At 34.4% G+C, this 50,754-nt stretch overlaps 2 protein-coding genes across 2 annotated transcripts; one reads left to right on the top strand and one right to left on the bottom strand.

The window, feature by feature from the left end:
• Window positions 1-5,595: 5,595 nt before the first annotated feature.
• Utp3 (UTP3 small subunit processome component) lies at window positions 5,596-7,271 on the bottom strand. Its single transcript, XM_015505302.2, has one exon. The coding sequence runs from the start codon at window positions 7,084-7,086 to the stop codon at window positions 5,665-5,667; it is 1,422 nt and encodes a 473-aa protein (XP_015360788.1). The 5' UTR covers window positions 7,087-7,271; the 3' UTR covers window positions 5,596-5,664.
• Window positions 7,272-31,354: 24,083 nt separating this feature from the next.
• On the top strand, window positions 31,355-42,466 carry Jchain (joining chain of multimeric IgA and IgM). The gene is made up of 4 exons (XM_015505301.2): window positions 31,355-31,654; window positions 35,231-35,357; window positions 40,731-40,811; window positions 41,404-42,466. The coding sequence occupies exons 1-4, from the start codon at window positions 31,591-31,593 to the stop codon at window positions 41,612-41,614; spliced, it is 483 nt and encodes a 160-aa protein (XP_015360787.1). The 5' UTR covers window positions 31,355-31,590; the 3' UTR covers window positions 41,615-42,466.
• Window positions 42,467-50,754: the final 8,288 nt, after the last annotated feature.

The raw sequence follows: 50,754 nt of genomic DNA, 5'->3' as shown, positions 1-50,754 counted from the left end.
TTTTTTTTTTTTTTTTTGTACCAGGGATTGAACTCAGGGGCACTCGACAACGGAGCCACATCCCCAGCCCTATCTTGTATTTTATTTAGAGACAGGGGCTCACTGGGTTGCTTAGCACTTCGAATTTTGCTTGCGATTCACCTGTCTGAGCCTCCCCAGCCGATGAGATTACAGATGTGTGCCAGGGCACCCAGCTGAAATGCTATTTTGATTAATAAATAATTATATCTTTAATGAAGATTTACCAACAGGAAGGCTGTGTTCCTTGGGTATTAAGAGGCCCAAACCCATAGGAGTTTGTGTCTATTTAGTGTTTAATATTTTAATAATGTTGCTGAAGTCATCTGGTTGGTTGCTTTTACTTTCCTTCTAATGACTTCATCTATTTTGTTTCAATTCTTATGCGCTCCAGATTTCTATCAAATATCCCTTTGTTCTCTCTGCTTTGTTATTCTTCGCTTGCTAATATTATTGCAAAAGACTCAGCTGGTTCCTGCCTCTAGTTTTTTTTTTTTTTTTTTAATGTTTTTTAGTTGTTAGTGGACCTTTATTTATAAGCTGTGCTGAGAAAAACCCAGAGCCTCACACATGCTAGGCAAGCCACAACAACCCCAGCCCTTCTGCCTCTAGTTTTAATGCATCCTAGTTCCCTTCCCTACAGCAGCTATTAGGGGTAGTATAATTTACTTTTCTGAAGATTGACCAATATGTTGTACCATTTCTCAAAAATCTTGGTTGGTTTCTCCTTATCTGGGATACAATATAAACTCCTTAACCACCTAGGAGGATTTTCGTCATCTAACCCCTAGCTTTCCAGTGTTATCTTCCTACCTTGCTTTACTTCTGTAGCTGTTGGCTAAAACTTTGTTTGGCATTCCCCTATTGCCAGAGCCACTTTTTCATTCTTCCTGCCAAGATTCTGCTTGAATATATCATGAAACTTTCTCCATTCTCCCTACATGCTTCTTTTTGAGGTTCCAATAGCATCTTATTTAAGCAGTTAATTGCTTTAATTATAATAGGCCTATCTTCTCCATTTTACAGTGTACAAATGTATTCCTCTAAGTAGTTCCCAGTCCTCCTTCATTTTTCAAATGCCTAAGATCCTATCCGAATTCTTTGATTTCTGTCTGTGGCCATCTGGGGAAGTTTTATTTTTATTTGGCTTAAATTTTCTTTTCTATTTATATTCAATGTGGTGTAAAATATGTCTAAAAAGATCACTTAATAAAATTTTGTTGTCATCTACTTAATTTGAATAATTCCTTCTTCTACCCATGGAAAAAATAATATTCCGTGAGTGTAAGGTTTTTTAAGGTTCATGGACTCTTGGCTTCAGGAAGTCCAGAAACCTACTGACATGGAATGTAAAATGTTGATTAGACCCATCCTATGGCTCTGGTGGTGTAGGGACATTATTTTCAACAGACTCTAAAAATCAGTGTGCCCAGAGCAATGTTTCCCAGTGTTTACTACAGACCATTTGGATCAGAATCTCGTACAGTGCCTGTTAAAATTAAGAAATCCCTGGACCTCACACTAGGCCTGTTGAATCAAGAATGTGAGATAGGGCATAAGAATCTGTATTTTATTTTTGGGTACTGGAGATTTAACCCAGGGGAGCTTTACCAGTGAGCTAAATTCCCAGCTCTTCTTAATTTTTTTGTTCGATGGGGTCTCTTGCCAAGTTGCTGATGCTGGCCTCAAACTTGAGATCCTTCTGTCTCAGCCTCCCAGGTTGCTGGCATTACAGGTGTGTTCCATCATGCCTGTTCTTAGAAACCTGCATTTTAAATTTACCAACTGATTCTTGGGCATTCTAAATTAGATTATGGTAGACTCAAGGAGAAATTAACTCAAAGTAGTTTTTAAAAAATGTGATTAATAGTAACTAATTACATATTATCTTCCAAGTGCTTTTCTAAATGTTATATGGATTAACTACTTAAATGAACATAAAGGTCATATGTTATTCAGAGTGAGGAAATGGCAGAGAGATTAATAAGTACATCAAAGACACATGACAAACGATGAAACTAGAGAAGCAAAAATGCGAACTCAGTCTGACTCCAGAGAACAAGCTTCTAATTGCTACCCTACCTGTGTCTTTCTAAAGGCAAAACATTTTACTAGTTTCTGTCAGTTTTTGTTTCATAGTTTAACAAATGTTGATTCTTATATTTACTGTTACTGAAAGCTTCACTTTTTTAAGGATAGCTTAAAGAATCAAGAAAATATATCATCTGGAAAACAAAGCTAAAGTAACAACAAATGGGGATGAATATCTGAAAAAATTATATAATTTATACCAGAAAAAAATTGAGCTTTCATGATTTAAAATTTTAATTAAATCCTGCGTTTTGGGGAGATCATCTATTCAATGTTCATCATTGTGATCCCTGACATGTAAAGTATACTGCTTCATCTTTCCTAAATTGATATTGGGCATTGAACCCTAGGTTCACACTTGCCTACTACTGAGCTATATCTCCTATCCTTTTTTAAAGAATTTTCAATGACAGTTCTCAAGGCTATTGTCAAACTTGGAAACCTCCTGCCTCAACCTCCTAAATTGCCCAGCTGTAAGCTAATTTTAGCCTTAAGATTACAAAAGGTAACTTTCTAGTTTTCCAAACATTACTATTAGGTAGTTTTTAGGTTAATAAAATTTATTTCTATACAAAAGGAGCATGTTTATTTAACTTCTTATAAAGAATATTGGTTAACAATAGAGTAAGGTGCTGGATCACTAATTTGACATTTTTGTCTACTTTAATATTTCCCATAGCTGTCTGTGTTTTAACATGCTATCATAAAACCAGGTTGTGGGCTGAGAATGTGGCTCAATGGTAGTGTGTTTGCCTAGCATGCATGAGTCCCAGGATTCAACCCCAGTACCACCCCAACCAAACAAACAGGTTGTGCTTTATATTGACGCTCATCACTGTGAAAAAGGACCACCACACTGATTAGCAATTTATTATTCATACCTCAGAATAGTACTCAAGCCAGGGATGGTCCCTGAAATCCCAGAGACTTGGGAGGCTAAGACAAGAGGTTTGCAAGTTCAAGGCCAGCCTCAGCGCAAAAGTGCTAGGGATGAAGCTCAGTGGTAAAGCACTGCTGGGTTCAAGCCCCTATACTGGAAAAATGAAAATAGAATAGTCCTCAGCACTTCTCAGTGTTTTTTTTTTTTTTAATTTCTTAAAAATTTTTTAGTTGTAGTTGGACACAATACCTTTGTTTTATTTATTTTTATGTGGTGCTGAGAATTGAACCCAAGGCCTCAAACAGGCTAGGTGAGGGCTCTACATCTAAGCCACAGCCCCACCCCCATTTCAGTGTTCTTTAAATGTATCTTTTTTAATATTGGGGATTGAACCCAGGGTCACTACATCCTAAAACCCATTTTTAAATTTTTGAGACAGGGTCTCACTAAGTGGCTCAGGGTCTTGCTAAGTTAGAGAGGCTGTCTTTGGATTTGTGATCTCCTGCCTCACTCTCCAGAATTCTTGAGATTACAGGTGTGAGCCACCATGCCTGGCTACTTTAAATGTTAAAACAAAAATTCTGGAGATGTAAATACTAAACCCAGCAATTACATTTTGTGTTTATAATATAGGATAGCACCATCTATATCCTATCTATTCCAGAATGAATTATTTATAAAGTGTTGTTAAGTCTCTGAAGGAATGTCAGGTTTAATTTTTTCCACTTTCCTAAATCAGAGATTTTTATTCTTTTAAAAACATTTTGTTCTTAATCATACTTTCAGTCTTTTAACTTCATGTCCTCTTTTTTTTGGCCCTGTCCCAGATTTTCTAAATCTAGTATTCCTTACACAATACTCCCCTCATTTCTCCCAAAACTTCGGGTGTTAACTTTTTTACTGAGAAGCTAACACTTTTTGTGTGATTACTATGTAATAGTTACTGTTCTAAGTGCTTGACATAATTAATCCTCATAATAACCCCCACAAAATAAGTACTGTTATTACTCAGATTTTAGATGGAAAAAACTGAGGAACAGATACCAAGTAACTTACCCCAAAAGTCACAGGTACTAGTGATGGAGCTGGCTTAGGAATTTGAGTAGTCTAACTATAGTCTGCCCTTACTACTCATCTGAGTTCAGTTAACTCAAAATTCTCCTGGTGGCTGGGGATGTAGCTCGGTTGACATACGTTAGACAAGCTCTATACAGACAGCCTAGTCTGGACCAGTCCACAAAAACAAAACAAAACAAAACAAAAACCCCAACAAACAAAAAGCCACAAAAATCTCCCTGGTGAGTTAACTCCAAACCTGTATGCCTGTGTTTTCTACTTTAGCAGAAAAGAAGTATTGGATTAGGCTTTGAAGTCAGAAAGGCTGGGTTGAAATCCTGTGACTGTGTAACCTTGAGAAAATTAATTTTCCTCATCTCCAAATGTGAATAATACAATTTATCACATCAGGCTGTTGAGGAGTAGGGAAATAAGTACAAATAAGGTGCTCAGAAATGTACCTTAGTAAGTAGTAAGTGTTACGGTTATTTTTAACTTACCTCAGTATAAGACAAACAAGAAAATAAACTGGCATGTTACCCTGAGGAAGCAGCTGTAAACCAGAGGTTGAGAACAAATACTGACCTTAAGTTGGTTTGGGTTCACATCGGTATCCTTTAGAAAGCTGACCTAGAATTTCAGCATATTCATCTGTGATACTGAGAGAACAGTACTACTTAAGGATTAGATGAGGTGATACACAGCTGTTACTTGGCAAGTGTTTACTATGGATCCACGCTACATCCCTAACATAATGTTTAATGAATAAACAGGGGCAGTGGTAACGCTTTTTTGTGCTTCCCTTCAGTATATTCTCAATTTCTTCCCTGGTATCATCCTGAGTATTTTTAGGTGCACTAACAATATTTTTCAATTATGAAGATCAGAATAACTATAAATAAAATTGTAACTTTGTTACCACTTAAAGTCATCACTTACCTACTAGCAATCATAACAAATTTTCAGTAAAGGGAATATGAATATTAACAGCAACCACTGTAAGTCACCACCACAAAAGGAGAAATGGAACTTTTGCCTTATTTACCACATGAAAGACTACTAGAAAGTATTCACAAATTGCTATAATTTAGGTATATCTTTTTCTACTTTTAGCTAAAGTTCTTTATTCCCATGCTTTTACCACAGAATGTGCAAAATTCAGTTTAACCTTAAACCCACATATTAATAAAAATCCTACTCAAGAATTGTAGGTGGGTAAATGAAATATACACCAGAACTATTTTATAGGTCATGTTACAAATAAGATGACTGCCAGAGTTGCATTCTCTTAATGTGAAAAGTTATACAAATAAGTTTCAGTAAAGTTCCACAATCAGCTGGGAAATTTTCTTAGGCTAATACCTGACAAAATATTGGAGAACTTTTTTTCAACACTATCTTTCTCCAAGCATCTTCATACTGCTCCCTCAGTTCCTTAGTAAGACTTTAATGTAAATCAAACAGCATATAAAATTAATCAATAACTCAGGCAAAATATCCCTGCTGACAAACATTTTGAAAGATTATATAGTATACATAAATACAATCACTTCAGTTAAAACAAAAATTTATTGATCTAAAATTATTACCAAAAACCTTATGTAAGTTCAGGAAAAACTTTACTTAAGCTTAATGCTCTTTTTAACTCCTGCACGAATGCCAGATAATTCACCACTATAGCGTTGCTCTTCTTTACGAACTTCTCGAACCTGGCCTCTTCTTCGAATTTTGGCTCTTCTGAACTTCTCCCTATGTTTCACTCTGGGATTGTGATCGATTTTCTTTCTTCTAGGTGTAAGTCCCCTATTTTTGGCAATCTGGTAGGTAATGGCTCTCTTTACATTTTGATCTTCAAGAGCCTGTTCTTCAATGCTATTTTCTTCTATCTTTCTCTTAAATTTTTGCCTGTCATCCATTTCTTTGTAGTATTTCAATGCATCTTCTTCATCAATATCGGAACCATCAGAGAGATCTATAGCTGAAGCAGCAGAAGCCTCTGAAACAGATTTTGGCTTGGCCTTGGTGAATTTTGCTTTTGCATTCAGTTCTTTCTTTAAAGCATCACCTTTGAGTAGATGACGAATTTCAGAGGACAGCCTCTGATCCACAACTGACAGTTTGTTGATTAGATTTCTGTAGGTGACAAGCCTTTCTATGACAGGATGTCCATGTGCAGGGGCTCTTCTAGCTTTTAGGATCAAATAAAAACTGATGTTGGAACAATAGTTCAGGTAGAGGTTATACTTGATTCTCAGATATTTGCTTCCTTTTCCGGATGGAATAATCCGTTGTTCCACCAACTGTAACAATGGCTCCAGCTCATCCTTCATTTCTGTCAACTTGACTTTCAGGTCTTCTATTAGTTCCAAGAGCTCTGGTGATTCCTTTCGCAACATCTTCAGCTTCTCTTTCACTGAAAGTTTAGCCAAATCTTTCACGACCCGTGTCTCAGCCTCATCTACCTCAGGCACTGGTTTTGCAAAGGCCTCCACCCAGGCAACTCCAAAATCATCCTCTTGTAGGGCCTGGGCTAGACGCCGCTGAATTACCTTTGCCTCCTCCTCCTCCTCTCTTTCCTCTTCCTCTACTTCTTGTTGACTCTGCCGACCCCGGGATTTGGAACCATAGTCTGTGTCATAGTAAAGTTTTTTTCTCTGACCCCACGACAAACTGGGATCCACGGAAGCCTCATTTTCACTCTGCACGGAGCTTCCACTACCATCACCATCATCACCATCATCATCATCATTTTCCTCATCCCCCTCACTCTCTCGATCTTCGTCGTCAGTGTCTAAGGCCAGCACCTCCTCCTCCTCATCACCGTCCTCCTCATCCCCACTCTCAACCTCGCTCCAGCGCTTGGCCAGGGCTGCCCGAGATCGTGCCTCATGAAAATCATCTACCTGATCCTGGTAGTAGCTAGAGTCTCCAGGTGAGGGTGGCGATCCTAAATCTTCATTTTCATACGCGGTGGTGCCACTTGCCTTGGCTTGCACAGCTGCCCATTTGGACGCTCCCCGCCGCCGGGATCTCCCAACCATGGCTCTCCCTCGGCTTCACGTTCTGCAGCGACACCGGGATTTCGGCCACTCTGGCCTCGGCACACGAACCACACGTTCTAGCAGCAAGCAGCTTTAAACCGCCGCGGGCCTCTTACCACGCGACTTTACTGACGTCCAGATCGGCTTCTGGAGTTCTCACTTCCTTCCGGTCCCAGGATGCTCTCCGCGTGGCGTGTCAACTAGGACTTCCGGTCGGTCCAGTAAGCCTAGTCACAGTGATAGCGCTTTCCTTTTCGCGGTGTCCTCTTAATGCCAGTCGATTCCGGCGAATTAAAATCTTTCCGTGTAGGAACAACATGTTGAGGAAATTCCGTTCCGCAGAGCCCTATCTGGGATTTCCGTACTTTATCTCGCGAGCCTGGGCGTGGCTGGGGAGGGAGGGTTCTGAATCGTGACAGCTCCATGAGGCGAGTTCGCACTGGCCAGTAAAGGGCGCAGTTCCCCCACGTCCAGGACCGGCGTATTCCTGAGCACCCACAGCCTGAGGCCGAGGCGCCAATGGGCTACTAAATCCTCGTGGCCGCGTCGCCGCGAGAGCGAAGGCTGGTGGTCTCCTCTGGGCTGAGCTCATCTTGCGTCTCCCTGCCCGCAGGTCTCAGTGCCCCACTCCCTAAAGATTTGAAAATCCTAGGTGACCTAAGGGGTGACGGTGGGAGTCAAGCACCGCTATAGGGCTTGACTCTTCCTGAGGAACTCCGGTGGGTTCCCGGGGTCTATTCTTTTATTTAGGGGAAAAGGCATTTCCTTGAGCTGGAAAAACATGAACATGGTCTTCCAAGATGCTTGGGAAATCATATTCTAACTTTCAGGGGCAGACTGTATTTATTAAAGAATGGATCCCTTATTATTTAGAGTGGAGTTGTAACATTTAGTCAAAGTGCATAGAGTGCGGCTTTTTCAACGTAAAGCGCGAAAGGCTTGCCGGCCAGCATATCTGGTAGTGAGAGAACAGTGGTGACTAAAGCAGATGTTGTTCCCGCTCATGGATTCTGGCAGGGGACTCACATTCATCGACGAATCGTAGAGAACATGTTAAATTATGATTGGGGTACGTACTGTGAATACATAAGCACACATTCCTGGGTTAGCCAGAGTTCAACACTGAAAACTCAACATAGTGTTTATGTCCCTGTACTTACCAGCCACATTTAAAAGGATTTGATATTTCTGCCCAAATTGGGGGAATTTTAGCTATACTTGCCTTTTTGATCTCCAGTTGTTTTTCTCTCAAGTTCCTTAATAGCACTGGGTGGATCTTAGATTTCAATCATCTAGTTCAATGCTTGGCATAGAATAGGTTTTCAGTCAACAAATAAGTATTAAAATAACAGTATTTGATTACCTGTTTTAGGTGCTATATAAAGCTGAGTGAATGAATAGTAAATGCACACAACTATAAACATGTTTAAGGGAGATAACCTGAGCTAGAACGGATTTCAGGAAAGATTATTATTATTTTTTTTAAAGAGAGAGGGAGGGGGGAGAGAGAGAGAATTTTAATATTTATTTTTTAGTTATCGGCGGACGCAACATCTTTTTTGTATGTGGTGCTGAGGGTCGAAATGAGCCGCACCATACCAAGCGAGCGCGCTACCGCTTGAGCCACATCCCCAGCCCTGGAATGATTAATTTTGACTTTAATTTCATACATGTTGAAACAGAATCTTGGCAAAATTACATAAAGAAATCCAACACAGAAACCAGAGACAGATCCTACACCAGACTTTCCTTTGCCTCTTTACATAAGTGAGTGAAAGTGTAGGTAAGTCTATGTTCTTTTCCAGAGGGTAGATTTTGCTGGTGGATGATAAAACCCCAGGAGCACAGATTAAAGTATTTTGAAGAAGGTGGTAATAAGGGAAGAATTAGTCAAAATGGTCTTCAGAAGTATTGTCAGGGCTAGAGATACAAAAGAATTGCCTTGCAATTTAATGTTTAAGTTTACAGACATTGCATATGATGGGTTCAAAATTAATAATACCTTCACATGTTTTGGAAGCTGAACTTCTGGTGACATACCATTTCTTTGCAGAAAGTATAGTGTCATTAGAAAAACAATACAAAATTTTAGAAAAGGGACATTTAGAATTAATGTTTTAAAATTGCTTAATGGTGTCTTCAGCATTCTTAAACATGTATAAGATTTTACAAAATACAGTTTAATGAATAGAAAATGTGAATAGAAATGTACATGACATACTTTTAAAAATTTCTTTTGGCAGTGGGATAGAACTCAGGGCACTTTACCATGGAGTTATATCCCCAACCCTTATTTTTTTTTTTAATTTATTTTCAGACAGAGTCTGACTAAGTTAATGAAGTTGGCTTCAAACTTGTGATCCTTCTGTGTCAGTCTCCAGAGCTGCTGGGATTACTGGTGCATGCCACCATGTTGGGCTATGAAGTTAATTTTTGAATGTTAAGTTTTAATTTTTATCATTCAGCATATATTAGCTACTTACTATTTGTAGCACAATATATACTGTAATATGTCCAAAAACAAATTAGTTACAGAGCATCTATTGAAGTAGAAAGAAGACATGGCCTCAAAGAGCACCCCAAGTGCCGTTGGTTTCAATCCCCAGTACTAAAACAAGGTAGAAAAGAAAACACATATACAGCCAGGCATGGTGAAGCATGCCTGTAATCCCAGTGGCTGGGGAGGCTGAGGCAGGAGAGTTGCAAATTCAAAACCAGACACAGTAATTTACCGAGGCCCTAAGCAACTTAGGGAGACCCTGTCTCAAAATAAAAAATAAAAAGGGATGGGGATGTGGCTCAGTTGTTTAGTGCTCCTGGGTTCAATCTCCAGTACCAAAAAACAAACTATCACAAAAAAATCCCAATAACACACATATACAGATTACTAAAATAGGGCAGGGTGTGTCTTAAACCCAATGCTATAAGAAACTTCTAGGTTGTTACTTTGGGAATATTGCTTAAAGAATGTTGCATCTAAACTAGGATTATAATTATATACTTGCTCTAAATATGTTAAATATTTTTATACCTAAATATTATTTTATTTAGTTACATAAAAGAAATACCAATTGCTCTGTTCATTTTTATGCAAATTATTTAAGAATTTATAGTCATATTTGGACCAGAATACACATATTATTATATATAAGTTGGAAACTATTTTGAATATTTTAATTGGGAATGATCATATTGCTCTAATATTATTTAGTTAGTTTACACTAAGTTTTATATTTCCTATCTAAATAACAGAGTTTCAATATTTAATGAATGTTCAGAAAGTGTTATATTCTAACAGTCTTACTTTTAATAAAGAATAGCTTAGAAATCAGTTCTTCAGTTCTAGCAGTTCCGTTGTACCTTTCCTAAGTCTAATATGAGAATTATTGAACACTTAGGTAAAGAATTTTTGTTGTTGAAAATTTGTATTTTTGAATAGATGGGTTTATGGCTTTATGATATCATAAGCCTATGAAAATTAAAAAGAAAAACACTGAGTCTCCATAGAAAATGAATAAATACTGATTAACATTTGACAGTTAGCTCTTGTGTGTGTCTGTGTGTGTGTGTGTGTGTGTGTGTGTATGTATGTGTGTGTGTGTGTGTGTGTGTGTATATATATATTTGGTACTGGGATTGAATTCAGGGTCACTTGACTACTGAGCCACATCCCTAGCCCTATTTTGTATTTTATTTAGAGACAGGGTCTCACTGAGTTGTTTAGTGCCTTGCCATTGCTGCGGGTAGCTTTGAATTCACAATCCTCCTGCCTCAGCCTCTGAGCTGCTGGGATTACAGGCATACACCATTGAGCCTAATTTAGCTATTATATTTGTGGCATCTACAATTTGTCATTAACTTGAATGATTATTTTTATGATGTGTGACTCAGGAGTTAGCAAACTACACATAATGGAGACCAACAAATTTCCTTTTTGCCTTACTCTAAGCCATTTAAGGTATTGTCTTATTGTGAAAGATAGGATTCTATGAATTACACATAATGTGATACTTGGGTACTTCCCTAAGGGCATGTATTCTGGGTGTTGAAAGCATTCCACCAGATTTGTTTAAATTGATCTGTATTTCTTCCTGGACTATTGAAACAATAATATTGTTAGCTAACATTAAGAGTAGTTATAACATGCAAGGTTCTGTCATAAAGTCTTTATAGTTAACCTGTGGAAGAAGTACTATTATAATCTCTAATTTGTACCTGAAGAAATGGAGGCACATAGAACTTAAATGATGTGGTGACACTGGTAAGTGGTAGAAGTAGATTTGAACCCACACAGTACCAGGCATGGTAGTAGGAGAATAGTAAATTCATGCCCAGCCTCAGCAACTTAGTGAGGCCCTGTCTCCAAAAAAAAATAAATAAATAAATAAATAAAAATAAAAAAGTACTGGGGATATACCTTATTAGTAAAAGTGCCATTGGTTTCAATCTCCAGTACTAAAACAAACACACCAGTATTAGCTCTAAAATCCATGCTGTTCTATAATTACTGTACTGTATTGGCTTTCAAATATTCCCTTATTAGGTCTCCTAATTTTTAGTGTCTGTGCTATATTTGATTCAATATCTTCCTAGTATCAGTATCAGAAGTTCCAGTATTTTCCATTTCTGTCAACTTCATACCCTAGTTCAAAAACATTTAGTAACTCTCATTTCATATCAAGATAAAATTCACAGCATACATGGCCTTCCTAAAATCTTGTCCCACAACATCCTTTCCATCCATACCTTTCATTAATTCCCTAAGAAAACCTTTCATACTAACCTAACTACTCTACTTCTCTACTCTCCAAACATTGTAATTTACTTCTTTATCACTTTATTCATTTTTTCTACATTCAGTAGTGATCTGTGACAGATATTTATAAATCATTACAGATAATGTTTTGGTTTAGAATTCTCATTCATGTCTATTTATAAGGGGGTCTTTATTAGGATCTTTGAAAAGTTTTTTTTTTTTTGGTAGTAGGAATTTGGAGATAATCTGCATGACCATCCCTGGAAGAGTAGTTCAGTAAAATGTCACAGATGAACAATATGGATTTTAGGAGCACAGGATGACCATGGTTTTGATTTGCCCTGGACAGCCCTTTAAAACTGTTATTCCAGTGTAATTATTGAGAGCACCTTTCACTTTTATGGTTCAGATGATAAATTTTATGGTCATTTACCATGAAAGTAACATACAATTTTATGGTCATTTAGTATCCTACTTATGGTCTTAACCACTCAGTAATTGGAAGCAGTGGGTTATATATCCACATGGCAATATGAATGTGCTAAGGGCAAAAAATAAAAAATAGTATGTTATATGTAATAGGATGCCATTCACATAAAATAAACATGCAACACTATAATAATATGCATTTTATGATAACACACACAAAGTAATATAAACACAAAAGAACAATTGCTTAAGGAGGGGCAAAGAATGGTATGAGGAGTGGAGATCAGAAGGAATTGAAGAGGAACATTTCATGGACAAGTAATGATAATGTATCAGCAGCTGTAGAGCATTGTTCACTGTATGTGAGGTTCAATTAAAAAAAAAAAAAAAAAAACAATGAGCAGGGGTTGGGGTAGTGGCTCAACAGTAGAGTGCCTGCCTAGCATGTGCGAGGTCCTGGGTTCAATCCTCAGCGTCACATGAAAATAAATAAATTAAATAAAAAGGTATTGTGTCCAACTACAACTAAAAAGTATTTTTTAAAAATCAAAAAAAAAAAAAAACCCAAAATAACGAGCAAACAAAAAGTTTAACTGTATCAATCCCTAACTTAAAAGTCTTTCACAAAGTTCCCAGAGTTTATAGAAAGAAGCTCATGAGCCTTATGGCCTGACTCCTGTGTAGGTCTTAAACTTCCACTTACCACACTCACTGCCACCACATCTTCATTTGGCACTGTCCCACAATATATATTGACGTTTGTAGGCTGTGCTCTTTCCTGCTTCCTTTCCTTTGCACTTGTTGTTTCTTCTATGCTTTCTGTAAAACTATTTTTCATCTTTTAAGACTAATTATAAACGTTATCTTAACAGCCTTTCCTGACCTTCCCAGGAAGGGTGAAGAACGTCATTATTTGCATTTCATAATGTTTCATACATCTCTGTTTATATTTATTGCTTCTCTTTACTATGTTTATGAACCCTGTAAGGCTGGGCCCACAAAGTCATTTTTTAAATTTCAATAATCTAGGTTCGGCCAGACACTCTGGCCTATAATCACAGCTACTTTGGAGATTGAGGCAGAAGGACCCTAAGTTTGAGCCTAGTTTGGGCAAATAGTGAGACCCAGTCTCAATATAAAATTGAAAAAAAGGCTGGGAGCGCAGCTTAGTAAAAGTACTTGTCTGGCATGTGTGAGGCCCTGGAGTCAATCTTCATTACCAAGCCCATTCCAAGAAAGAATTTGTGACTACTTGAGTGAAGGGATCGAGTGTATAGATCTTATCTCTCCAAACAGACTTTTTGAATATAAGGAGCAGTAATTTTAATTCATAAATCTCCATGTTACTGAGTATTTTTTTATGCAGATAGTAAGCATTCAAAACATTTCATTTATTTGAGGCTTCCTTTCTTTCTTTCCTGATGTATTTTTGGCATGCATAATGAGAATAAGGAACTTGTAAAATAGCTGAATTCTTTTGATTGCTAGAATAATAACAAATTGGAACTCTCTTATAAAAGAATGCCAGTTTTGGGCTGGGAATGTGGCTCAAGCGGTAGCGCGCTCGCCTGGCATGCGAATGGCCTGGGTTCGATCCTCAGTACCACATACAAACAAAGATGTTGTGTCTGCTGAAAACTAAAAAATAAATGTTAAAAATTCAAAAAATAAATAAATAACCGGAAGTCTTCAACCATTTAAAAAAAAATAGCTGGGATGTAGCTCGGTGGTAAAGAGAGCTCTAAGTTCAATCCCTAATTAAAAAAAAAAAAAGACAAATTAGTTTATAAATTTATGCCACTTCACTATTTGAATAGCTGTATGTGGACAATTTGCACAGAAACTGGTAAAAAAAAAATAGGTTCATTTGATTACTATGTATAGGTATAGTTAGGGTCTCAATTGTGCATTACTATGCTTGAATTATGTTGTTCAGATGGACAGTAATTTTTTTTTTTTTACCTTGGTGTCCATAGCCAAGTCCAGACTCAGAGACCAAAGGTTATGATTTCCAAGATAGATGCTAGATTATATGATTCTTTCCTGGTGGGGATGGAGGAACAGTGGAGACTCAGCCCAGTCCAGGTAAATATGCCTCTGTACTCAATGTGGTGTATGTTTCTATACTATATAGCATTTCAAAGCAGTAAGTTCAGTGTCTTTTGAGATTCTATGGTTATCAGTACAAGTTTTTAAATTTTTAAGTTTCAAAGTAACATTTAAAAGTGAAATATTTAATATACAGTTCTTGTAAATTTAAGATAATAGTTGAATGCATATTTACTTTTTTTAGTATTTATTTTTTAGTTGTAGTTACACAAAATACCTTTGTTTTATTTATTTATTTTTATGTGGTGCTGAGGATCGAACCCATGGCCTTATATGTGCTAGGCAAGCACTCTACTGCTGAGCCATAACCCTACCTGCATATTTACTTTTTATCCCAGCATTATAGACTTATCTTAATGGTTGGGATGACTGAAGTTGTCAAAAAGAAATAGCTTTTTTTTTTTCCTTTGGAATATTTTATGAGGTATTAATAATAAAAATAGTAGTTTGATATGAGAGTCATAATAGAAAAATGTATTTTTGTGCTAATGGCTATTTATACAGAGTATTCACAGGGACTTACTAAACTATTTCTTGGTACAAAAAAGGAAGAAGAATTATTTTTAGGTGTATGAAAGAAAATGGAAGAGATGAAGTATAGTTGCCATCTGCTTTCATTTCTGTCAGAAACTACTTACTCTGAAACCAATATGTAATAGATTCTTTTTGCAAATTGGGGCTGTATCTATTTTAAGGTACAAAAGTTATTTGGAAATAAGATATGAAACTTCTACTGAAATATGTGATAAACATTTGAACATTTATAAGCTTTTATGTAAAAATGACTTGGTTTGATATTCTTAATTACAAGATGAAGAATTTAATGAAATTGTGACATTGCATTTTCTTCTAAACTCTAATCCAATTAAAAACTCTGTAATCAGGGGCTGGGGTTGTAGCTCAGTGGTGGAGTGCTCACCTAGTGCGTTCGAGGACCTGGTTTGATCCTCAGCACCACATAGAGGTGAATAGATAAAATAAATATATTGTGTCCAACTACAACTAAAAAATAAATATTAAAAACCCTCTATAATAATTTTTTATATATTATTTTAATCATGAGGAAACTTATAGACACCATTATTTGTATATTAACTACTAATCCAATGGGAATTATATCTTTGATGGTAAAGTTCTTAAGTAAAAAAGTTTTTCTTTAGTTACCCTCATTCTTTATGGAATAAAGTCCTTACATCTTAGCCTAACATTCAGGACCTGCTTTTATTTGCCTGCAACTTATTTTTCCAGTTGCTCTCCTACTATTATTCTTATTGAGGTCTGCATTCCAGCCAAACTAAACTATTCATTGTTCTTTTTCTCATTTTCAGATTTCTTTCTCTTGGTCTTTTCTTTGCTTAGGCTGCCACCATCTTAATTCTTTTTTAAAAAAATATTTACTTTTTAGTTTTAGGTGGACACAATATCTTTATTTTACATTTACCTGGTGCTGGGGATTGAATTTCAGTGCCTCATGCATGCTAGGTGAGTGCTCTACCACTGAGCCACAACCCCAACCCCACTATCTTAGTTCTTACATGGTCTGAAATCTCCACCTAAAATCATTATTATTTCCAGGCTGTCTTCTCTGATATACTTCCTTCCAATAACATTTAATGGTCCCTTAACACTTCCTATGTTAGGCATGTTTAAACATTTTCTAGTGTTAAGACTAATATACTTGTTTTCTGCTAGATATATTACCATTCTTCTCTGTAAAACTTACAGTATCTAATATGGTTACTTACATGTAGTAAATACTGATCAATAACTGATCAAATAATGAGATAAATATTGAATTCTTAAATTTCAATAAGGTATTAGAAGTTATTAAAAAACAACTCAAGTATTTAATAAACTGTTTGCAGAAGTGATTTTGATCTGTATTTTTGATATTGAGAGATAAATTAGACTTTACCCTAAAAACAAAGGGGAACCATTGGAGGGTTTTAAATGGGGAAAGATAGGAGAACTGATTAAAAGGTGAAAACTTCTAGGTTGAAAGTTACTGTGAAACTATAAAAGTCATCTAAGGATGAATTTTAATATCTAAACTAGGACCCTGAAAATAAGAATATGAGAAAATACATAGATTGTGGGATAATATTATAGGATTTAATATTTGATTAAGTATGAGGAATGGGAGTTAGAGTCATTCCCAGATTTTCTTGGAAAACTGAGTGGATGATGTATTATCCACTGAGAGAAAGATTTTGGAGGAAAGAGTTTAGCAGCAAGCAGCAAATAGGGAAAGTTAAATTTTGAACATGCTTCACAGGTGTCTGTGAAGATATTCAAGGGTCTAGATATATTTTAGACAATTGGATATATAAAGGTCTGAAGCCTGGGGAAAAAATCTGAACGACAGCGGGTGGGGAAGGGAGGGAGGGAGATATTTTACAGTCTTTCAAATTCAGTTGGAACATGAGTCCATATTTGATATTTATCTAAAAACAAAATAAGATTTTGGATTGTTTGCAGAAGTGACTTCTTGCACACATGAACTATCACACCAAGAGTTATATACTTGCCACTATAGTTATAGGACTATGTATCTTTTTGTTAGTTTTCAGTAATTACTCTAACAAAATACCTGGGATAATCAACTTAAAAAAGAAAAGGTTTTCTTGAATTCCAGTTTCAGAGGTTCTAGTCCATGATCAAATTGGCTCCATTGCCTTTGGGCCTATGGTGTGGCAGCATATCATGGTGGGGAGTACATAGACAGTGCCTGGCTGCTTACCTTATAGAGGCCAGGAGATATAGATAGATAGATAGATAGAGAAATAGATAGATAGAATATGACTAAAACAAGCACATGAGCATGCACCCACTAGACCCAACTCTTAAAAGATCTACCACCTCCCAATAGCACTGCAGGCTGGGTACCACACCTTTAACATGCCTTTGGGGGACATTGATTCAAACTATAGCAATCTCCAAGTGTCAAATTAAAAAGTCTTGGATTAATAAATGATACGTAATTACCTATTCAAGTTTAAAACTTCTAACATTGTGAAATTAAATTTATGAAAAATTATTGACTAAAAATACATCTGAATAAAGCATTCATGTCTACTTAGTTCAAATTTTTATTACCTCCAGAAGTTTTTTTTAAAAAATATGTTTAGTTGTTTTGTTTATTTAGTTTTTTTTTTTTTTTTTACATGGTGCTTGGGATCAAACCCAATGCCTCACATGTGCTAGGCAAACATTGTACCACTGAGCCACAACCCAGCCCACCTCCAGAAGTTTTAATAGTGTCTGGGCTTTCTTCAGTTGTTATCAGTAGTCAATAACATTGACTATTTTTTCAGGCATTAATTATGTGCTAGGCTGTGCTCGTTACTTTGAGTCCATTATCTTATTTCATTTTCACAACATACCTATGAGAAGGGTGCCATTAACATTTTCTTTTTACATATGAGGCTCAAAAATGTGAAGTTATTTGCCCAAGGTTATATAATTGGTGGTTAAAACCAAGTATGTCTCACTCTAAGGTTGGTTTTCTGAACTTTTGAATTATATTATTATTAGTCTGTGTGTTATCACCAATGAAAAACTTGTCGGGCCCATAGACAAATGTATTTCTGTTTCAGTGTGTACTGAAACAATTTGAACCCTCAGGTTTACTAAGATTATTCAAAGACATAGTATCATTTTTAACCAGTATAATGGTATAAAATAGGTGAATTAGGGAGCATCAGTCATGTTGCACCTTTCCTGTTCTGTTTTGGAGCCTGGGAAATCATGTTTGTAGTAGATATGGTCAGAGTATAGGCAAAAAAATCATAATGTGTAATCAGAGGTTATTATTTGGAGATTGGTTTGTTGTTCCTTCTCATTTGGGAAGATTTAGTTCTTGCTTTTTGCCTGATTTTGATAAGATTGTTTATTTACTATAAATTACTTTATTTTCATCCAATTTATTTTTGTCTATCCTGATTGTCATATCAGAACATTACTTCATACTGTAATTACTAACTACTATAATTAATGTTCTAGTATATAACATTTAAGATAACAGTGAAGCCAGATACAATGGCCCATGCCTGTAATCCCAGCGGCTCGGGAGGCTAGAAGGAGGACGGTGAGTTCAAAATCAACCTTAGCAAAAGTGAGGTGTTAAGCAACTCAGTGAGACCCTGTCTCTAGATAAAATACAAAATAGTGCTGGGGATGTGGCTTTGTGATTGAGTGCTTCTTAGTTCAATCCCAGTATCCTCTCCCCACCTCCCCCCCAAAAAATAACAGTGAATGCATGAATGCATGAAGTTTGTTTTCAGAGAAATGTAAATAATTAATAATCTGATATTATATTTGAAAACTTATTTTAAGTTGATAATGAATTAAACTGGGTGAAAGTATTAAATAAAGAGGTGTACATTATAGTCATCTCTATAAAATTACTATTCCACAACCATATCATATAATAAATATAGATTTGGGGCGGAGAATAAGCTCAGTGGAAGTGTGCTTGCCTAGTATGCATAAGGCCCTGGGTTAAATCCGCAGTACAACCTCAAAAAAAAGCAAACAAATAAAATAATAATGCCAAATGTACATCTAGATGAAATATTTTAGTTTTCCATAGCATACATCACTGTATTAAGTGACTAAGGGTAGGTATATATTAACATAAAATCTGGATGATATTGTAGTCTCTACTTGAACATATTCATCTTTTTTTTTTTTTTTGCCAGATTTTCACTCAACCTACTGTCTTAGCTTTGATATCACTTCCTCTGAGAGGAGTTGACCCTGTCTACCTGCCCCTACTTTCTACTTCTGTGGCACAACATACCACATCATCATGAAAATGTATTTATTATTAAGTAGACTGTATTTATTACAAAATATACTGTATTTGCATCTGAAGGACATATATGTTTTATTTACTTGTGTCTCTTCCATGTAGAGTAAATGCCAATGTATACTTGTTCAATGAAAGAATAAATTAGTGAAAAAAACATTTGAATTAAGGGCCAGGAAAGCAGCCTTAGCCTCATGGGCCATATTGCACATTTGCCTTAATGGAAACTTTATTTTAGTTTGTGTTAAAGAGAAATTCTTTTAAGTAAAAATATGTGGTTGCCCCAACTATACAAGGAAATTATGAGTCAGAAAGATGGATGTATGTTTCCTGTTGATGTTATAATAACTTATCACAAACTTGGTGGTTTAAAACAAAATATTTTTTATTCTTTGAGTAGGAATACTGAGTAGATGTGTCTCTTAAGACATCAGTGGAGTTGAGGAAGCAAATTGAGGGGGAAGGAGGAAGAACAGGATAAGGGAAGAACAATAGAATGCATTTGATCTGACTTTCCTATGTACATATATGAATATACCACAGTGAATCTCACTATTATATATATCCACAATACACTAATTTAAAAAAGTTAAGTAAATATCAGAAAGATCAGTAGAGGAAAGGGAATAGACGGAGGGAAAAGGGAAGAGAAATGGGAAGTACTGGGGACATATATTCCATGCCTTTATATTTATGTCAAAATAAATCCTACTGTTATGTAAAACTAAAAAGAAGCAATAAAATACTTTAAGACAAAAGACATATCTTTATAGTTGCATCCAACATTTTGTAAATAATTGACCCAGTATTTTCCACCATAAATTTACAGTTTTTCCTTGTTATTAAGGAAGATGGATTTAGTAGGGTACTTACAAGCTAAATCACTACAAGGGATGTAAACACTGAATAGAAGAGTTAAAACAAGAATAATTTTATTTTATCATTTGTTTCCCTGATGAATATGTCTTTAAAGTTTGTGTGTGTGTGTGTGTGTGTGTGTGTAGATTGAATCCAGGGCCTCAACCATGGTAGGGCACAGTCTATCAACTGAACTATACCGGTAGTTCTATAGTTCCCTTTTGGTGTCTCTTCATTTCATTTTTGGGGTGTCATTTGGTACTGTTCTTTCTGATTATTTCTCTGAATCTAGAAAGCATTTATTTGGTATAGGATAAAAATTAAATACATGTGAAAAAAGTAATAATAATGGTATATGGAGATATCAGATGAATTTATTAATTATGAAGAAATTAGAATAAAGGAATGAACTAAATGGGATTACATTAAGCAGGGACTTACTAGAATTAAAGATTTTAAGATTTTTGATAAGAATTGGCTGGAAGAAAGATAAACTTATGATAAGGAAATTGACAGAATAAAAAGATTATGAAACAGGAATTAGCAAATCATATACACAGGAAAAAGAAAGCAGACATTTGACTACAGTAGAAGCCTCTCCCCAAAATAGATTAGAAGTTTCCTTAAAGCAGAGAGGGATCAAACTGTTAAAGTTCATGAACTATTCATGTTTTCATTGTTTGAGGGGTTTCCTGGAAACCTTGCTTATTATTGTGCCTCCAGAGAAATGATCATGAAATCTAAACAGGTATTTTGAATTTTTGAAGTAGGCCATTTGTAAAATTAAGACCTGTCTACAAGGTAGAGTGGTGGGGGAAATAGCTTTGTGTGATGGTCAAGCAACTGACGTGTAGTATCCCAAATAGCAGTTATGAAAAGCCACTGCAGGTGCAAGTTTATTTAAAAACAGACCACAGTGCAGGTGCAATTCTCCATATAAACATTTAACCACAAAATTTTGCCCTGAGTCTATGTGGAAAGCTGTTGGAAAAAAAGAATTAGCTTTTTTGTTTGTCTTAATTTTTTAATTTTTAAAGAATTTGGGATAAAGTTTCTTCATCCTGGTTTGAATTCTTTTTATGTTTAGTTTTTTTTTTGCCTACTGATATCTATATATAAGTTTTACATATACTATATTGGATAAAGGTCAATATTGTAATCTCTGCATGCAAGAACCAAAGTGTTTAGGGTTAAGAAAAAAGGCAATTAGAAGAAATTTCTCCACACAGTTGTGAAAAAATAGTCTTAATGGCTTTTGGTATTGCAGGAAGTAAAAAGGACTGGAATTTAGACCTTTACTTCGTCTTTAGCTTTAAAATGACTAAGATTGATTTTAAAATTCAGAATAGATTCTTAATTTGTACAATTTAAATAGAAAAAGGTTACTCTACAAGTACATGTGTCATCTCCTATGCTTCCCCCATCCTCAAACACACCCTGCTCCCTCTGTGGAGTTTTCTTCCTTGCTCCATGTCCATGTAGAAGGTAAAAAGCACAGGTTGCCTGACACATTGGTTTCCATATTGGAGTGAAAACTAGAGTAGAGTCATTAGCCTAACCTACCCAGACTTCTGACTTAAAAGAGCTCTCTATATAATCAATTTGTATTGTTTTAAACCATTTAATCTGTGGTAATTTGTTATGCCAACATAGGCTCCTTCTCATTTGTTAACAAATTTGGGAAGCTGTATTTTGGGGAAGAACCCTCTCATATCAATTCCCCCATATATCTTCCTTATGGGAGTGTCAATTAATTCTGGATGTCTGAGGTGATGATGTGTTCCTGGTTATAAAAATATACATGAAATTTCTCTGTAGCACACTGTAACTATTTCAGATATAAAATCTTTATGTCAAGTATACATTTTACAGTCTTTTAAAATTACTGCTTTTTTATCCTACTCTGGAATCAATAGAGATTCTGGAGTCTATTCATGAAAATGCTAAGGAAATGAAATAATATAATTTTTAAAGATTCAGGATTGATGACTCTCATTTCATTTATCCTTTATGATAACACCATGATGCTTTCAAATATATTTAGGGCTTTGTACACAAATATATATTTATTCTTTTGTGGCACTTTTGGAAACACTAAGAAGTTACTTCTAAAATCTAAAAGACTGTTAGATTACTTGGAATTTAGGGATTGACATTTAATTTTAGGTTTAAGGTAGACTTCACTTTTTTTCTGATTTTTTGCGGGGGAGTTGATTGGGCAATTCTGTTCATTACCAAAACTTTTTTTTTTTTTTGGTTTCACATTCAAGGACAAATGAGAAATATACATTATTACATTACATGCAGAACTTAATCCATTAAGAGGAAAATTGGCTACATCTTAGATTTGAAGCCAAGAAAGCCAATACAAATATCATCCTCTATTAAGTGTTTATGTGACAAAATGCCAGGCTGCTCTATCTTTTATGTTAAAGAAGATTTTTAAGGGGAGAAATTAGATGATATTAAAGGTAGCGGTTGAAGCAGAGACTTTTTAAAAATGATAAATGTTTATGCTGTTGTTATGGATGAAATAGGGAATATCAGTGTGTGGTAGTATGGATATATGAGTTAAATAAGAAATAAATTACTATACTAAAAAATGTGCTTAGCTGGGCGCGATGGTGCATGCCTGTAATCCCAGTGGCTTGGGAGGCTGAGGCAGGAGGATCAGGGTTCAAAGTTAGCCTCAGCAAAAGCGAGGTACTAAGCATTGAGACCCTTTCTCTAAATAAAATACAGAATAGGGCTAGGGATGTGGCTCAGTGGTTGAGTGTCCCTGAGTTCAATTTCCAGTACCAAAAAAGGGGGGGCTTATTAATGGATTATTGTTAGCTTATATATAGGACTTTAGATGTATGCCATGGAAATCGATCTTAAGCATTACATTACTAATTTTCTTAATGACTTAAATGAGGATCTGATAGCATGTATGTCAAATTTGCAGATACTGTGAAGCTGAGAGAAATAACTAGTATGTGCAGTCAGAATCTGGATGAAAGAAGAATCTAATAAGTTATAATGTTGTGCTGAGGTTAGCAAGGTAAAATGTAGGGACCAATGCTAAATCTTATATCCAAATCACAGATATTTAAGTATTAAATGTCATTACTTTATTTATTTATTATTACTTATTATTTTTAATTGGTACATATTAATGATATAGAGTAGAGGGTTTCATTGTGGCATATTCATTATGTGCATGGAACATAATTTGAGCAATTTTGCTCTGTGGTTTATCCTTGTATCTTTGCCTCCTTCCCCCTTTTCTTCTTCCTCTACCATAATGATTTTCCTTCTACTCTTTTGTCCCTCTAGCTTGCACATTTAAGACAAAAGATGGCTGGATGTGGTGGCACATGTATATGATCTCAGTAACTAAGGAGGCAGAAGCAAGAGAATTATGAGTTCAAGGCCAGCTTTTTTAGCAGATTAGTGAGGTACTTAGCAACTCAGCGAGACCTTGTCTCTAAATAAAATATTAAAAAGGGACTGGGAATGAGGCTCAGTGGTTAAGCACCTCTGGGTTCAATCCCTGGTATCAAAAAAAAAAAAAAAAATGAGAGGGCTGGGGCTGTGGCTCAGTGGTAGAGTGCTTGCCTAGCACATGCAAGGCCTTGAGTTCAATCCTAAGCACCACATAAAAATAAATAAATAAAATAAAGGTATTGTGTCCATCTACAATTAAAAAATAAGTATATAAAAAAGAGAGAAAAGATGATAATTGTCTGAGTCTAGCTTATTTCATTTAATGATGCTTTGCAGTTTCATCCATTTTCCTGCTAATGACATAAATTCATTATTCTTTATGGCTGAATAAAACTCCATTGTGGATATATACCACATTATCTTTATCTTCTGTTGAAGGACACCTAGATTAATTTCATAATTTGGCTATAGTGAATTGTGCTGCAGTAAACATGGGTATACATGCGTCTTTAATTCTTTTGGATAAATACTGATGAATAATATAATAGGACCATAAGTAGTTAAATTTGTGGTTTTTGAGGAGCCTCTATACTGATTTTCATGGTGGCTGTATCAACTTATATTCCCACCAATAGTTCATAAGAATTCCTTTTTCCCATACCATCACCAGCATTTATTGTTTTTTATATGCTTGTAGATTGCCATTGTGACTGGGCTCAGATTATAGGTTTGATTTGCATTTCCCTGATGGCTAGAGATGTTGAACATTTTTTCATATAATTTTTGGCTATTTGTATTTCCTTTGAGAAGTGCCTGTTCAATTCATCTGCCCATTTATTATTTATTTTGTGTTGAGATTTTTTAGTTCTTTATATATTCTGGATATTAATTCTCTGTTGGAAGAGTAGCTGGTAAAGATTTTCTCTCATTCTATAGGTTTTCTTGTTGCACTGTTTTTTTCTTTGCTGTGCAAAAGCTTTTTAATTTGATGCCTTTCCCCTTATTGATTCTTGCTGTTAATTTCCTGAGTTATATAGAGTTCCTAGTCAGGAAGGCATTGCCTGTGTCTATATATTGAAGTGTTTTTCCTTTTTTTGTCCTAGCAGTTACAAAGTCTTTGGTTTTATATCTAGGTCTTTGAACTGTTTTAAGTTGACTTTTATACAGAGTGATAGAGATTTAATGTAATTCTATATAGGGATATTCAGTTTTCACAGAACCACTTGTTAAAAAGACTGTGTTTTCTTCAATTATAATTTTGGCTTCTTTGTCAAGAATCAAGTTACTGTAGCTATGTGGACTTGTCTCTGTGTCTTTTAGTCTATCTACATGTGTTTTTATGTCAATATCATACTATGGCTCCGTAATATAATTGAAATTGTGCATTGTGATGCCTCCAGCATTGCTCTTTTTGATCAGAATTGTTTTGGCTATTCTGCATCTTTTGCTTTTCCATATGAATTTTAGTATTTGTTTAGTATTTAATATTTGTTAGAGGACTTAAACATAGATGGAGCTTTCAATTCCTTATTAATATATTCTCCATCCTTGATTCAATCAATATATTTTTGATATTCCTTTGCTTGTTCTTGGAAACAGAAGTGAGCAACAAGACAATGCTATTTTTAAGGAACTTGCATTCTAATAAGATATATTAGACAGATACTAAATAAGTTGAATTAGAATTTTGAATAATGATAAACACCATGAAAAGAATTTTAAATATACCATGAAAAAAAAAGAAAATATGTAATACATCAGTGACTGGTGATTAGTTGGGATGATAACTCAGAAAAGTTCTCTCCAAGGCAATGGCATTTGACTTGATATTTGAATAAGGGACCAGCTGTGCAAGGATATGGAAAGAGTACCAGGCAGAGGATCTAGAAAGCAGAAAGATCCTGAGTAGAAGAAGATTGAGGAATGATCAGTGCAAGGGAGAGTTGTGGGAAATCAGGCAGGATAATGAATTTTAATTTCTTTTAAATGTAATGATGGGCTGGGGATGTGGCTCAAGTGGTATCGCACTCGCCTAGCATGCGTGAGGCACTGGGTTCGATTCTCAGCACCACATAAAAATAAAATAAAGATATTGTGTCCACCTAAAACTAAAAAATAAATATTAAAAAAATGTAATGAGAAGCCAGTGGACAATTGTAAGTCAGATATGATGTGATTTACCTTTTGAAAAGGTCACTTTGCTTAGTGGATGATTTGTGAGGTTGAAAAATAGATGTAATTAATAGTTGAATAGTTTTAAATGTGAAACCATATTCTTCCCTATATTGATTCTAAATTACTACAATAAAATTTCCTTTGCTTTCTCTTGATGATATTTTAAGAAGATTCCACAATTTTCCACTATTAAGAGTTTTATTTATTTGATATGATCCTAAAACTACTATAAAATAAAGCCTATTTTAAAAAGTCTACCTCAGTATAAAAGCTTCTTCTCAAACTGACTTTTAACTCATGTCTCCAACCTTCAGTCCCAGATAACATGGAATAAGAAATCAGATTTACCCTCCCATCTGAAACAACTTAAAAAAATTGACAAAACTTATGAAATGGGTTTTAAGACATTGGATAACAAAAGGTGGAGATTTCTAAGACAGGAAAAAATTAAAAAGACCACTACTATTGCCCCAACTTACTGCCTTAGAGAAAGTTTCCAAACCCTGGCATTTCTTCCAAATAATAATTTCACACAGACTTCTCCAGAAAATTGGAGGGAGGAAATACTTCTAAACTCATTCTTTTGGGCCAACATTATTATAATAACAAAGCCATACAAAGATATTGCAAGAACATTTCCAATCAATATTCCTTATGATATAAAATTTTAGTAAGTCATATCCAGCAATTTATAAAAAGGCTATTACATCATGATTAAGTGACGTTTATATTCCAGGAATGAAAGGTCAGTTTAACATTTAAAAATCAATGTAATTCACCATATTAATAAACTATAAAAAGGAAAATCATATGGTTATTTTCATAAACAGAGAAAAGAATATAAAATCCAATATCCATTTCTGACAAAAGCTTTCAGCAAATTAGGAATAGAAGGACACTTCCTTAACTTAATAAAGGGCATCAAGAGAAACTTATCATACTTAAAAATTGAATTCTGAACATATGAACTTTTTAAGAGCCTGATTGTGTTATAATTAACGTACAATGAAAAGCACATATTTGAACTATATAATTTGATAAATTATGACATGTGTACACCCATGAATTTATTACCCCCATGGTAGTGAACATATCCATCATCCCCAAAGTTTGTTCATTTCCTTTGTATTCCTCCTTTCCTTCTCTCTGTGTTCCTACCTTCCCTGGCAACCTGCTTTCTGCCAATTGTAGATTTGCTTGTATTATTTTATATATAGTAGATACTATCTTTTCAAGTTTTTGTTTGGCTACTTTCACCCAGAATAATTATTTTGAGATTCATCTATGGATATGTTACAATTTGTTTATCCAGTTTGTTTCTAGACATTTAGATTGTTTCCAGCTTTAGCCTATTTCAAACAAAGTTAACATTTCTTCCAAGTGTTCTACCTCTCCACACACCCCAAGTTTTAAAAAAAATACTATAAATATTTTCATTCATACCTTAAGTAGCATCAGCATATATCCATTTCTGTATTCCTACATATCTGCAACCGTGTTCTCATGGCCATGAGACATGTTAAACTCTTTCAGGAATGCTTTCCTAAGCTTCATTGCAGGTGTTACCTACAGGTGAGTTTGTATTTTCTGCAACTCAACAAAAAGTTGCAGACTTGATGATGATGTTGATGTTTGTGATGATGATGTGCATCCTTTCATAGCACTTATGGTATGTTGAGATCTGTTCTAACTTCTTCACATGTAGTAATACATATGAACCCTCACAAAATCCTATGAAGTATGTATTGTTATTTTCCTCTTTTACAGATAGGGGAACTCAGGTTAAGTGATTTTTCTAAGGGTTGTCCGATGTCACACAGCTAGAGAGTGGTCAAATTGGGAGATAAACCCAATTAGTCAGGCTCAAGGTCCTTTCTCTTAGCTATTATGCTATACAATGTCTCAATTTCCCCTTCTTTCAGCATTACTGATATCTCTGAGTGATTTTCTTAAACTCTTTTCTCACCTGATTTTGGAGAGGGAGTCTCTGTTTACAAGGCCAACAGCTTCTGATGAAACTTCCCTTTTTTCTCTCTAGTTTTCTAATGACAGGATGAGAGTATGGGAGTGCTGAGGTGGTGATTGATGGAAGTAAATTGAAGTTGAGTTCTATTGCTTCTTTCTATTCCTTCTTTTGGAGGGAGTGTCTGGCTCACTTTAGAATTTGGGGTACTTAGTCATTTTTATTTACTGTGTGTCTAGTCCCACCATGGGAAAAGGAAAAGTTACTTTTTATTACAGAGGCTGTTATAGTAGTTTGGGACAGAGGATGATGGCTTAAACTAGGGTGGTAATGAAAGGGAGATAATCAGGTGATTTTGGAATGTAATTTGGAGGTAAAGCCAACATAGTAGTTGGGATGTAGGGGCAAGGAAAAGAAAGGAGTTGAAGAAGACAATTTTGGCTTGAGCAACAGGGGGATGGAGGTGCCATTTTCTGAGATGCGGAAGATTTGAGATAGAAAGAGATTGGTATAGTATTGTGAGGGTTAATTGGTCATCAAGAGAACTGTTTTGCCTAATCAAGTTTTAGAGACTTATTAGATAATCAGATGGAGATACTAAATAGAAAGTTGGATACAGGAATCTGAAGCTCCATGGGCAAAGTCAAGGCTAGCATTATATATTTGAAAATCCTCAGCATATCCTATATTCAAAGCCATGGGATAAAATCAAATTAATTAGGTAGAGGATGAGCAAAAAGAGAAAATTAACTGTTGGTTCCCTCAATATTCAGATGAAGATTCACCGAGAGACTGAGGAGTTACCAATGAGACAAGAGGAAAACAAGGGGAGTATGTTCTCAGTGTCCCAAGAAAATAAAATCTTATTATGATTTGTATATCCTAAAATATAGTAAGTTGTGTCCAGAGTGAAGCATCCAGCTATTTGTTTTCAAACAAATTCTGAACTCAAAATGTCTGTTATATTGGAAATTGAAAGAAAATTTGAGTGGGAGTAACTAAATTACCCTTAAGACATCTTTTCTCTAGATGAGTCTGTCACTAAGCCTCTTATTGCATGAATCTTAAATATGAATGTAAAAATAAGCCTTTTTTTGGTGATGTATTTAGAGCATGTAGTTAAGTTCTCACATAATTCACTTGAATGTAAAGGGTCCTACTATTCGCATTTTGCATTTTTTAGTGGCAAGAACATAATTGATATTGGAGATGAAATGATTTAAAAATTAAATTGGTTAAGGAGATCTAATGCGTATATATAAAATTTAACTTGATAATTTAGAAACAATTATATATGTTTATATTATACATGTAAAAAATTAAATTGGGACATAAATTATTTAGTTAATGCTAAAAAAGAATATGAAAAAATTGCCTATATTCCAGAATTGTAAATGTGAATAAAAATCTCAGTTAATTTGTCTTTAGTATGAGCCTATTTTTTTTAAGTTACCTTTATTAACACCTTGCTCTTTCATAGTTAAAGCTACTAGTCACTCCCCATTATTCCACAGGCTTCCTGTCCATCAGTTTTCAAACTTTAATGTACATTAGAATCAACTGGGGTGCTTTTTGAAAATACATACGCCAAAGCTAGATCTACAGAAATTCTTACTATGTAAGTAGCCAAGAAATCCATATTTTAACAAGTACATTAAGTGATTCTAGGCAGGAGATCTGTAGACCACATGAGGTAAAACACTGATTCTAGACCCCATATTGCCTGCATAGGCCACTCGCTTCTGGTGACAAAATTATCACATCTTTCTTTTATTAAAACAGTTTATCTTAAAAACATTTTACATAATAGAAATACAAAACTGTAAAATTAAAAGAATGGAAACACAAAATATAGAGCTTTTCTTTTTTAAAAAATTATTTATTTTTTAGTTATAGTTGGACACAATACCTTTATTTATTATTATTATTTTTTAATGTGGTCCTGAGGATTGAACCCAGAGCCTCGCACATGCCACTCAAGTGCTCTACCACTGAGCCACAACCCCAGCCCTAGAACTTTTCTTTAGGTTAGTAATTATGAATTAAATAATCTTTGCTTTTATTAAAAAAAAAAACTTTGGGGGAAGCTTTAATTTGTCCCCAGATATTTGGGGAGGAAGTCAAGCACTGAATATATTTTCAAGGAACTAATGACTTTTAAAAGTATGCATTTAACGTTTGGTTTCTTTCTCTCTCTCTCTCTCTTTGACTATAGAATAAAGCAGTTATTTAGAAACTATAGTTAGGGGCAAGGAGCCCTTAGAGTGATTTATATTTCTTTGACATCCTGACCACAAACTGAAGTAATAATGTGCTTTTGAATTTGTTCTTCTCTCTCTCTCTCTCTCTCTCTCTCTCTCTCTCTCTCTCTCTCTCGTACTGAGGATTGAGCCCAGGGCCTCATGCATGCTAGGCAAGTGCTCTACCACTGAGCTACATTCCCAACACTTTTTAAAATTTTTATTTTGAGACCAGAGTCTTACTAAGTTGCCCAGACTGGCCTTGAATTTGAGATGCTCCTGCCTTGTTCCCCCACTACCACCCAATATCTGGGATTATAGGTATGTGCCACCATGACTGGCTCTGTTTTTATAATACAGAAAATTGTTCATGTGATTTCAGTATATTTTTCTTAAACCTAAGTAGTTTCTAAGTCCTACTGACAGTAGAAATAAAATGAGAATAAATTTTGATGTTAGAGTAATATTGTATGTTCCAGTGGCTGGCACTTTGTTCTTGCTAGACTTTCAATATACATTCTTTGAAGGAATGCAAGTATATGCTAACCTTTAATTTCTCCTTCTCCATTTCTGACTTCCAGTTTGCTTACTTATGATCTCGAAGTGTTACTTACTACCTCTTATAATTCTAGGAGACCCCAGGAATCAAAAGTGACAGATTTGATGCTGTTGCATATAAATGTAACCAATATATTACTGGAACCAGTCCTAGGGCATAGGAAATTCTAGCATGTTGAAGTAGGGGTAGGGGGTGCTCTGTCCCAAAGCTCAGGGTCTTTTTTTAACACTAATTAAGTGAAAAAAATTTAAGCAAATATTTCAACAATTCAGTTTTCTGTTGAGGTATCTCATTAAAAAAAAATCTCATGAGCTTACAATTTTGAAAGATGTTACTAGATGGGAAAACAGGTCTGCCTTAATGCTATTAAATTAAAATGTGGCAATTGATTAATCCAGTATTCAACAACTTCTTCTACTTTTTTAAAATATATTTTTTAGTTATATATGGACACAATATTGTCATTTTACTTATCTTTATGTGGTGCTGAGGCTTGAACCCAATGCCTTGTGCATGCTAAGCAAGTACTCTACCAATGAGCCACAGCCCTAGCCCATCAATTTCTCCTTCTAATTACATGTTTGGACTTATAAAATAACTGAAAGTAATATGAAAATATACATAGATATTTAAGTCTGATAACTTGGTTAAAGACTAGTAGGAAAAATTGACATTAATAGAATGGAGTAATTAAAGTACTTTGATTTATTCCTTTGCTTCATCCTTTTTCCTTCCTTTCCCTTAATTTAATGGTTCTAGCCACAACAAATGTCAGATATTTGATTTGAAGATTAATATGAATGTATCTAGATAATAAAATTGAGGACCCCTATTTGAACATCATTTTTAATAGATTCCTAACTTGACATTATTATTTGTTTTTGGTTTACACATTTATATAGCATTAGTGCAGAATAAAAATGATTGCATCAAATCATGTTTTTTTTTGGGGGGGGATGCCTTAGAAGAAAATGTTTTAATATGAATCATACATTTCTTTCCACTGGAGCATTTAAAGTTCAGACTTCGACCGCAGTGGTGATTGTTTTTAGTTTGTTAGTTGCAGGGTGTGTTATTTTAAGAAAGCAGAAGCAGCATCATTTGCACACTCCTTAGAGAACACACACCTTAACCCTGACTTTTTGGTTCGACTTTTGCAAAAGAAGTGAAGTCAAGATGAAGAACCATTTGCTTTTCTGGGGAGTTCTTGCCATTTTTGTTAAGGCTGTTCTTGTGACAGGTATGTAGTATTTATATAATAAACTCAGCTAAAAGGAAAAATATACTATACATCTGTTTTTCAGATTTGAAGATTTATATTTATGTTTTGGTTGGTCAGATAACCAGCTACTTTCTTCTAACATGCTTTAATCTTTATATGGGTAGTGATATTTATACAGATGAGACTTGGTGTGATTCTTCTTGTTCTTTTTTCTCTTGTTTGCCTACTACAATCTTTAGAACAAGAATGTACATTTTTTTGGCTAACTGTAGATATCATACTTATATGAATGTCCATACTGAATCTTAAAAATCATTCATCCTATTGTCTCTTAATATTCTAGAGAAATGAAGTAATAATTACCATAAGCACAACGTAGAATACATTGTGATTTTATTTACTCAGAGTGAATGGTATTAGTTCTAACAACTTTCCTAGATCTGGACTACAGATATATTATGATCCTTTAACAATGTTTAACATTAAAACAGGTTGGTATCTTGATGGCTGCACTCCTAGTATTTTGTTTATCGACTTTTCAAACAACTTAGAAAATTATCAGATTCTGGATATGGAAGTACTATGTTAAGTTGTTTTCATCTAAGGCATATGAATTAGAAATGACATAATTTGACCAGTTTAATTCTAACACTTACTGAGCCTATTTTTATATCTAGACAGAGCATAACCAAAATGTAATTAAGAATAGCCATTTTACATATACATATGTATACATATATATGTATTTAATAATGGCATTAAAATAAAATAATATTTAAAATATAAAATATTAGTAATAAAGCATATATAATATATATACATGAACATGTAAAATGTTTATAAACATGTTTATATACCTTATAAGTATATATATGAAACCATATGTAGCTATATATAAAATGAGCATCACTTATTGAATACTGTTTTTGTATTATGCTAACAGCTTTACACATTCCATTTGATTTCCACAATAGCTATATGAGGCTAGGTTCCAACATATAGTTGAAGCGATTGAAACTTAAGTGAAATAGCTTAAACCCAGAGTCACACAGCAGCAAGTGATAGGTAAAATCTGACCCAATAGTCCATGCTTCTAACTACTACCCTATTCTGCATGCATAAGGGAAACCACCTTTTAGTAAACTCATGTGGTCCTATCTACAATGCATTGTTATATAGTTATTTTCTTATTTGTTTGAGTTGAATTAAATTAAACTTAACTATTTATTGAGCACTTACTATGTCTCTCAGGCCCTCTTAGAATAAATAAGGCAAATCCCTAATAACAGGTTTATTAGGAAAAATACTGTCTTTCTGTGAGAGAATGTTAAAATCTAAGGGTTGATGAATTGAAAGTATCTATACTTTTTCTGGTATATCTATTAGGCTGCCTAATATTTTTATAAAATAACAGTAATGATAATCTCTTCTTTGGTTTCTGGTAAGGAAATAAATTATATGCCATATAGAATATGGACATTTAAAATTTCATATTTAATAGTCAAGCCTTTTACTTGACTCAATGTATGTTTTTAGTCAGGCATTACATGCTTTTTTATATTTAATTGAAAAAAAATTGAGAGTTATGGATACAGAAGTAGGGAAGAATCATTTTACTCTTTTCAGAACATTAAGATTTGTATTACTATCTTGAATTGATTTTGTAATGCTTCTTCTCCAATACTATACAGACTTGGGACAGATTTATTAAAATATTATGAATAATGGGATAATAATGCATTATAGAGTACTTCAAGCAATTATAAGGAAAATAACAATGATCTTTAAATGTTTTTGTAATAGCTGTTATCATTATGATTGAAATGTTGCAATTAGATCTTTGCTCTGGGAATCATTTCAGGAATAATTAGACTTCCAGTTATAATAATATCTATCCTAATCATATAGCCTTTATAACTTAAAATTCATATGCTAAATCTTTGCATATTTTTAGTTGAGGCATACTGGGAGGAATTTTTAAAGGCCACTTAGCTGAAATTATAAGAATATAAAGATGGGGCTGGGGTTATGGCTCAGTGGTAGAGCATTTGCCTAGCATGCGTGAAGTGCTGGGTTTGATCCCTGGCACCACATAAAAATAAATAATAAAATAAATATATTGTATCCATCTACAACTAAAAAAATAATTAAAAAAGAATGTAATTGATATTTAACAATTTTTAAAGTTAGCACTATTAATTAATGATATTCTTAACTCTTTAAATATCTGTTAATTGATCCAAATCCAGAAAATAAGAAATTTTCTTTGTTTATTCTGTAACATCAGACTTCTCTGTCTGATATTTAGCTTATATAATATATTTTGACACTCAAGAGTTAAGGACCTTTTTAATGGTCATTTGTGTATTAATTCATTAATTCATTTTTTCCTGTAGACTGCCATATTACACAGCATGGCTAGTACCTCATAATATTTTCTAAATTATTTTTTCAAATGTATAGAATATTCATATTATAGAATATTTTCTTTAATATCATAATATCATAGAATATTTTCTATCCTTGAAAATAATTTATACAAGAAATACTAATATAGCCCTTATGTATTTGATTTGACTTAATCATTGTTTCATGATAATCTGATTATTATTGTAAACAGAATATATTAGTTTAGGAAAATTATGGTGGAGAATATTTAAAAGTTTTAGGAAATAAGGTTATCTTAGGAGAAAACATGCCTGTTCTTACCTGTAGTGCAATTTAAGCAAAAAACAACCAAATAAAAAAAAAGAAAACTTTTTTTTTTTTTTTTAAATAATGAAGACTGAGTTTTTATTTTTTTAAATGTTCTTCTGAGGCTCAAATCTTGTGCTTCACACATGCTGGGCAATGGTTCTACCACTGAGTTACAACCCCAGCCCCCAAACTATTTTTTTTTGAGTTGAGGAAGGAAGGGTAAGGATATGTTTATTTTTTTAGGATATGATATTTTAAATAAGGCAAATGCTATTTTTGTTTACATTGAATGAATTACTTTGGGGAAAAATCTAGATTTTTGTTTGTTTGTTTTTTTTTTTGTAACTATTAGCCCTGATTTTCATAAGGCTGTGTCATTCAAAGACCTGTGCTTCTATTAGAAGCATTACATGAAAACTGGAATTCTTTCAGTTCAGGTTCTCATAGATTGATCTAAGGATAAAAGAGAAAATTCCCTTTAGAGTACATTTGGATTTCTTTCACTGTGATGTGAGATTCCACTTAACTATTTTATTGTTTTGGTACTGCAGATTGACCCCATGGGTGCTTGACCGCAAAGCCACATCCCCGGACCTTTTTATTTTGACACAGGGTCTCTCTAAGTTGCTTATGGTCTCACTAAGTTGCTGAGGCTGGCTTTGAACTTGCAATCCTCCTGCCTCACTGAGATCCACTGAGTCACTGGGATTATAGGATTACCACACCTAGCTTCAATTTAGCTGTTTAATATTAGGAAAGACAGCAAGTAGAAAATGCTGGGATTGATTAACAATAAAGTTAATTTTTTTGCAGGCAAGAAATATAAATGAACTCAATAGAAGCTATATATACAGACTTTTGTTTTCCATTTTTCTGACAATGTATTTACCTTTCAAGCCCAAGATGAAGAAGAGAGGACTGTTCTTGCTGACAACAAATGTAAATGTGCCCGTGTTACTACCAGGATCATCCGTTCTGCTGAAGATCCTAATGAGGACATTGTGGAGAGAAATATTCGAATTATGTACGTGACACTCCATATTTGCTTTTTTCTCTGTTGTACACAGAGATACTTTATGTTACTAAGCATTATTTAGATGAATATCTATATCTTTACTTCTTTTTTGACTTGTAATACCTTACATGAGGTCGAATCATGTTAGTGAGCTTAAGGCAGTTTTGTAGAAGCTGAGGGCAGGAACAAAGTGTTCCAGACAATCAAAAAAACAGTTAGATCAAATTCTAGCCAAAGGTTCTGATTTAGTCATTAACATACGCTGTATTTCAGTTTAAATCAGAACTTTGAATTGTCTTTGATCAGTTCAAACTGAAACTTAAGATTAAAAGCCCTATTTATACCATATATAGGCAGCTGGATATTTTACATTTATTCAGATGTCTGTATTAAGATGAACAGAGTGGTCAAATTATCTAATTTGATTCAGTCTTCAATTGTAGAGTGGACTTTAGGTATTCATTTCACCTTACACATACTGCAGAGTTATATGTTACGTAGCTTGTATTCAATATCAAGAATACTAAAAATGTTTGAGAAATGAGATTCCTATTAGATCCAATCAGTAGTAAGTTTTCCTTATTAAATACTCCTTAACAGTCTCCCCACCTCCACATCAAATACCTATGATAGAAAAAGAACACAGTGTTCAATCCCATTCAATTCATGGGAAAAGTATACAGTGTTAAATTTTTTTTTTTCCAAGTGCTGGCTGGGTCATGTAATAACTGCATGCTTTTATAAACAAGCTGCTTGTCCACTCCAAGCTTTAGTGTTCTCATTTTTAAATAGGGGGAAATAGTGCTTACTTCATAGTGTTATCGTAAAATAAATTGACAAGTTTTTTCCTTTTAGAGCTTATATAGTTCCTGGCATACACTAAAAAATATTTGCTATTATTCATTTATCTAACCTATGTGTCAGTTATCATTGCCACTATCCTGCTCAAAACCCTTTTGATGGTTTCTCCATTATTATTATTAGGGCACATTTCAAATTCCTATGCTTAATCTCATAACTTAGCATAACTCTCAAGATCATTCATTGCCATTTTTACTTTATGTTAAAAAATCTAGCAGTTCTTCAGTGTCTCTATTTCCTCACATTCATAGAGCTTTTTTTCTCTTGTTTTTTTTATACCTTACTGGTTCCTCTGTTTGAAAAACTCTTTCTACCCTCCCTTTCAGTCTGGTTAACTCTTCTTTACACTGTTTATCTTAGTTTAGCTATCACTTCTCTCTCTCTTTTTTCGGTACCAGAGATTAAACCCAGGGATGCTTAATCACTGAGCCACATCCTCGGTTCTTTTTGTATTTTATTTAGAAACAGGGTCTTGCTGAGTTGCTTAGGACCTCACTAAATTGCTAAGGCTGGTTTTGAACTCCTGATCTTTCTGCCTCAGCCTCCCAAGTTGCTGGGATTACAGACACCTACCACCATGTCTGGCCTAGCCATTACCTCTTATACCAGGTTTTCTTTGATCACTTAGATCCCTCTCATTATTCTGTTAGGGATGGAACAATTGCAGAGGCTTGTAACTGAAAGGAATGGCATCCATGACATTGACATTTAAACCATGTTAAAGAAGAGTATTAATCTTATGTGTAAGGAAAAGAAGATTTATTTATCTATCTATCTATCTATTTATTTATTTATTTTGCCATACTAGGGCTCTATCACTGAACTATGTCAGCCCTTTTTATTTTTTATTTTGAGAGAGATTCTTGCTAAGTTATGCAGGCTGACCTCAAAATTGTGATCCTGCTTCTTTAGCCTTCCAAGTAGTTGGGATTGGAGGGTGCCACCACACCCATCAGAGACATTTTTCAAATAACTCTCCATGATTCTCTAATTCATCATTTTTTATAACATTATTCTTTTTATCATATTTTTCACTGAAATCAGGTAATTCAGTTACTTCATGCATCTTTGCCTGAGGTATATTGATTTTCCCTAATCTTATTTCTGAAAGTATATTACCATTGATGTATAAATATGGCATTATTCCTAACTCCATCACTTACTACAATAATGTGACTTTGGGGGAAGTAACTAATTTGAGCCTATTTCTTAAATTGTAAAATAATTATGTATGTATATTTATACACATACATGTATGTGTATATATTATTTATATATACATTTATCCTGTTTTGCAGTTTAGGAACAGGCTCAAATTAGTTATACATATATATAGAATTCTGAGGATTAAATATAATAATTTGTAAAAGGACAGTGTTCAACTCAGAGTAGACCCTCATAATATTTATACCATGCTTTTCTCATTATTAAAATCATAAGAGTCTCTATAATCTAATAAAGAACAGATACATTCATTCATTCAACAAATAATTATTTCATGAATGCCAAATAATATGGGTTGGTGCTGGGGTTACAACAATCTATATAAAACTAATCCATTCTATCAAATAATTTGCAGTCTAATGGGAAACCTTAAATAAATGATTTAAACAGGCAATTACAGCCAGGCGTGGTGGCTCATGCCAGTAATCCCAGCATCTCTGGAGACTGAGACAGGAGGATTGCGAGTTCAAAGCCAGCCTCAGCAACTGTGAGGCTCTAAGCAACTCAGTGAGATCGTGTCTCTAGATAAAATACAATAGGAATAGGGATGTGGCTTAGTGGTTTAGTGCCTCTGAGTTCAGTCCCTTGGTTACTTGCCCAGCCCCCCCCAAAGGCAATTACAACACACTATTGTAAATGCTATGAAAGGAATAGGCATATGATGTTATAGGAGCCCTGTAGAAAGGCGTTCAGTCCACTTTGGCAGGAGGAAGCTACAGTGGGAGGCAGAAGAATGTGTTGGTCGTAAGTGGTGGGATGGTTGATGGTTATTAGCTGAATGGTAGTTGACTGATTAAATACATATGAGGAATGAGAGGGTTGATAGTTGGGGCAAAATATTCCAGGAAAAGGAAACAGATTGCTTTGAGAATTATATGAGATTATCGTGTAATATGTTTAGTATAGTACCAGGTACACTGTAAGTACTTAGTGTTTGTTTCTTGCTTAACTGGTTAAGATTTGGAGATGAGAAAGCCATATTAAGTTTGTGGAATTGCAAGCAGTTGTTTATAGATGATGGCATGTAGAGGGACATGGTGGCATTGAGAGAGATAAAGCTGGAGAGTTAGGGGCATATTTTGAAATGCCTTCTATGCTATGTTAATGATACCCTGTTATCCGTGGAGATGATATTATTGGTTAGGCGGAGAAGAAAATTGGACTTCTATTTTAGAAAGACCATTTGGGCAATAATGTGACTAGTGTATTGGGAGGGTCAAGACAAAAGGGTGTTACTACAATGTAGGACAATGGTGGTATCCTGAACAAAGGCAGTAATAATGAGAAAAGAGACAAGTGGATGGATTTCACGTAAGCAAAAAAAAATTAGATTCAACTGGACTGTGAGATTGATTAGATATAGTCTGTGATAGGAAGGAGGATTTGGGGACGGTATCTAGGTTTTTGACTTGGATATCTATGTGGATGGTATTGCTAAATATTGAGTTAGGAAACACATTTTTTGTTTCTTTTGGTACCCCTCATATGGGGTACATATGAGGAGGAATGATGTAGGTGAAACATTTTAAAGTTAATGAAATGGTTCCGCCCGCGTCTTGCTTCCTGAGCGGTGGCGCGAGGCAGTGACAGTCCCTGAGCTCGCGGCAGGATGGAGGCGCGCGTGGCGAACGCCGCCGGGGTCGGCGCGGGCCGGGGACCCGCAGGCCGGGACCAATGGGCTGCGGAAGCACTCGTACTGGCTGGACCTCTGGCTCTTCTTGCTCCTGGACGTGGTGCTCTTCCGCTTCACGTACCTCTTGCCCTGATGGGTTTGCTGACATCCCAAGATCACTGGATTCTGGAGTGAATTCTGAAAATGAACTACAGTCTTCTTGAACAAAGAAGATGGGATTGTGCTACTGCAGAATTTCAAGTCTCCAAGGGACCTTCCTTTCTTTTTACACATTCTTCTAACTCATTTGGGGAACTACTAAATGAATAGCGATCTCATTCATAGCCAAGTTCCTAAAACTAAATGCAGTGTTTCACATTTAAACTCTTTTCAAACACCGAATGTCTTTATAGGGGCTGGTGTAGAAGTAAAATTTGTACTTCAAAGCTTAGCATATTCACCGTGAAGACAGTAATGTCTTTGCTGTTGTAAGGGTTGGTCTGGGTTTAATTCAGTCACATAATGGGGTGTGTAACTAGGTGAGGTGAGGTAGTTGTAAATTCCAAAGTTATTCAGAAGAGAGAAAAGGACTGGTGTTCTGAGATTGTGTAGAGGCTGTCACTAACACAATAGAGTCCACAATCTATTGGCTCTACACATGCTTAGATTTTACATGGTCTTTTCATGACCTTTGAAATGCAGGTGGAGGGTCACAAAGGAGGTGGCATTAGATAGTGGAAAGCCCGCCTGCATGCCCTCTTGAGCACCCTCAAATAGGAATGTTTCAAGTCTGTTTTTTTTTTTTTTTAATTATTGTATTAGGTATGCTTGTGTCGAAAACATTTGCTTTCATAATGCTTGTAACTTATTTGAATACCTCCGCTGGCAGTGTGATATTTACTTATCCTACAGAGCCCTCATCTTTGGCCTGCAGCATTTTAAACATAGCTGTAGGCCAGACAGAAATTCTTTCCTTTGTAGAGATTGTTCTATCTTTGCTGTTCTTTTTAAAAATCTAATTGGTATTAAACTCAAATCTAATTGTTATTTAAAAAAAATAAAGTTAATGAAATAATGTGAACTAGTTGATAATCTTTAAGTTTTTTTTTGGCACAGCATCATGGAAAAGTTTCAGTTTTGCTACGTTATTTGGTTAGGTTACTAACCCCTCTCATTTACAATTTTCACATCTTTAAAATGTGGATAATAATATCTGCCTATTCATTTAACAAGTATTGAACATATTCCACACGTCAGATATCAAGTTAGGCACTAGGATACAAAAGTGTTTTTGCCTTAAGAACTTAAACAGCCTAGGAAAGCAACTATAGACAAGTGACTATATGTCATTTGTTATAATAAATGTATAGGCACTTTAATGAGACTACAAGGAATGAAGTGTATTGAGGGGAAATAGATCAAAATAAAATTTGAGCTTAGTTTTAAAGGAAAAGCAGGATTTTGCCAAGTAAGCAAAGAGAGTTGACAGAAGAATTGCTTTGAGGCTTATTTTAAGTGGGAAATATTTAAAATACAGCAAATTATTGTCAAAACCTGAGTGATAGTATTACCATACAGTGGTTAAAAGTCATGATAAGTATTGTTCTAGCATTATACCTATTACCATAAATAGCAATATTGGTGTTCCATTATTTTGATTTGTTTTCTTTCCTTTATTTTTTTAGTGTTCCTTTCAACAACAGGGAGAATATCTCTGATCCTACCTCACCGTTGAGAACCAAATTTGTGTACCATTTGTCTGATCTGTAAGAGATTTTCCTTCATAATTAATAACTTTTAATTTACCTTGTTAATATGTTTCTGAAAATCTGAACTTTTGAATACATTAATTCATGTGTTAATTATTAGATATTATAACTTCATAAAATTTTGTCACATATAAAAAGTACCTATAAATTTATTCTAAAGAAGAAATTATTTCCATTTATATAGGAATGTCCAGTGTAACCTAATAGTTCAAGAAGTGAATTTCAGCTTATTAACATGCAGATGTTTCTTTGGAAATGATAGAATCCAATATCAAACAGTTTTTAAAAAATATTCTTGTCACTCTTAATAATTCATCTAAATAAATATATAATTGTGAATAAGTTTAACATAGTAAAAATTGCTGTATGGTGTATATATAACTAAATGTATTGTTTATTTTCAACTAATTTTTGTATATCAAGGTTGAAAAATCTCATACTATTCTGTATTGTAGAGCTGATTAGATCTGAAAAAAAGTCATCCTTTATTAGAAGTCAGAGCTGCAACAACTAATTGATTTGAAATAAAACTGCATAGTCATACGTATTTTGAGATAGCATTTAATGGGGACTTCTATTTGTTTTTCAGCTGTAAAAAATGTGATCCCACAGAAGTGGAGCTGGATAATCAGGTGGTTACTGCCTCTCAGAGCAATATCTGTGAAGAAGACAGTGCTACAGAGACCTGCTACACTTATGATAGAAACAAGTGCTATACAGCTATGGTCCCACTTACATATGGTGGTAAGACCAAAATGGTACAAACAGCTTTGACTCCAGATTCCTGTTATCCTGACTAATTTAAGTCATTGTTGACTGCACAACTTTTCTTGAGAGGCTCTCCATTTTGATCCAGAAATTTAGTATATTTATTGGAAATAAATTTGAAATTAAGATTTTTTTGGTGATGTAAACCAATTTTCCCTCAAAATAACTGAAATAATAACATTGTTATTTTATTAGGTAATTACTTCTCAACTCTAAGTATTAAAATCAGTCAATTATCATGATTTTTCTGAAAGGATAAAAAATAGATGAAGGGAGAAAATAAAACTCGAAGACTAAAAATAAAAAATCAAGAGGCATAAATTAAATGCCTTTCATTGTTTTTGTTTTGTTTTGTTTTGTTTTTGCTTTGCCTTGGAGAGTCAGAGCTTTTGCACATCCTATTCTCTTTTTTAAAAGTTTCACTGTGTAGAGAAAATACATGTGTAAACAGAGGTCATTTATATTGCCTTCAGTAGAAAAATAATTGGAAAACCAATTATTTAGAACCAGTTATAAAATAATATAAAATGCTATCTCTAAGATTGCTAAAAGTGATATAATTAAATGCATCGTTGAAAAATATATTTTGAGGGCTGGGGATGAGACTCAGTGGCAGACTGCTTGCCTGTCATGCATGAGGCCCTCAGTACCACCTCAGTCCCACCAAAAAAGAAAAGAAAAATGTGTTCTGATATGACACATAGACTTTGCAAGAGGTAAAACAATTTTTCTTTTGTTGATAAGAAAATTTTTTTGACAATCCGACTAGTGTAAGAAATTCCCATTAGAAATCATCTGTGTTGCAACTGAATTTAATGAAATATGTATTCCAAAATATGTATTCTCTAGTACAGTTTAAACAATTAAATAGATTCATAAGCATGTACCTGTGTGAAATAATTTATTTGGAAAACATTTAGGGGCTGGGATTGTGGCTCAGCGGTAGAGCGCTCGCCTAGCACGGGTGGGACCCAGGTTCGATCCTCAGCACCACATAAAAATAAAGGCATTGTGTTGTGTCCATCTACACCTAAAAAATAAATATTTAAAAAAATTTATTTGTGTTAACTTTCTTATGTGAATTAAATACAACTTGATGAACAATTAGTGTGTAAGTACAATGTAATGATGCATTAATCATTGAATTCATATTTGTACATATTTGAGGTGGCTTTGTGATTTTACACCTACAATTAATAAAAAGGCAAGGTCTTCATGGCACATAAAACTTTATGGCAAGAGCTAGGGCCAAATGTTATACCTATCTAAGGGTTCGGTGGAAAGTAAATGTTGAGTCTTTATTTAAAGTAGTGGATGGGTGATTAGTAAAAGTCAATTTCTCTAAGAGGCAGTCTTCTGTTTCCTTTTTTTAGTTGTCCATGGATCTTAATTAATTAATTTATTTATATGTGGTGTGGTGCTGAGAATTGAACCCAGTGCCTCCATGCTAGGCAAGCACTCTACCACTGAGCCACAACCCAAGCCCTATTTCCTTTTAAAAAATAATGATAGTTGTTTTGGTAACCTCTATTGTGATTATATTGATATTTAGCTTTTCTTTAGGGATAAGGATGGGACTATGGTTTGTCAGTAGGAATAATAGTTTTCATATACTAAAGATACATTCATTATTTATTGATCTAAAATGTGGTTGCAACTAAGTTTTTGGATTTCATTTAATTAGTAAACATTTTTGACTATTAACCTATTGCACAAAAATGTTCTATGGTGATTAAGCTTAAGAGAGTCACCATTATTACTCACTCCCTAGATTTCTGCTCAGTTCTCTGTGAGAGCCACCCTATTTAAAAAATTAAAATTTTAATTAGGAAAAACCTCTCATTCTTTTATTTTGATTTATTATTCCCATATATTTATAACCTTCAAGCAGACTTATATAGTTTACCTATTTATCATGTTTCTGGTCTGTTTCCCCCTATTAGAGTGTAATCTCCACAAGGGCAGGCAGTTTAATGTTGCCCATTTTTATGTTCCTAGCATCTAGAACTTTGTCTGGTACATAGGGGCTCTAAATATGTATTTGTTGAATGAATGAAGAACATGTGTTGAGACAGTATATGTACATAAAGAATTATAATTATTTGGCAGAAGGTGATAAAGTCAAAGAAATAGACTCCAAAATGTTATGAGAATTTATGGAATACTGCTTTTAAGAAGTTCTTCTACTCTCTCTTCATCTTTGCTGTAGTTTCTCTGTGTACACAATAGGAAATTATTTTGCTATTACATTGTCAATTCTTGTATAAATGATCCTATTCTAGCATTTTTACCTTATTAAATGCTAGATGGAAATGGATGGCAAATTTAGAATCCTGCAAGTCTTCTTTCTTTCAGAAGTTCAGATAAATTAAAAAAAATTTTTTAGTTGTTGATAGACCTTTATTTTATTTATTTATATGCAGTGCTGAGAGTACTTCACACATGCCCGGAAAGTGCACTACCGCTGAGCCCCAGCCCCAGCCCCAGGAGTTCAGTTAAATTCTAAGATCACCAAGTTAATAACAATTTAGCATTAAGTGTCAGTCTAAGTTCCTTATAAATATTTACTCATTCAATAAAAATCCAGAGTAGCTGATGACTCCTAAATGAGGGTTAATGATGCCTCCCCATTTTCCCTGACAGATATTTTCCTAAAAGATCTCTTATACCTTTAAATTTATCTCACAATTGATATCTGCAGGGTTTGAATTAACATAATACCTAATTATGATCTATCTGATTTAATGATGATATAGAACATTGCATTCTTCACATGCCAAATAATTTATATATGTCATCTCATTTAATCCTTATAATAAGTTTTGGGGTATTACTTTCATATTGTAAAGGAGAAAGCTAACTCAGTGGGTAAGTAGCAGTTTGACTTGTTCACTTGTCTAGTAAATGATAATGATAATTCTCAATCACTCTCCTATACTTTATTTTTTTACTCACCTATATTTTAACAAACATCAGCTGAGGTTCTTAGTCATGTTTTCTGTAACATTTTCATGCAACTCATGTGGCATTTTGAGGTTCATGCACCCAATTCACTTACTTGTCCTTAAGTCTATCATCATTTGTGTACTTTTTGTGATTGATTGATTTTGCATTTACTGGGGATTGCACCCAGGGGCACTCTACCACCGAGCTACATTCTCTGCACCCCACCTTTAAAAAAAAATATTTAAAATTTTGAGAAAGGGTCTTTCTGAGTTGCCAGGCTGGCCTCGAATTTGTGATGCTCCTGCCTCAGCCTCCTGAGTAGCTGGGATTACATGCATGCACCCCATGCCCAGCTTCTATATGCTCTTTTAAAATTTGAATTAAATGGATGATATTTTTAAAAGACAGGCAAAAGTAGGTACCTTTGGTAAGAATTTTTTTTTTCCCATCTGCATAGGTCTTTATAAGTAAGCCGTTTGTCCAATGAGCATTCTCAGCACCAGCCAGATTAAAAAAAAATGAATTAGCAATTAGAGTAATGCTTCTTTGTGCCAAGTCAAACACCCAGTTTTCAGTTTAAGACTGTTGTTATTTTTTTAAAAAATTAGTTATCGATAGAACTTTATTTTATTTCTTTATATGTAGTGCTGAGAATTGAATCCAGGGCCTCACAAGTGCTAGGCAAATGCTTTATCACTGAGCCACAAACCCAGCCCTACTATTGTCATTTTTAATGGTGTTATGTGACTTGATATTAAAAATGAATATTAGTTTCAATTGTACAATCACAAATATACAGATGTATGCACCTCATAAGTAGACGTGCACATACTTCTTGACCTGAGAACAGTGAGATAGAATAATTTCTCTTTAATGGATTAGAATAATTTCTCTTTAATGGACCTTCCAGGTCTTTGTTTTGGAGTAGCAATGTATTATATAGTCTAGTGGGTAAATCCATGGCCTAAATTGGAATACAGACTAAATGACATTGGGCATATTAATTCAATTGAAGGTTGTTTCCTCATTTAAACAATGGAAATAAAAATAATATCTTGCAGATTTTTACAAATATTAGGATATACCCCATATGTATGTATGTATGTTTGTATGTGTGTATGTTTGTATGTGATAGTACAGCTGTTAATAGCAGTCAACAATACTCTGTAAATTGCAGTTGTTACTATATTTCAGTTGTTTTTTGTCTCTGCCAAAGCAACAAACCAATGAAAAATGTAGATATGTGTTAGATCAGTGATCCTCAAGCTTTAAAGTGCATGAGAATAACTTGGAGGACTCATTAAAGCCGATTATTGAATCCTACCCCCAGACATGGTGATTAAATTGTTCTGTGGTGCAGCTGGAGAAATTGCTTCTGCTGCAGTAGGGAGTTGCTTGGCTTTGGAATTATAATCTTCCACTTCCACCTAGTGGCTAATTTATGAAGTACAATGTATATGCACTTTTAACTAATGTTTACTGCCCTATGAAAAATTCACTATCTTCATTTTACAAATGATAAAACTGAAATGTGAAGAGAACTAACTTGCTTAAAGTTTTTCAAGTAGTATAGGGGGAACTGATGATTGGATTCAAGACTATAAAAGTTGGTGCTCTCAATTATCCTTTCTGAACACATTTTTAGACCATTTCCCCTAGTAATTCTGGGGAAATAACCAGAATTACTGACAAAGAGGTAAAGAGATATTTATCATGACATTATTTATGACAGCAAAAGTTTATAAGTAGCTTTAATGTTATCATAAGGGAATGATAATATAGATATACTTGAGAATATTTTACAGACAATAAAAATGAAATTAAAAAATTTTTAATCTTATAGAAATTGCTTATACAATGCAAAGAGAAAAATTAGGATATTACATAAAAGAATGACTTTAGGAGCAACCCCTTACACATACATAAGAAACGACTTGAGGGAAATAGGCCAAAATGTTATTTTGTTTCCCTTTACTTCTTAGTATTTTCTAGATGTTCTACAGACAGTGTATATTTTAAATTGTAAAAATGTTAGTGATTATTAATTTTAGTATTTCAATTATTAATTTGGGGGAAATTATAAAATTTTATTTATTTACCTATGTATTTAAAGAGAAGGTGAAGTTTACTTAACCTCTACTCTGTGCCCAGCACAGTGCCGGTAGCTATGAGTGATACATAAGAGAAATAAGAACTGACCTCACTTTTTAGAAATTATCCTACTACTTCTATAGGCAAAACTAACAGGAATAAATGAGCACATGATATAGTACAAATGTAATTAAATATAAACATGATGTACTGTGAACTTTCAGGGAAACCTAGGATATTAGGGTTGGGATAATCTTGGAAAATATTTTAACTGAATAGGATTTTCACAGATGAGAGTAGAAAATTCTAGAACTATATGATCTAGGCAAAGAGCCAGGAGGAAGTATAACATAGATGTAGGAATATAGAGAGGGTCACTCTGTTCTTTCTTTTTGTTATCTATTAGATTTCTCACTTATATGCTTCATTTATACACTTCTTCTCAAACTGATGCTATTTAGTTTTTTTAGTGATCAAGACCTTTCTGTCTCTTCCCTGGTAAATGGGCAGTTATTACATACTTAAGGGAAACTGCCTAGCACTTTGCGACGCCAAGTTTTATCTACTAATAGGTTAAGCCATCATCACCAGGGAGCATGTTAATACTACAGAACAGTGGACCCTGTTCCAGATTTCCTGAATTAAAATCTGCATTTTACCAAGATTCATGTGCACATTAAAACATGAGAAATGCTGGTATGGCAAGCATCACTGTCAGAAAACAGCCTAAATCCTAGTTAAAGGAGGCAGTTGCCACTTTGTTTTAATAACTAAGGTACTGACAAGGTCCTCTACCAACAAAAATTTCTGTAATTATCATTCACTAAATACATTATGATTAGACACACTCTTTAAGAGAATAGTGGATGATATGGGAATACTACATACTAGTCAACACTTGAGAAAAATCTTTTTACCAGATTTAGCTACAGCAAATACATGTGTCATACAGTGCAGAAAGAAAGGAGATATGGTTATTTGGATAAGTTCGGAGGTAATTAATATATAGGCTCTGATGAAATGCAGAAATGGGAGGGTGCTAGTTGCTCAGGCAGATGAAAGGGGACATTTTAAGAGCAGGGAACCTTGGTTGGGGAGGTGACCAGTCACCTTGATCTATTTACAGTTTTTGTCTGTATCAAATTATAGTTTGGCTTCCTCCTTGCTTCTTCATTTGAAGAGTTCCCTGCTGCTAGAATTGGAATTTTCATTGTTACCTGCTGAATTGTGTTTCTAAATTGCATTAACTATAAATTCAAAGGGAAAAAAAGGTCCAGTGACTGTTATTGGAATGGAGTGATTTGAAGAGGCAAAGAAGAACAGGTGGGTATAACCAAATACTATATTCTTTAGTGAAATGGTGATATTCTATTTTCCATCAGGTGCAGTTTTCTTTTGAGTTTTAATTAGCTGTTGGCTTGAGTCACCCTGAACCTTTATAGTTTTGTGGAGGAGGGACAGGCCTGTTGATTTTAAGTATATTATTTCTGGTTCTTAGAAATGAAGTTTGGTTTCTAAAGGGCAAGATGGGTCTTTTTTAGGTTTGTTATGGTCATGACTGAAGGAGACAGGAGTAAGTGAGGAAAGAAGAAACAGATGGGTAGAGATTTGCAAGTAAGTAATAAATAATTCAAAGTTCTTAAAGATGTGGAAAGTTAAGACCGCTGTGAATGAACAAAGTAAAACCTGTTATCTGCATCCCTAGGTGCTTCAAAAAGCCAAAGAAAGAATCTCCATGAAAGTGATTTCTAGGCTAAATTTCAGAGGTTTTGTGGAACTCTACATTTCATCATCCTACCTCTCACATAGAGTGACAGAGAGAAAGATTTCTTCATCATCAGGACCAATGCCTCTAGAAAAGTCCATCACAGACTGTGTGACAGAAACATTATAAGGCAAGGTGTATATTATTCTTGCTGTATTATCTTCTGTGTTTGTAATCCTCTGATGTTATCTTCTTCTTTTTATTTACTTTATCAACTAAAGGTTATAACCAGTCATTTTAAAATCAGCAGGTGATGACTGCTAGATGTAGGAACTCACTATTATAGTGGGGCTGTAGTGGCGGGATGGGGATGCTTGAGCAAGGGGATTGTTTTCAGAGCCTTCCATCTTTACTGTGTGCACCCTAACTTAGGGCACACAGTGATTAATTTTTTTAAAAAATATAAATAACTCAGTTCTGGTATTGAGGCTTGCAGAAACATAACTACTCATGAGATAAAGTCATTTTCTACAGGAACACTTCCCCTTCTTTTTACAGTATATTCTCAAATTCAGTAGATATTTTTAGTCACACAGTGCTTTTCCATTTTTGCCTTACAGACATCTCAGATGATAACTTAAGCAGTAGTACTTTACAGATGTAGATGTGTCAACTTATTTGCCAAAATAACTATGTGACTCATGTTTTGATGAAATATATTTCACAGTGAAAGTATTCACATTGAGATAAAATTTGTTTTTAAAAAAGTGGTGAAATGTTTTGAGAGTGTAATTCTCAAAAGACAGTTTTATACAGATTAAGTTAATGACTGTTTTAATATCTGATAGTGTAAAACTAGTGACATGGGGAGGAATTAGCAACTAGTGGATGGCATACATAATCTGTAATTCTATGAAGCAAATATTGCTGAATGTATAAAGCTACAGAATGTGGTATCCTTATTCAGCATCCCGTACATTTCACCTGCAGGAAAAGTAGACTATAGTGTTTTCATGCAAGTGTTGAAAAACCACTAAAAAAATCAGTCAATAGAAAAATCTTTACTGGGTACCTTCTACAGTCAAGACACTGTGCTAGGTACTTCAAGGGCAAAGTTTCTTTTCTTAGGAAATTTTAACATTGTTTTTCCCTAATTTTCTGAGATCTTATGAAATATATTCTGGGAATTTTTTCCCCCAAGAAACTCCTTAGGGTTAGAAGTTAATTTTCTAGGTAATTTTGAGAATTTTATTCCTCCACACAAGCACCATCCAGATAATAGGCCAAAATGCCTTTAGTAAAATTAAAATATATGTATAATAATAATTTAAAAACTCAGATGTATTCTAAGCAAGGCAATATAGAAATAACTGCTTTACAAAATAATTTACACTATTTAATCAAAACACCAAGAAACTGTGCCTGTGAATAATTCTATAAGGACATGGAGAATAAGCATGTTAGTGGTAGTATATGCTGGTGTAACCACTTATACTGCACTAGTAAAGAAAACTAAACATTTAGTGTCTTATCTGCATAAGATAGTATTTCTGAAATATCCTGTATAGATCCTGCAGATTCCAAATTGGTGATAGGTGTGTGGCAAATCCTACTCTATTTTTCTGGATGCATAGTCCCAGAGTGACAATTTTTTCATTCTTCATTCTCTACTTTTCTAACCCTTTCCCCTAGGCTGCTAGTTCTGGTAACTAACCTGTCTTCCCTTCTCCTGGAATATGTTTCTCTAACTGAGCTGTCTACCTGATAGAGATCATAAAAAGTTAAAAACATAAGTAGGTATCAGTGTCTGCGATTTCCTAAATATACCCTACACTGACAGTTTGGCTGAGCCAAGAAAAAATTAGAGTAGAATTTAGATACAAAAAGTGGGGAAGTGACATTCAGTCTTAAGATATGAAAATGGCATAGCAGGAAAAAGAGAAATTGAGGGGAAGAAAGGAGTCAGAGAACAGTGATTAATTGGCAAGTGATACATTGGGAGACAGGATAGGAAAGTGAAGAGAAAGGAACATATAATGGAGGAGGTGAACATAAAGAAGAAGCTAATGATGGTTAAAGATAGCCTTCTTAGAATGTTAGAAGTGATAGAGAAAAAGATGGAGAAGAAAAATTAGAAAGGTAAATATAGAATGGTTGAGGGAGAAAGAAAAGAATAAAGGTAAGAAAGTAAATGATAAAGGTAAAGAGAGAGGCATTGGAATTTAAAAAATGCCAAGAATATTAACTAGGAAAAAACCCGACAAAAACCAACACACACAAAAGAAATATAGAGTGCATCACAACTAAACTGATATTTAGATCTCCATATATAAAATGAAAAGTTCATCTGCCTTTCAGACATGCAAAACCAGACAATTTTGTAAGGAGGGAGAAAAAAGAATCATCAAAAAAAAAAAAAAAAAAAAAAAG

This window comes from Marmota marmota, unplaced genomic scaffold (assembly GCF_001458135.2).
Source record: "Marmota marmota marmota unplaced genomic scaffold, marMar, whole genome shotgun sequence".
Lineage (NCBI taxonomy): Eukaryota > Metazoa > Chordata > Mammalia > Rodentia > Sciuridae > Marmota > Marmota marmota.
This window is presented reverse-complemented; position numbering and strand designations above follow the sequence as displayed.

Coding starts and splice junctions, on each gene's coding strand:
- Utp3 (XM_015505302.2), bottom strand. CDS start 7,086: ATGGTTGGGAGATCCCGGCGGCGGGGAGCGTCCAAATGGGCAGCTGTG.
- Jchain (XM_015505301.2), top strand. CDS start 31,591: ATGAAGAACCATTTGCTTTTCTGGGGAGTTCTTGCCATTTTTGTTAAG. Junction 35,358..40,730: donor GAGAGAAATATTCGAATTAT/GTACGTGACACT, acceptor TTATTTTTTTAG/TGTTCCTTTCAACAACAGGG. Junction 40,812..41,403: donor GTGTACCATTTGTCTGATCT/GTAAGAGATTTT, acceptor TTTGTTTTTCAG/CTGTAAAAAATGTGATCCCA.